This window comes from Dipodomys merriami, unplaced genomic scaffold, assembly GCF_024711535.1.
Source record: "Dipodomys merriami isolate MVZ:Mamm:240054 unplaced genomic scaffold, mDipMer1.0.p SCAF_16, whole genome shotgun sequence".
Taxonomy (NCBI): domain Eukaryota; kingdom Metazoa; phylum Chordata; class Mammalia; order Rodentia; family Heteromyidae; genus Dipodomys; species Dipodomys merriami.
Genome location: NW_027202937.1, coordinates 5,294,056 through 5,366,144, shown reverse-complemented (window position 1 = coordinate 5,366,144; position 72,089 = coordinate 5,294,056). Strand labels below are relative to the sequence as shown.

The following is a 72,089-nucleotide window of genomic DNA, read 5'->3' as shown; positions in this document are numbered from 1 at the left end:
GAAGAATCTATAATGGTTGTCATGTAGGTTTGATCAGCATGTGTGATTTATCATGAACTCTTAGGGAGAACATGAATTCTTTCTGGGAATAAGAGCTCACTAGTGCACACACACACACTATAGATAGATAGATAGATAGATAGATAGATAGATAGATAGATAGATAGATAGATAGATAGATAGATAGATAGCCTGGGCTACATAGAGATCCTGTCTCAAAACAAACTATTCAAAGAGATCATTGGATACTTGATGTCCATGCTTGTGAAGGAGCATTTCCACTAACTGTGCATCTTGCAGCCATTATGAAAGGTTAGAGTTTCCTACATTTCTGACTCTCTGGCTTTTCTTTGTGGGCAAAATCTGAGAATGGTCTGACACAAGCAAAATAAAGAGCAAGTTTCCTGTAATATTATATTAATCTCAGGAATGATCTGCCCTGGCTGTTGGTTAATAAAGTGGATCTTTTTTTTCTTCATGGCAGCTTTTCTCCAGTATATCATCATGCAATTTTGTGCTCCAAATATTTAACTTCTGCTATCCCAAGAAAACAATTCATTAAGGTTTGGAACTGATACTCAAGTAAATGAAGAAGTCTGGTTTTTTCCAAAGCTGTGTTCTAAAGGGGCTGAAGATGGTTGCAGGCAATGTAGTAATATAGTAACTCAGTGCCTGCTACAAAGACTCTGCCAGCCAATGTTTAAACGCCCTAGAGCATTATTTAAAGGGAGGGATCTGAGAAGCGGGTTAAGTAGATTACAAAGTGATGCATTTAAACACCAAGCAAACACACAAACAGCAAATTCTTATAGCCATGCATGGCTGTACATGTCCTATAGACTCATCAAATACGGTGAGTAAATAAACAGCGTGTAGAGGAGTTGTATTAATATGTGTAGTACCATTCTTTCCAGATCTAGTTAGGAAAGCTGATTCAGCACCCATTGAATGGAAAGCATTGAACACTGGGGATTGATTGGTCAACAGTTACCCATGACAAGGCCAAAGGAACCTCTAGGGTCACGTTCTTTAATCCAGGGGGATGAGGTACAATGCTGGGGTTATTGGAAGGTCAGGGAAGGGTCCTGGTGTCTCAGAAGCTCTGACGATGCTCTGATACCTGGACCAGAGTCTGGCATGTTGGACTCAGTCACATAAGAACCAAACACGGGATGGGCTGGTGGCTCTGAGGGAGCGTAGGACAAACACTCAAAGCCCCAGCCTCCCAGATTCCCTCTAGTGCCCTCTAATGGCAGGATCTGAGAAGGCATCTGCTGGCAGAGGACGAGGCTGGCTTTCAGGGCCCAGCCGGGCACCTCAACTCAGTAGACAGGAGGGTTGGTTCCGAGACAAGGGGTGCAAACTCAGTGACTCAGGCAAAGGGTGCATGTACCTTATAATCCCATCCACAAGTGGGGTAGGGTAGTACAACAGCAAATCAGATTGCTTAAATTCTGTTGATTATCCTAGCTTACATTTTGAATGGGCTGGGGGGAGCTTTCTTTAATCAAAGGATTATTTTGCCTATTCAGTGTTTCAAAGTCCATTTGTTTTGGTGTTGCTGTTGTTCCTTCAGTCATAAAACAAGTCTTTCTACAAAGAGGTAGCAGTAGCAGCTTTCTGAGTTCCAAATCAATATAGTAAAACTATCATTCTGGCCGGGTACCAGTGGCTCACGCCTGTCTTCCTAGCTACGCAAGAGGCTGAGATCTGAGGATTGCAATTGAAGCCAACTGGGGCAAGAAAGTCTGTGAGACTCTTATCTCCAATTTACCACCAAAAAGCTGGATGTGCTCAAGGAGTAGAGCACCAGCCTCAAGGAAAAAGGTTAAGTGACAATGCCATTCTGGGTACAAGGAAAGACAGCTCATTCTTAGACGGACACCTGGATACCCAGCTCAACCTTGGTGTTTTTTTTTTTTTGTTTTTTAGTTTTGTATTTTTTTTTTTGAGAGGTGGCTACATATTTGGAAATGACAACCAGCAAAGCCCAGGTGCTGCCGAGGTGACTGAATTGTCCTTTAGAATTACCTTTTCCGTCTCCTCCCAGTACTTTACCACTTACCTAAAAGGAGACAAAATAACAGGCTCTTTTGTCTCCAGTCCCTATAATGTGCATTGCCACGTTTGTTTTGGAGTACAGCTGCAAAATCTTTCAGCTCTGAAATAATTCCCTTCCTTCCAATTGTGAAGTGTTCTTCGAGAGACGTAATTGTTCCCCCGGCTGCAAGTCTTACGCACCGTGTCAGCATGCCAATCATAGCTGCTTCTTCCAGTTCTGATTGTTCCCCGCTGTGTTCACACCCGGAATGCATCCTTCCAGCTGTTGAAATATGTCAGCATATTTCTACGAACCACTTCATGTTTCCCAGGGAAATTTTGTTGAAAACCAAGAGATCTCAGCTAAGTTGTATGTGCTTCTGTGGAGATACAACTGGGCTTTTACATTTATATTTTCTTTGGGGTTGGTAAAGAGCACCAAGCACTGTATTTCAAATGGTATAGATGAATTCCCAGTGTCAACTTACCTGAACTGGGCTTCGGTACATCGCTTCCATTTGGTAGAGTGTATACATCACTCAAAACCTCATCTAGAAATGAGAAATCTTGTCTCATGCCAGCTTCACCCAAGAGACTTGAAGATCTCATTTATGATGATGTTTCTGGACAGGGCAAACCCACTGAATTTTCCCATGATTTTCAAGGTTTTTCTTTGCCTTGACTCTACATGTCTGTTTCTCTTAGATTTCTGAAAGATACCTGCCATTTTTCCTTTGCTAAATGGTTGTTTTCCAGGCTTCTTTTTTTGGGGTGGAGGGAGAGTCCAGTCATGGAGCCTGAACTCTGGGCCTGGGCGCTGTCCTTCAGCTCTTCAGCTCAAGGCTAGCGCTCTACCACTTGAGCCACAGCACCACTTCTGGCTTTTTTTCTTTTTGCTTATGTGGTGCTGAGGAATGGAACTCAGGGCCTCAGGCATGCAACGCAAGTGCTCTACCACTGAGCCACCTCCCCAGCCCTCCAGGCTTCTTGATTGGAGTGGAACACCTTATTGCAGGTTGTATCCTCAGAACGATACTCAACTCTCAATAGAGTAGAATCCTCACCCCTGGTATGATTGAATGTGACCTTACTTGAAAATGGAGTACATGCAGGTATAATTGAAATGAATGTGGAAAATAGATCTTCCTGCAGTAATCCTATAAACTGCTGGGGGTGGGGTGGGGGTTCACAGGAAAAGAAGGGGCACAGAAGGAAGATGGAAGGGTTGCATGGAGTTGTGGCTCAAGTGGTAGACTGCTAGTCTCGAGCAAAAAATGTGAGGGTCAGGGACAATACCCAGGCCCTGAGTTCAAGCTCCAGGGCCAGCACACACATATTAAAAAAAAAAACTAGTAATTGCTACTATATGATCCAGTCATTCTACTACTGGATTTATAGGTAGACTCCGATGGTTTGGTGTAGCAATATTCATAATAGCCAAAATATGAGATCTACCTAAATATCCATTGACAGTCAAATGAATAAAGAAAATGTGGTAGCAATATTCATAATAGTCAAAATATGAGATCTACCTAAATATCCATTGACAGTCAAATGAATAAAGAAAATGTGGTATCTGTATTTCATGGAATATCATTCAGGTATAAACAAAAAATGAAATTCTTTGAAATAATATCAATGAAACAGGAGAACATGGTGTTATGTGAAATAAGTCAAACACACGACAACACATACATAATGTTTTCCCTCATAAGCTAAAAAGTTGATCTCAAAGAGGCAATAAGAAGAATAGTAGCTCCAAAAGCCCAGTCTATTTGTGGAGGAGAAGATGAAGGGAGATGATAAATGGGTACATTTTGATAGGAGACAATAATTTGCAATGTCTAATAGCACAGCTATGGTTGGTGAAATTAACTAGGTCTAGCAGAAACAATTTTGAATGTCTTTATGTTAGGAAACACAAAGAAATGATAAACATCTGAAGCAACAAATACGCCAGACCCAGATATATAATATTTCATATATTTAATATTATCTGATTCTGTATGGATGACTCAGTTTCTCCTTGCCCACCTCAGCACTCACTCCTGCCACTGTGTTGTTTTCTTTTTTTAAGTTTTTTTTAATTTAATTTTATTGTCAAGGTGATATACAAAGGGGTTAGAGTTACAAGGGTAAGGTAGTGAGTTAGATCCTTATATATCACCCTGAGCCAGAATCAATTCCAAATGAATGAAAAACCTCAAGGTAAAAGCAGATACCCTGAAAACATTACAGAAAGGAATAGAAGAAATACTAGGGCTCTTTGGCACAAGTCGAAATTTTCTTAATAAAGACTCAGAAACACAACAAATCAAGAAAAGTTGGACAAACGGGATTGCATTAAACTGCAGAGCTTCTGCACGGAAAAGGACATAGCTAGCAAGATCAATAGAAAGCCCACAGACTAGGGAGGATCTTCACTAGCCATACAACGGACAAGGGCCTCATATTAAAATATACTTAGAACTTAAAAAATTAAATCCCCCAAAAACAAATGCTCAAAGAAACAACTGCCCCATTAATAAGTGGGCTAAAGACTTAAATAGAGACTTCTCTGAAGAGGAAATAAGAATGGCCAATAGACACATGAAGAAATGTTCAAACTTCTCTGGCCATAAAAGAAATGTAAATTAAAACAACATTGGAAGAAATAGTTGTATTGTCAAAGTTTATAGAATTCACAAACTTTATAGACCATTATAATGACAATTTGCCTTGTGAAGGTTAAAATGTGTTTGTGAAATTTAGGTAATCACTTAATCTCAATAAAAATTATTTAAAAAACAACAACATTGAGATTCCATCTCACCCCGCAGTTATCAAGAAATCAAATAACAACAGATGCTGGAAGGGATGTGGCCAAAAGAGACTGCTACTACATTGTTGGTGTAAGTGTAAACTTGCTCAACCACTCTGTTGTTGTTGTTGTTAATGTAGCATTGAAGTACATCAATTCTTTTGTTTTTGTAGGGATAAATGTCAACATCTTCTATTTCTAAGTATCATTTTTCATGTTTTGTTTTGTTGCTAAGAGCAGAAGAATTTGGGCAGTCTATCCAATACATTGTTTCCTCATAGATGTGTATTGTGTGTGGACATGTGCACACACTCTCATGTACCAGTATTAGGGCTTGAACTCAGGGCCTCTTGCTCTTGTTTGGCTTGTTCACTCAAAAATGGCTCTCTACCACTTGAGCCACACCTCCATCTCTAGATTTTTTTTTGGTTAATTGGTGGTAAGTGTCTCACAGACTTTTCTGCCCAGTCTGGCCTTGATCCATCACTCAGATCTCAGCCTCCTGAAGACCTAGGATTACAGGCATGAGCCTGTCTGTCTTCCTAATGGCTTTTATAAAAGTAGTCCAAATTTAAATATCTTGATTACAAAACAATCAGTAGTATGGTAGGAAATTTAGCAGTTTTTCAAAAGTTTTGTTTTTGTTTTTTGGGGTTTTTTTTTGGGGGGGGGAGAGGTTGATGTCAGTCCTGGGCATGAACTCAGGACCTGGGCTGTCCCTGAGTTTTTTTGCTCAAGGCTAATACGCTGCCACTTGAGCCACAGCTCCACATCCAGCTTTTTTTTGGTGGTTAATTGGAGAGAAGAGTTCCATGGACTTTCCTTCCCAGGCTGGCTTTGAACCATGAAACTCAGATCTCAGCCTTCTGAATGGCTAGGATTACAGGTGTGAGCCTCTGGTGCCTGACTTATGTTCAAATGTTTTTAAAAGCTATTTGGCAGAGAGGAAAGAGAAAGGACTCCACCACACTGAAGTCTTGTATTGTATTCAACATAAGTGTCATAATAGATTTTAATCTAGTTAATTTTGCCTGAGTGACAGGAAGTCAAAAATTCTGAAAATCACAAAGTCTGCACCACTCAATAGAATATCACATCTTGTGTGAGCCCCTGGGGTAATCTAAATCTTCAAGGCTGCTGGAGAAACATCAAAGCGCATTGTGAGGCATTCCAGAGCAGTCGCTGCTGCTAGGATCCACATCAGATACCAAAGGCCACCAGAGTGACCCCTGAATTTTGTCAAAAAGAAAAAAAAAGCTACAGATTTGACTTTATGAAGCACAGCTTTCCCAAGAAGCCAGTCATGAGAAATGTCAGAGCCTACAGCAGAAGAACTACACTGACTTCCTTTAAGGTCCTGCATTTTGGGGTGTCACGGTGTAAGTGTGTTCTGCCTACAATAAACAAAGAGAAGAGAAACGACCTGGCACCCAGCATCACCTCTTCACCTAGTTGATTGAACAGCCTGGAGACAGTCTGTGCCTCATGAAGCAAATGTGCAGGACCTTCAGGTACCTCACCCAGTTTCATTGGGGGGAGGTGGTTAGAGCATGCTAGACTCATGAGGCTGGCACTAAGTGTATCTTTTCAGCAACAGAGGTAAACCTGACTCCAGCAGCTGCTCCATCTCAGAGAGCCTGCACAGGCAAGAGGGCTCTCTTCTTTCCTCTCTGCCTTGAACCTGAAGATGCAATATTCATCTTTGCCTGGTTTCACTTAATGACTGCAAAGACATCGAGACCAGCTTCATAAAGCCATTCTCTAGTCATCAAAGATGTCTCTAGCTTAGTCCTAGCAAGATGAAGGCAGGAAAACTATGCCTGTTATTTTGTAGGTGAATATTATAATCATCAAGTAGCAATCCAGGAACTGCCCATGAAACCACATTCTGAGACCATCCAACTGCCCAAAGATGGAACAGACTGCTAGAAGGTGTGTTTCCCTCCTGGGAGAAAGGCAGGTAAAATTCCAGGTGTTGAGTCCACTGTTGAAAAACTCACTTCGACATGAGAAAGAAGAGCTGGTGTATACAAATACCCACATTTGATTCCCTGGCGCATCCACAAGAAGACTTGGCTCATGCAATCTGGAAGCCAAGGTCATGGAAGGACATGGGCTAGGACCATCTGTGCTATGCCAACAAAACTGAAATTTAGTGTCATAATTAGTCTCTCCTCCATGAATAAATATTCGCCTGGCCTTCTTACTGTAGTCCAGAGCTAGGCAGTGCTTGATACCCCAAGGAAATAATCCTATTGGAGACTTGTCCTTGTTTTCTGAGCCTGCAGCAGGCCCAGGTTTCTGCTTTGAACCCTCCTCCTCCTAAAATTAAATTGTTCAGTATAGCTCCAGTGAGCATGAATGAAGAATACGACCTTTCCCAAGAAGTGGCAGATTATTAAGAGTTTGAGTCAACTGTACCCTTTCCACATACCCCAGGGGTGGAAAGACTCATTGGGTTTAGAATCTACATGTGTTGTAGTTTTCTAAAGCCTATTTCAAGTTATTAGTGAATGTGCTATTTCTAAGGGGGAAAACATGTTTGTCCAAACTACCTTCCTCTGTCCCTCCATGAGTCAGGTACTCCCACTTTGTATTTGTCAGTTTTCTATAACTATAAGTAAATATCTGAGACAGAAAAAGTGACTTATGTAGCTCATAGACCTGGAGGTCCCGTGGCCTGGTGCCAACAGGAGCTTGGCTCTGGCAAAGTCTTATAATGGATGATGTTGAAATAGGAACACATGCAGAAGAGAGAGCACAGGAGAGGCAGGAAGCCAGAGTGAAGGGAGGGGCAAGTCTTGCTCTTTTCACAACAACCCTATTACAAGCAGGCCCCATAAGGACTACATTAATCCCTTTCAAGGGCAGGACTCCCAATGACTGAAATACCTTCCACGAGGCTCCTCATCTTGATATCCCCACTACCTCTCAATGTAACTACACTGAACCAAGCTCCCAATACAAGAACCCTTGGGAAAAACTTCAAACCATATCCAAACCTCAATACCCATTTTCTTCTACCTGATACCTACTTTGCTGGCCCAGACATCTCTGCTGGGTTCTTGTCTCTGACTGCCAGACAGTTCTGGCTTGAAGTTTTCCCATCAGAAATGCTTTCTTTGAAGCCAGGCACCAGTGTCTCATACCTGTAATCCTAGCACCTCAGGAGGCTGAGATCTGAGGATCATGCTTGGAAACCAGCCCAGGCAGGAAAGTCTGTGAGACTACTTCCAATTAATCACTACACAAACAGAACTGGAGCTATGGCTCAAGTGGTAGAGCATTAGCTTTAAGCAAAAAAAAAAAAAAAAAAAAAAAAAAAGCTCAGGGACAGCACCCAAACCCAGAGTGCAAGACCCAATACTGGCATACACCAAGGAGAAAAGGAAGAAGAAAAAGTGGAGGAGGAGGAAAGGAAAGGAAAGGAAAGGAAAGGAAAGGAAAGGAAAGGAAAGGAAAGGAAAGGAAAGGAAAGGAAAGGAAAGGAAAGGAAAGGAAAGGAAAGGAAAGGAAAGGAAAGGGGAAGAGGAAGAGGAAGATGGAGGGGAAGGGGAAGGGGAAGTGGGAGGGGAAGGGGAAGGAGAAGAGGAAGATGGAGGGGAAGGGAAAGGGGAAGGGGAAGAGGAAGAGGAAGAGGAAGAGGAAGATGGAGGGGAAGGGGAAGGGGAAGGCAAGGCAGGAAGAAAGAAAAAGAAAGCAATGCCTTCTTGGAAATGCAAGCCGTGTCTTGAGGCTTTCATTTTCTGGTAAGTAGCCCCTGTCCTATCTTTTAGTTATGTCCTAGCTTCTATGGTACTCTATTTTCCCTAAGGTGACTGCTGATGGATCTTAGTTGGGTCTCTCTTAGCGTCACCCTACCCCAGTATATTGCTTGAAAAACTCGAGCCTCAGCTAGAACCAATTTCCATCCTGATGTATATCTTCCCAGGAGTAATAAAAGGGAGTAACTATTGCACCAGTATCTCATTTGTAAAATCTCACCAAGCCAGCACAAACTTCTTTGGTTAAAATATCTGTGTCAAAGCTAAGGCATCAGACGAGTGTTTTCTGATCTGTAGTGCTACAGTCACAGCGTCCTGCGGCAGGCTGGCAGGCCTGCCCGGCCCCATTCTGCCCAGGTTGACGTGTAGCCAAACGTACATCCCTGTGCTTTGATCATAGATTTAGGAGACTCAATTTCCCCTATTCTGTCTCTAGTCTTCCTATAAGGCTGGAAGTAGCTCAAACTGTGTGTATGCATGTGTGAGTGTATACAAGACTGCATGTACGTTTTCAAATTGCTCTTCCTTCTATTCTCCCATGTCGATTGGAAAGATTCCCCAGGGACTCTCTGTCTAGCCTCTGCCTCCGTGGGCTGTTTATAAACAAAATCTGAAATACCAACAATCTTCTTTGGGGCTGTATTAGTCAGAGAGGGGGTAGACACATGATTGTTCAGCAGCCCTGGCGCAGCTGACCTGTTCAGTTTGAGAGGATGGGGGATAGAGAGCATCATGTGTGAACTCTCTCTGTATGGAAGAAAGGATGTCTCCAATGAACCATTTGTGCCTACTGATTCTTGGCCTGCATACCACATTCATCACTCCCTGGTGCCCTCCATCCTCCAAGCCATCCTGACTAGCCATACATCCATCACTCCTAACACTGTGCCCGGATCCCTCCTGGCTGCTTTTCCATCTATGTAGGGAAAAGAAATCTCAACAATGAGAGGCACTAAACAGCGCGGGGTAATGACTGAGCCCACTGAGAAGGGAGCATCATCATTGTCATGTAAAGTTCTTGGCTTTGGGGAGACATTAGTAAAGTGAGGAGCCATTATTTTTTGAATGTACCATTCCCTGGGATGGGTTAGAACCTGGGATCTGCTTTACATAATCCAGGAGATAGCAGAAGCAGCAAGGTTGGACATGGATTAATCATTGAGATTAGCAGATTGATACCTGCCTAAGAATCCATATAATTCTTTCTGGGAATTCAACTTATTCTTTGTGCTTTTGAAAATGATTAAGGATTTTCATAATAAGTATTTAAGAGATATTCACTTCAGGGGATGTTTTTAAAATGGGTTCCTGGTAGTCCAGAAATGGCCCAAATCCTAAGACAGGACCTAGGACTCCTCCTCTGAGAAAATTAATTAATTCAACATGTGGCTTTTGAAGACAGCTGTAATCTATTTGACTCGCTGACTATTGCCTGTCTGCTCTAAAAGGCTGTGCTAATGATAGACACAGAGGGAAAGCAATGAGAAGATTATTAAAGTACTGTTTCATAGGCTGTAGGTTAGAAGAACCTTCCAGAAACGTCTGGGGAAAAAAGGGATGATATTCGCCTCCCAACAAGGAAACCAGGTATGATGCGAAGGAAATGAATAAGAAGCTACATTTGGGCTGGGAAGGTGGCTCAGTGGTAGAGCACTTGCCTTGCATGCATGAGGCCCTGGGTTCGATTCCTCAGCACCACACAAGCAGAAAAAAAAGCTGGAAGTGGCGCTGTGGCTCAAGTGGTAGAGCGCTAGCCTTGAGCTGAAGAGCTGAGGGACAGCGCCCAGGCCAAGTTCAAGCCCCACGACCAAGAAGAAGATGAAGAGGATGAAGAAAACAAAGAGTAGGAGCAGCAGCAGCAGCAGCAGCAGCAGCTACATTTGAAAAGCACACCTCTATTGCCACTAGAGGATTAGACTTGTGGTCACATCTGACACTGTCCTAGGTGAAAAGTGATTTGTCCAGACAGCCTAAGCCCAGTGAGCAGCTGAGTAAACCAGTCTGCAGACAGAAAGACCCGCTGTTGAATCAGGGCTCTGGGGCACAGCTCCACTGGTCACCACTGGCAGTGGAGCACCATGCAGACAGCAGCTTTCCCCATCATTCAAAAGCTGCAGAAGGATGTTCATGGGGGTGTGGGAAATTCAAACCTCTCCAAACTGATTTGTCTGCAGGTCCCTTTGGAAAATAAGTTAGACGTGATAGAGAACCAAGCAAGGGAGAGCTGGGTGTCACTGCAGTAAGGCAGGTGTAGGCCCCTCCAGTGGGACAGTCACACCCCTACGGTGGGATGTGAGGGCATTTGTTTATGGCTTTGTCATTAAGCTGTCCTTATATCTGACTATGGGGACTCCTGGTCCTTCCTCTGTTGTGGAGTCCCTCATCTTCTCATTACAAAGAGAGGGCAGTGGTCCCCTGCTAGAGCAAGCTGGCACCGTTACTGTATCCTTCTTGCTGAAGAAGACCGATGAGTTGAAAAGGATGGAAAATCTGTCCACCATTGGTACCTTGGACGTCAGCGCTCATCGTAGCAAATCTGGGAGCATTTTCAATCCTGCCGCACGGGTGAATCCTGCAGAAGAGCTTCACCCAGTGAAAGTGTGGCACAGTCTGGCACACTTGTGATCCCAGTTCCTTGAAAGGTAGAGATTGGAAGGATGACAACTCAAAGTCAGCTCCGGCAAAACGCAAAAGTTAATGAGATCCCACCTTAATCAATAACCTGGATATGGTGGTTCATACCTGTCATCCCAGCTACACAGAAAGTACACGTAAGGAGGATCGCAATCCAAGCCAGCCTGGGCAAAAGCGCAACACCATATCTGAAAAAAAGAAGGAAAGCTAAAAGAACGGGGGGCTTGACTCAAGTGGTAGAGCACCCACCTAGTAAGTAGCAGGCCCTTGGGTGCAAATCCCAATACCTTCAGAGCAAAACCCTTGAAGATACATTCAGTAAACAGGAAACAGTTAAATCAGTAATTTAAAAAAGCAATTTTGTTTCTAAATGGGAAGTGGGTTTTTTAGATTTGTTTATCCTTTTCCAGAGAGTTTACAAGTACACAAAGGGAACTGAGTTTTATCATCCTCTGGGATAGATAACTGAATATCAGGAGGAGTTTTTACTGTACACTTGCAAGGTATCACTGGTGAATTAGCCACTGAAAATCTTGACTTGCTAATCCTGAATGATCTATTCCACCAGAAATATTTCAATTCATAACTCTGAAATAGCTATAAAATAGCACTTAATGCATAATTGGCACACTTCCCTATTGAATGATGATTTCCTGGGTGTACAATTGAATGTGAACTTGGGATTTCTGCTTACAGCATCATGGCTGATACAGATTTATTTCCTACTCAGAAATTAAAAGAAGACATGTCGAATTTTCTTTTCTTCCTTTTTTTTTAAAGCCAACTTCTGCCTCTCCTTTGACTCGCTGGCTTTTCTAAATATTGTGAAGACCACTGAGAAATACACATAGCGTGGGAGACAAGAACTGCATGCTGTATTCTCCAGGGTTCAAGAGCACAGTCCACAACCTATACACAAGCACCCGGAGCTGCTTCACTCAAGCTCAGTTCTGTCCCTCTTTGGTTTCAGCACCTTCCCTCCAATTCCCTGATTTCTACTGAGTCTAAGCCTACCAAAAGGAAACTGGATATTTGTGAGATCCAAACTACTCGCTTTAACTGGTTAGAAAGTCCTCCTGACAAATCCAGTTTTTTGGTGACATCTATTAGAAAGAAATATATGAAATAAATCTAATTATAAGTAATTCCCATGACTCCAATTAAACCTGTATGTAATTAAAACTTTTCATTTCTTTATTTTTTTGGTCGGTCGTGGGGGGCTGAACTCTGGGCCTGGGCGCTGTCCCTCAGCTCTTCAGCTCAAAGCTAGCGCTCTACCACTTGGGCCACAGCGCCACTTCTGGCTTTTTTCTTTTTGCTTATGTGGTGCTGAGAAATTGAACCCAGGGCCTCATGAATGCCAGGCAAGCACTCTACCACTGAGCCACCTTCCCAGCCCCATTAAAGCGGTTTTAAATTGGGGCTTGATGTGGATCGTCCTTGGGTTGACAGCATGGTACCCCTCCTTGAAAGATGACCAACAGTGTATTTTGGAGGCAGGAGAAGGACAAAGGGCTGTACTTGCTTTCAGAGGAGGAAACATTCATTCTGCCAATGTGCATCATTCCTGCTCTTTTCATCCCATTCTCTCCACCCCAGAGGGTATGCTGAGGATCTGCTGGATGTAGTACACGTGGTCATAGTTCATGGATCCTGAAGGTAGAATGGTGTATACATCCTTGTTCCTATGTTGTATATTTGCTTAGAGTTTGGTCCAGAAATTTACCCAGAGTTCTCAGATCAGATATGTGCATATAGGCTAAAAGAAAATGCCATAAGAAGAGTAGATGATGAGTAACTATGACACTTGCTAGCAATATTCTGGACATTTCTTAGAGAACTCTGACAGTGTTGATGTTTTAACCCTATTCTTGGGAAGCAGAGTTTTATGACAGCCTTCAGAACACGTTTGTTTCACCCTGGCTTAAGATGATTAGTGGTTTCTGTCTTGGTATACTGTGGACCCACTTTGAAGCGTGGCTCTCCAGATCTCGTATAAGTGTCAGCATTCATTTCCCAGGCTTTGTGAGAGGAGAGAATCGTGCCTCTAACATGAGCCCCATGCTTTTATTGAAGTGAGAAGATGAAGAACTTTAACACTGGTCACTGAGCTGAGTTCCTCCTTGTAATGAGATTGTTGACAGGAGGTGGTCTGCTGGGCAGAGAGGACCAATTTGCCAGCATCCAGTGTTGGCAGCAGAAAACCAGCCATCCCATACCTCTCCTTCCTGCTGTACAGGAATGTAGTGGTTGCATGTGAGGGTCTGAGGGTGATCGATCCAGGCTCCCATGAAGAACAAGAATTTGAGGTAAAACAGGGATAGAGAATTCTAAACTAAGGGAGAATATCTGAGACATATATTGGCATATGATTAGCCTGACTTGTAAGAAGCAATTTCAGTGGAAATGCACATGCAGAAGAATGGCTTAGCATCTTGGTCATATGTTTGGCACTGGGAATGAATCTGCATCTGATGGAATAAAACTTCTCAAAGTTAGCATTTTTTGAACCCACTGTGAATTCATTTCCCTTTCATGGATGCCAGTGGCTCATGCCTGTTATCCTAGCTACTTAGGAAGCTGAGATCTGAGGATCATGGTTCAAAGCCAGCCCAGGTAGACAAATCTGAGAGACTCCTATCTCCAATTTTATCATCAAAAAAAGTCAGAAGTGGAGGTAGGGTTCAGGTGGTAGAGTGCCAGCCTTGAGCAAAAAGGCTAAGGGAGAGCATGAGGCCCTGAGTTTAAACCCCGGCATATACATTAAAAAGTAAGAACACCTGGGAATGGTCATGGTGAATGCCATATTTGAGGGAAAAGGAAGCCCTTGTCTACATTATCCAATGCCTCCTGAGCAGTTTCCACCTCAGCCAACTCACCCAGGCCTCAGACACTTTGCAAGATTGTTAAATCTGACCTGGTGACTTTGTGCACATGAGCAGGAGGCCTTGAACGTGACCTGCCCATGCAAGGTTCCTTGCAGGAACCAGCTACCCTCCAATTCTAGGGCAATTAGGGCTCCATGGCCAGATAACTCTGGAATTGATTGGGTTTTGATTTGCACCTACTGTTCCCAGCCACCCCCTCGTACCCCCTCATCTCTAGTCTCCAGGTTTGAGCATGCTAGCCTCCTGGATCTGCTCTCTGTCCAGCCCCGCTGACTTTCCTACACCTCCCAAACTCCCAGCTGCCACTGCAAACCCGAGCCGTGGGAACTCTAGCTTGAGATCATAACTGTATATAAATCCACCCCCCACTAAAATGAGGCAACCTGTCGACATTGCCTTTCTGTTTGCAGCTTTCCCAGGGAGGAAGCTGAGACCAAAGAGGGACAGAAAGAAGACTGAGCTTAGAGGCTAAGGACTAACCAAAGGCTTCATTGGGTACCTTGGTATCTGATTCATCAACTGGAAGGAGCAGCCATTGCTCCACATCTGTGGGATATTTGTATACATACAGCATCATCACACAACCTGACAGTGAGCTTGCACAGACACAACCACTTTGGAGTCTTTCTGGGCAAATATTTTGTAGGATCTAACTCCATCAAGAGAATGAAACAGCAATGAGGTTGGCGTGGGAATCTGGCTAGAGGTAAATGAAACACTAACTTCACATCTGTTCGCAGATACAGGAGCAAAGTGATTTTTTAAACTTTATTGTTGAGCAATCATAGATGCTTAGAAAGATGTAGGAACAGTACAGACCGCTCCACATCCTTCTCCCAGAATTCTGCAGATAATCACACCTTTCATGACTGTAATAGTTCATCAACACCAGGAAACATTGGCACAACGTGGGTATAGCTTGAAGAAGCTATTGAGAAGGTGATAGGGATGAAATCAAATAATGCATGACCTTTTGAGATTGCCTTTTTATAGATTGCTGGATTCTATTAGCCATTAAATTTGCTTAATTAGCAAATTCTTAGCATAGCAAGAATTCTTACAAAGAATTCCTCTCTCTCTCTCTCTCTCTCTCTCTCTCTCTCTCTCTCTCTCTCTCTCTCTCTCTCTCTCTCTCTCTCTCTCTCTCCCATACTATCAGCTTTTTTAAATTACCAAGAAATATTTCCTCTTTTTTATATAGTCTAGAAGATACAGAATTGGCCTTAATTCTTCTTTACACATTTGGTAGAACTTGCCAGTAAACCAACTGGGCCTGAAGGTTCTCTTAACTTATATATTCAATTTCCTTTGTAATTATAGGGCTATCCAAAATAATTATCTCATGTTGGGTGAGTTGTGTTTGTGCTGTGCGAGATTGGTTCATTTTATTGGAGTTGTCAGATTTATGTGTATAAGGTTGTTCTAACCTCCTACTATCCTCTTGATGTCTGCAGGGTCTATAGAGAGATCCACCAATTCATTCCTGATATTGATCATTTGTCCCTTTCTTTTTCTCTTTGTTGGTCTTGCTAGAGGTTTGTCAATTTTATTAATCTTTAAGAAAACTGTTTTTGTTTTACTGGTTTTCTGTATTGTTTTTTGGCTTCACTTTCATTGAAATCTACTCTTCTTTCCTTTAGTTTGCTTTGCGTTCACGGTCCTCTTTTTTTTTTGTCTGTATACTTGAGGTAGGAGTTTAGGTTATTGATCTGACACTTTTCCTCTTTTCTATTGTAATATGAAGTGCTATAAATTTCTTAGAGCTGCCTTAGCCTATTTTTATGTGCCTGGGACTTCCTCTTTGATTATGTAGCAGTGTGTGAAGTCCTAAGTGTTCAGAGATTTTTCGTTTGTTTTTTTGTTTCTCTCTTCAGCTTAACTCTGTTGTTGTTTGAGGATACCTTCAGCCTGGTTTCCATTCTTTACATTTGTTGAGGATATTTTTGTGGTATCGAGTGTGGTTCATCTTGATAAGTGTTCCTTGGGCACCACAGAATATATTCTGCCTTCTCTGAACACAATGAGAGATGATAGACAGACAGACAGACAGACAGACAGACAGACAGATAGGACAGATGAGATATAACACATTATATACTTGTACACTAATATATATATAATATATACACATACACACACGCACAAACACAAACACTGCTGGTTGGTGATACTGTTGACTTTTTCAACACCCTGATGACATAGCTCCTACATGCTTCTGTTTGGTTGGTAGCCTCAGGTCTTCTTCTTTGCTCCCGCCCTGGTCAGGAAGAGCAGGAAAGCCTCATTACTAGTCCCCCTGTGGCCTCCACAGATCTCATCAAGTGAAGGTATGCACTGTTGCTCAGATGGAATCTCCAGAGAAATAATGACTAGAGAGAGAAAGCCATTAGAGGTAGAGAATGGGGTTCTTTTTTTTAAAATCTTGGCAAATTGACTTTTCCAGGTCCTAGTCTACATCTGGGGTATATGTAGCCCCCAAAAGACCCTAGAAATCTACTGCCATTCATTTGTCCTTCCTGAGTTTCTTAAACAGTTTGTTCTCCTCCTGCTTCTTTCTAGAAGCTCCTCCTCCTTTTGTTGTTGGTGGTGGTGGTGGTCGTGGGGCTTGAACTCAGGGCCTGGGTATTGTCCCTGAGCCTTCTTGCTTAAGGCTAGCTCTCTACCACTTTCAGCCACAACTCCACTTCTGGTTTTCTGGTGGTTAGTTGGAGATAAGGGTCTTACAGACTTTCCTGCTTGGGCTAGCATCAAACTGCGATCCTTAGATCTCAGCCTCCTGAGTAGCTAGGATTATAAGCATGAGCCACCAGTGCCTGGCTTCTCTTCTTTTTTTATCTTTTTCTTCATCCTTCTCCTCCTCCTTCTTCTTTTTTGTAATTTCCATGATGTTTGGTTGCACTTAGTTGGAGAAATAGAGAAAAGATTTTATCCATATTTTCAGAAGTAGAAGGGACTAAGTAGATTTTAACTGCCTTGCTGTCATCATATGCAGCTTGAAATTTCCTCCCTCTTTCTTTTGTTTTTCTGTTTAAAAATAATAGCTAAATTTAACCTTAAATAATCTGGACCTTTTATACTAGATCAACTTTGGGATGGAGAAGAGACATGCATGAAGCCACCAGAAAGCTCTCAAGTAGAACCGCAAAAGAGAGCTGGCTTTAGAAGTAAAAAGGACTATGAGATTTGGAGCCAGGAGACCCAAGTGACACTTGACACTTGGGCTCTGCCTCATTCATCCTTCAATAGTGCTCTTTGGAGGAGTACGTCCTAAGTGTCCTTCCAAATCTGATGGGTGGTAATCACTTTCTCCCGTTGCCTTCCGGATACATACACACACACCTGCACCCGCAGATTCTGCTCCCCAACCACTTGTCCCACGGAAGTCTTTCAGAAGGGTTTGTCAGCGTGCTCTGATGAGACATTTAAAACCTCACTCATCAGTTTTTGGAAATCTTACTCATTTAAATTGTCACAGCTCAACAGCCCTGGGATTTAAACTCTAGAAAGGGTAAGGCTTGTCAGCAGAATTTCTGTGTTAATTTGTAGAGCAATGAAGGAAATTAAAACATTCTGCCCTGCACAAGGCAGTAGATACTGCAGACAAGCAAGCCCAGATGGGTTACAGAGGGGAAAAGTCACCACTGACAGATGCTTAAACTCCTGGCTTTCTCCTTGAACTGCCAGGGTCTTTGGCCCTACTGGAGTAAGGATAGATGAATGTTGGGGAAGGAAAAATCATAACTGGTGGAGGCATCAGGCATAAGAACAAGATCTAAATGTAAACCAAACAGAGATACTCATGATTTATGAAGCCCACATAGATATCCACCCCTCAAAGGACAAATGCCTTCCAGGAAATCTTCTCTCATATTTTTCATTTTCATCTTTTATCACTTAAGCTACCAGAGGTGGTACTGTTGGTTAAAGTATTTCCTGGAAATACTTGTTCACACATAAATTCCTTGACGTATCAGTGACTGGACAAATTGTTCAAATCTGTTGGAAGAAGACAGATTTTTCAAAGTTATTTATTGGTCTACCTGGAAAGAATAACTTCTCAGTAGTCTTTGAAAATGCCTGCATGTGATGAGTTGTTGCTAATAGGCTTTTTGTATATGCAAATTCAAAAAGGGCAAAGGAGGCCACGCCTAATTGTTATGGGCCATGTGACATACAAAACTCCTGTTCCGGACATAGTGGTTTGCAACTGTGAGAGGCAGAGATGGGAGAGTATATGATGAACAACGGCCCAGGCAAAAGCGTGAGACCCCATTTGGAAAAAGAAAAGACTCAGAGTGTGGCTCAAGTGGTAGAGCATTTGACCGGTAAATGTGAGATCCTGATTTCAAGCCCCTGTATGGAGAGAGACAGACAGAGACAGAGACAGAGACAGGGGAAGAGAAAGAGAAAGAGAAAGAGAAAGAAGGAGGGGGAGGAGGAAGAAAGGAATGAAAGGAATGGAAGGAAGGAAGGAAGGAAGGAAGGAAGGAAGGAAGGAAGGAAGGAAGGAAGGAAGGAAGGAAGGGAGGGAGGGAGGGAGGGAGGGAGGGAGGGAGGGAGGAAGAGAGGGAGGGAGGGAGGGAGGGAGGGAGGGAAGGGGAAAAAGGGAAGGGAAGAAAGGAAGGGAAGGAAAGGAAGAAAAGACTCAAGACCCTTTCCAGATTGTTGAGAAGAGAATTGGAAGTCTCTGGAGATCTATTCTGTTAGGCTTTATTCAGGGATATGGGGAAGGTCTTTTGTTTCCTCTACCCTCTCTAAAAATCCTTTCCAAGAAATGTTTCCATGATTCCTGGGTCGTGAGGGAGACACTGTTGCTCAAAGAATAAGAGAATCTGCACAATTGATGGTATTTTGAGTATTTAATAACATTTCTTGTGGGTAAAAATAAGCATGCTCTGTATCCCTGACCTTGAGAGAGATCTGAAGTCAGACCAAAAGAAGTGTATCTTTCTCTTGTCCCTTCTCTCTCCAGCTTTTCTTTATTTCCCAATGGAAGTTCCACTCTTTTCAAGGCTCAGTAGGGGATCCAAGTAAAGAATATGCCTGTAAGCCTTATGGGAACTGGAGAGCCATTCGGGAGGGAGCCACGGGGGAGACAGCACTGGTTGTCTACGATTGCATAATGCCTTCCTATAGTAAGAGCTATTGCTCTTTGAGTCCCTAAGCCCTAAGGCCAGGAAAGAAGAAATAATGGGGAAAAAAATGAAATGTACAATAACTGATTTTGTGATGCCAACAGAACCACAAATAAGGTGAGCAAATGGGTGATACAAGAAGAGTGACCAACTCATTGAATTTTAGCACCACGTGATTATGGGTGACCTTGGCAAGAATGGTTTGAGTGGAGTTATGAAGGACCAGATGCTTGGTATACTGCAATACAATGGAAGGGAGCCTTGTGTGGAAGCGCATTAAAGTCCAGGTGTGAGAAGAAATGTGGGTCACCACAGGGAAAGGGTCAAGGACACTCTGGAGGGAAACGAGCCATGTTCACAGGTTCTGGGCAGGAATGTGGAAAGAGGAGGCTGATGCTGTGGAGAAGGTCAGCTTTGTGAAGCAATATCCCGCAGGAGGAAGCGGGAAGAACAGAGGCAGGGGGTAGGTCTCCAGGACCGAAGGGAGATGAAGCCAGAGCTTCATGACCGGAGAGGGTCCTGGGGGTGACAGCCACTGTCCCAGCACCTCTGCCAGGATAGCCCGTTCCAGGTTTACAAGGTGCTGGTGTATCCAGGCCCCAGTTTCCACAGCAGCATAAAAGGCAGAGACTTGGGCAGTGAAGCGAACATTTTCTTTTCTCTTCTTTATAGGAAAGGAGTGTCCAAAATAATAGTAGCCACGATAATACATACCTGCTGGGGGCGGGGGGCGGAAGGGGGAATGTGCTGCTACATTTTTTGCAGAAATTGATGGTTGTTAAACAAACCATCACTGACTGAATCCAAAATTCGACTTTCCAATGTGTCCCTGTGGTGGCAGAACTTGTAAAGCACTGACTACCGAGGATTTAGTGAGCTGTTGAGGTGTTGGCGTGGGCCGCCATCTTGCTGAGTTCAAGGCAGATCTCTTGGGTGGGCAGAGCATGGGAGATGACTTTGATTTTCCTTGATACAGACATCTGAGGCTGTGACTTGAGAGGCCCTGGTGGTCCCAGCAGGCAACAGCAATGGCCTGGGTAGTAAAGTAGGACAAAGAAAGGTGAGGTGAAAGGCGAGAAGGTAGGGAAGAAGAGGCTGGATGTCAGGAAGATAAGGAAGTTCCAATGGACAGGGATGGAATGGAAAGGCAAAGTTGGAGAAGGGACCCTCCTCACTAGGCGGGGGTGGGTAGAATGTTCTAGCCCAGGACTGCTTGTGTTATTGAATTCCATACATTCTGGGCCTCTCCAGCATCTGCCATCTGCATACCCTGCTTAACTCCAACCTTTTCTATAACCACAAGCTTTGCCACATATCAGGTCCATCCCTGCCACCTGGCCTAGTCTTCCAACAGCCTCCTTCTTGCAGTATTCACACTATTATGGCCCAACAGAGTGGCTAACTTTGTTCCCTCCCACCCTGGCTCACATCTCAGGGCCTCTTGGTCTCTTGTGGCTCCTTTTGTTCCCTCTGGCCTTCCCAGACCTATACCACCCTGGACTCTCTGAGTCATAAACAACCTTCTTTTCTAGCCTCAAGCAACTCCATCTATAGCTCAGGATTCCATTGCAGCTTGTTGTATCTGGGCTCCTCACACTGGCTTACCATCACGCCCAAGCCTGTAGCTAAGCTACTCACACATCACTGGTTCTCAGCTCCTGGTGCACCCAACATCCATCTCATAGCATCCTCCCTTGTCCTGATGGCAGACTCGTCATCTCTTTTAGTCTACACAGGTTGTAATCACAAAACACTAGACTCCTTGGCTGGAATGCCAGACACACGGTTTCTCATCATTTTGGAAGCTAGACACTAAGATCAAGATGTGGGAGGAGCTGACTTGTGAGACCTCTCTCCTTGGCTGATAATGGACATCTTTCTTCATCCTGTTTCTTCAACATGGCCATCGCATGGTGAGTCTGTGCCTCCCTTCCTCTTCTTGTAAAAACACTAGTCCTATTGGATCAGAGTGTACTCTGAGGACTATTCTCATTCCACATTCCCTCAACATTTTCCCAAACCCTTTCCTAACCAATCATTTTAAATTGATCACCTCTTTCTCGTGGGAGACATGCCCTTTTCCACACCTGTCACCCTCCACACCCTCCTGTCCTTCTGACTGCTTTATCATCTCTGTCCAGCTTCCTGAGGTGACCCCGGGGCCTCACAAGGGACAAATAGAGGTTGAATGTATGTTTGACACAGAGTCTGATCATCTGCACATCATTGACATTTCTCTTTGTGAGAATGCCAAAGCCAGGAAAAAAGAAACATATTGCTTGCAAAGCAACAGCCAGCTCAGAGCTGGGTGGTTTTCATTGTATTCTCTGGAACACGGGTAGTAGGGCACACTGGGCTCTCTTAGCACTTGTGACCTCTCACTATGTCTCCACCAGGAAATGGTACTAGAAGAAACTAGAAGGAAAATAGACTTGAACACCCTGCATCTCTCCTGCTTATGTTCTGTCATATGGCAATGCTAGCAGCTCTTTTTTAAAATGTGTTGGAAATCTCCAGTCCCTGGAAGACAAAAATCACTTTCCCTTATGGACAGCAGTCATTCCTGATGCCCTTTGCCCTTTGCATAGCTTTGGTCCACATTATCTTGTTTGATCATGAGAATAATCCTGTGGGGGTCACCCAGACTAGAACAATTATCATCTCAGCTCTAGAGTCAAAGAAACAGTTCAGATACATGCAACGGGGCTTAGACTGCGATCTGTGCCCTGTGCGCCCAGCCCTCTCAGTCATCCTCTCCTCCCCTCACTTCTCCAACCTTTCTGGCATTTCCCAAAATGTGGTCTTAACCCAGCCTTCTAATTTGGGGTCATAGTCACCCAGGCACCACTTGGTGATTTGTGTGATTCCCAGAAGGGGAGGTCCTGATATTAACCAAGATATTGGCCTCTCAGGGGTTTAGTATGCTAAAGTTTCCCCCTAATACTCATTAAAATGATGATTAAGTCCTTAAATTAAATGATTCCTTGAGGATATACTCCCTGTCTCACACTCTCTTCCCACTGCTGCAATCTCTCTGTGGAGACTCAGAGGCATCTCGACAGCACTGTTTTTCAAACTCTTGGCCGCTATCCACCGTACAAAATAAATCACACCCCAAAGCAACCCGCTGCTCATGCACAAACTCACTAACACACACACACACACATACACACACCAATAACAACAACAACAACAACCGGTTTCACAAGATAATGCTTAACCTATGAGTGGCATATGCCATTTTCTCTTTTGATGGTTAATGTTTGTTTTGAGCCACTATGCTGATTTTATAACCCAGCATTAAGTTGAAGCTGATACTGTGATTGGATATATAGATAGATAGATAGATATAGATATAGATATAGATAGATAGATATAGATAGATATAATTTACAGGTTGTTCTGGCCAAAGTCTGAAAGGCTGGTTTTTCCAATGAGATAGTTTGGGACTTAGGCGGGGGAAGCGTTCTGGGGACCTCAGGCAGCTGTGATCACAGAAAGGAGGAGGGGACCCTCTGACACAGAGGGCTTATATCACCAAGGTTCCTGGACCCCTAAGACCTCTTACATACTGTGGGAATTCACAGAGATGTTCCATGTATCCCAGAGTGAGATTATTTGGGACCCCACCCTAAATACTTCAATCTTATTACCCTTCTGACACCACCTGAATCAAAACCAAGCCTTGCAGCCTGCAGAGTAGATAATTACCAATGTGGTATTTTTTACAGTGATATTTGAAAGTCCTACATTGACATATCTTTTGACAAATGCCTGAGGTTGTCATCAACTCCTTGGGTTACAGCAATGCCATCCAAATATTTGACAAATCCTACAAGTCCTTCTAGAACATTCCCCTTTGGATCTGGCCTTACCTCTGAGCTCCAGAATCTGATTCTCCATTAAAGAGGAAGCTAGAGTGGCATCCCCCTCCTTGTGGTGAAGGAGTTCTCTGTATCATCATAGTCAAGCCCTGGGAGCCCTCCTCCAAATGTTGTTTTTACCTGTAAAAGGAAGACACAGGATTCCAAAGCTAATAGATTCTCAAGCATTTGGGGGACAATGTAGAAAGGGTCAAAATATTTTTAAATGTGTGATGCAGCAATATACATATTCATCCCATTAAATAAAATCTAGAGGCAAGTCTAATGAATAGCTGAGAACCATAATCACCATCATTATGAGCCAACAATAGTTCAAGGAATCTGCAAAAATGTGATGAAAAGCACTGATTCCCATGGGAAGGGAAGTCTCTGGTTCTGTCAGCAGTGCTGTGATTTGTTTACCCATAGAATGGGGGGTGGGGAACATCATGTTGCTATTCAAATGTAGTGCAATTGCAGGTGTTATGGTGAATGGTCCCCTGTACATGGAGACCTTGGTCCCCAATGAAAGCAGAGAACTGTCTACAAAGTTCAGCCTTTCCTGACCTTTTTTGTCCTTCCAGATCCTGACTCACTCACTCAACTCAGTCCCATAACATGCCTTCCAAACTTGCTATATCCTTTTCACCATCCCTCTAACCTGACCTTGTGGTCAAGCCAGCTGGAGCCATCCATTGGGAGCTGAGTCAGAAAGAGAGGGGGCTTCCATTTGGGCTGGTGCTTAGTCATTGGGTGTCCTGATGGACTGGGAATCACAAATTACAACAGTTACAGATTCTGGTGAGTTGAAAACCACACACAAACTAAATTTTCAGGAAAGGAATTATGACAAAATACTTAATGTTGAGAGTAGAATTCACAGAAATAGTCCCAAGAAATTCTGGAATTGACTTCAGAAAAGTTGAGGTCCTGTGGACTATCCCTAACATTGGGATAAAGAAGAAGGATGACATGGATATCCTTATGTATTCTAGTTTTGTTGTTCTGTCAAAAGACAAAAATCTTGAGTTACCCAGAGAACTTGATCTTCCTTTTCTTAGGTTCATATTTCAATTCAATTCATCCCCTTAGGTCTACCTTAACCTAGGGCAGGATTGGCTGCTCTCAGGATGACATCACGCATGGGAGGGGCCTGAGGAACACTCAGGAGAAGGAGGGATGTTTGAGGATAGAGCAGGGAGTAGATGGTATGGAAAGGCTAACTGGGAAACAGAGTCTTCACTCAGCCATGTGTTTGTATCTACCCTGCTCAGATGACCAGAGAGCATGAAGTGTTGTCCAATCTGATTTAAACACCCCTTCCCATACTCCTTCTCCCAAATCAAGCTATCGCCAGGCAGTTGGAGGCCATGACAGGATACAACCTGCCCTTAGAAGTGTGCCAGGGAGTTACTGTAGCAACTGCAAGCTCTCTGAAGTATCGGGGGTGGGCTGATGTGGACTCAGAATAAGAAAGTTCTCCCTACCTAAGAGAGCACAGGGGCCCCAAATTCTCAACACTGATGAGTGAGGCCAGCAGGGGAGAGGGCCTGGGGGGCAGTGGCCTCACCTATATGGAGAGAGAGAGCCACAATGTTCACTGTTATCCCTGCCAGCAGGGAGCCCTTCCTCTGGGGGGGGCTGTATAAAGGTCTCCTCCATGCTTAGGCACAAATGGACTCCTCCGCCCTCCTGGACAGCCGGATACCTCACAGCAGCTCCTGAGTGGAGGCTTGAAAGGTCCACCCTGGACCTATTCCATTCCTGGAAGGAATGCTGTATGTGTGTTATGCCCAGCCAGAGGTCACTGTGAAGAGTCTAAGGACCTGAGGACAGTCCTGTGGCCCTCACCGGTCACCTCTGGTGCTCTTTCATGCCCATCAGGCCACGATGGAATCACCTCACGATATTTCATAGTGGTTTGGCTTCTCTCTAAGAACAAAGCTTGCGCAGCTTCCCCAGGAAGAGAGGTGGTGAGTGAGGAGGGTGGCTGGCTCCGAATGGCGGCTCTGTGGATCCCCACCCCAGAGAGTCGGTGCTCACTTCCCAGGGTCAGGAACCCAGTGCCATCACACACCAAGCAGATGCACAGCCATCACAGGCAGAAACTGACCTGGAGACTCTGTGACAGCTGCGTGAAAATAACTCCTCCAGTGGAAAAATGGGAGGATGGGAACCCAGATATACCTGGAATTAGATTGAGCATCATCGCTTACCAGCTACATGACCTTGGACAGGCTACTTAACCACCTCTCCGTGTTGTATCTGTGGGATAGGAGTAATAAGCACTCTTGCATGGCAGGGACAAAGGTTAACTAAAATGACATATGTGCAAATGCGTAGGATTATTCATGACTGCGGAAATGGGGGGCTCATTATTGTTCAGCGGTATAGGCTGTGTGCTAGACAGCTCCAGAGGCTACTATCCACAGACTCTGCTGCAAAATGTCTCTATGGCTGCCCATGAGAGTTCTGAAATATTCATCCCCACCTTGCAAGGTTAAGATCAACATTGTTATTAAATACATAGCAGACACGGTGATTCATAGCTGCAGTTATCTGCACGGAGAGGCAGATCTGGATGTTTCATTGCCATCTTTGCACTAGGGATGTCTTCCTATTGGGCAGCTTTCTGAAGAGATTAAGTCTTGGTAAAAGGTTATTGGGGCTGAACTGATGGTGGCTCAAACCTGTAATCTTAGCTATTCAGGAAGCTGAGAACTGACATTTGTGGTTCGAAGCCAAGCCAGATAGAAAAGTCTGTAAGACTCTTATTTCCAGTTAACCAGCCAAAAACCAAAAGGGGAGCTGTGGCTCAAGTGGTAGATCACCAGCCTTGAGAAAAAAAAAAAAAAAAAAGCCAGTGTCAATAAAAGGAAGGTGAAGGTCATCTGAAGGTTCCGACCATTCACTGGTATACAGGTACTCAATTTCAAAAGTATCACCTGTTCCACTCCAACTCACTGAGCTTGGGCCAAAAAAACACTGTCTTTACTCTTCTGCTCTTTTTTTTTAAATCTTTTTGTTTCTATCAGTTGCCAGGAGCTCCTCTCACTACATTACCGCATAGGCCTGCTACAATTAATTAGATAACTGCATCTCTTACATTACTTAAACTTTAAATTGGTCTCCTCCTAATGAAATTTTAGGGAAGCCCTACAGGCTCTTGGATGAAATGTGGAAGGCCTCTCAGTCTCATCAGCCACAGTTTGCAGAAATTATCAACTCAAGCAACGTTATAGCCAAAGAACCCATTGAGTATGCAACCTGAGCATTCTCAAGAGCTGTCAGATGCATTTTTCCGAGTGGCCTATCTACTATGTGCACCTTCTGCCTTTGTTCTGCCTTTTTTAGTATTATGAGTTCCACATTAATCATGTTTTAATGCCAAATTATTGCCCTCCTGCAAAAAAAAAAAAAAAAGTCTCCAATGGACTATTTGAAGCTGCTCACCTCTCAGCCAAGAGCCAAGCGATGTCTACCAGATCTAAAGGATCTTGGGGCATTGAGGAGAACAGGAAGCAAACAAGCGAAATAAACGACATAACACGAGAGGAGAGTTCCTTAGGGGACTATCAAATCCAATCCTTTTCTTTTACAAATGTGGGGAAAAAAATGCAAGCCCAGTTGGTGGAAGTGACTTGCCTTCGGCTCTGTCATTAATTGGCTCCCTCCATTTGGCTGGGAACCAGCTCGCTGGAGCCAAGCATGTGACATTCACCCACTCCCACCCAGCACTTGGAAGTGTGAAAAGACGTCCCAAAAGGGAGAACCCAAAAGGGACAGGCAGCGAGGAACTCCCACTCAGCTCACTTCACTGAGAAACAGAGCCAAGCGGGAGGGGGAGGGGGGCGCCATCAGCCCAGGCTGAGGGAGACTTGGAAAAGCCATGTGCAGCAGCAGCTGCAGGGCAGAGAACAACCTTCCGGCTCTCCAACTCCAGGGAGTCAGGTAGATCGGCACACATGCCCAGCCGTGGGGAAGGGCAGACTTTGGAGCCATGGGTCTCATGCCTCCTTTGATGGACATAGTAAAAAAGACCATAGGTCAGGAAGGGTCCTGCTCAGAGTGACACAGAATGGTCTTAGGCAATCCAAATAGCTTTGCATGCTGCTGTTACTGACCCGTGAAATGGGGCTAATCGTGCCTACCATGTCCCCCCACAGGACTCCTGCTCCTGCCCAGGTTACCTCCACTTCTCCAGTAGTTTTGTGCCATCTCTGCTCTTCTCCACACAAGGCCTGTGCATCTCCACTTCCACAGGTCAGAACCTGGCTCGCCACAAGTTCCAGGGCAGATTTTCCTATGCAAAGTATTTTCCAAGAGATGACTTCTTAGAATCCCTTTCCTTTTGTGTTCATTACAGATTTGGGGGGGAGGAATCAACCTTACCCGTTGGGAGAAGAGAGATGTTGGCCAAGTGCCTAGCTCCCCTCTCCGCTCACCCAAAGTTTCTTTATTCATTGTCTTCTGCTTCTAATGATCAGGGAAGAGAGAATCACCAAAGACTAGACTAGAACTGGAAAGATGGGTGATGAGCAAAAGAATGGATGGTGGGGCTTTGGTAGGTGGTCAGGGCCATGTCTGCCTCTGTCCTGGAGAGTTGCTTTCTCAGAAGGATGCAGAGGGAGCTGGAGGCTACAGGGAAATAGGACACGGAGAACAGAGCAATGTGTGAGAATTGGTGTTCCCTTGAGTCTCAAGATCAGGTGAGGAAATGGTGTCTGACTCTCTGTCCTGTTTGTCCAGGATCCTTCCGAGGGGCCCGCTCCCCTGCACCCCTCCATATGCTGATATCATGATGCCTGGAGATTCATCCCATGCAAGACCTAGAAGCTGGTGACCGGTGTGCTCCTGCCGAGAGGAGAAGAAGGAAGGTGACAGTGGCTGTCCTGACACAGTCCTTGCTTCCTATCCAAGACTGCAGAGCACTTTCCTGAGAGTTCATGTGTAGGCCAGAGGGGCTCCTGCACACCCAGAATGACTCATGCCACCCTCAGGAGTTAGGGGAACGCAAACCTGGTCCTTAACACTTAGAAGGAGAAACACAAACATCCCTGCAGGAGACCTCAGGAGAACGTCTCTCCTGGATCAGATGTGTTGATTCATGTCTCATGGTTCAGACATCATCTGAGGCCAAGGAGAGGAAAGCTGATTCAGAGCTCTGAGCCATTCCACCTGGAAAGACTAGAACCCCACACTGCAGCCCCTTCACTCACCAGCCAGCCCCTACCCCAGCGAGCCTTCAGACTTTCCTAGGGTACTTTAACTCTGTGGCCTGGTAAAGCAGAACACATTGGGAGCAGGTGGAGAGGCTGCTCACCTCAGGGTGGACAGGAAGTAGAGAATGAGACAGGAAGGGGCCGGCCAAAGACAAGAGGCCTACTCCCTCCAGCTAAGCTCCTCCTCCTAATATTTTTAGAACCTCCCCAAATAGTACCACTGACTGGGAACCAAACTTTCAATATAAGAGCCTCTTATGGCGGTCACTTTACATCCAAACCATAATAGCCTGTTTCAGAAAGTTCTCCCTAAACAAGCTACCCTGCTGGTTTAAATTCTACTAATCAGCACCAATAGTTATAACATACAGTAAAGAAATGGGTCCAGCTGTTTATATGTTTCCTTTCATAGCTCAAGTCTTTGAGTATTTGTTAAGGAATTTTCAGCATGGGAGAAATATAAAGAAAATGCAACAGCTAGTTATGGAATCTCCTTCCCTAACATAAGAAATAAAATATAAAAACAGTTAAAGCCCCCAGGGTACCCCTCCCAGCCAGACTTTACTTGAGATACAAAATTATTTGTCATTACCATATATTACATTTTACTTGATTCATTATTCCTTTTTATTAGCATATATTAGTTGTTTAAGGGGGGTTACTCATTGCACACATGTATATATAATATAGTCCTATCAATCTTACCACTCCATCACTCTCCCTTACCCCAGTCCCTCCTTCTTAAAACAACTTCAATAGGTTTCACCCATGCAAATAAACAATCTAACTGTATTCGTCTTTATTCACTCTTTTCGTTAGCCCTCCTCTTTCTACCTCAATCAGAGATTCTGGCCAAGAGGCAAGGCTAACTCTGATGGGCATAAAGTTGACCACACAAATGAAAACCCAGCAAAATGGTCTTTAAAATGAACAAGGGAAAACAATGATTTTTTTTCATGATCATTAGTTTTTCTTGGTTAAAACTTTATGACTTCCTTAGGTCATAAATATAGAGGGAACATTTAAATGGTGATTTAAATTTAAATATTAAATATTGTGTAAAAGATGAAAGCATCAGAAATCTTGAGAATGAGGGTGTTTGGGTTTCTCTGTTAAAAAAAAATCTTGGGGCTGGGAAGGTGGCTCAGTGGTACAGTGCTTGCCTTGCATGCATGAGGCCCTGGGTTCGATTCCTCAACACCACATAAGCAGAAAAAGCCAGAAGTGGTGCTGTGGCTCAAGTGGTAGAGTGCTTGCCTTGAGCTGAAGAGCTGAGGGACAGCGCCCAGACCTAGAATTCAATCCCAGGACTGGAAAAAAAATATCTTCCCAAGTACTGGCCTCTCTTTTTGTCCGGTAATTTCCACTGCAGCTTGAACACCTTTTCTGTGCTTGGAGAATTGTTGCACATCTTTGTAAGCTTGGATCCATTTCCAGCATTTCTTTCCTTTGTACTTTTGATGTTGAACAATGTCTCTAAGAGTTCTTTGAACATGTATTTGCTGGCATGAGTTCCTCTGGGACATCTTTATCTCCTTTTTGTCACAACTATGTTCTTGGTTAATGTTACCAACATGTCCTTCATCTCACCCCTCTGGCTGCAGATCTAGAGTCTCTAGTAATGGCCGTGTCCACATTCTGACCTCCAGGTCTTCTCCTCTGTACTTTCTATAATTTCATTGACATTCCACTGTACTTCTAGTCCTGCCCTTTCTTTGCCCTCTTTGCTGGTCGTGCTTGTTGGCTGGTCAATTTCTTCTTTAGATGATCCGTTCTTGCAAACTGTCACCTGCATGTATCCCTGGGAAGCAACACTGCTGCATGTGTTACTTTGAGCTGAGGAACAGCTATGGTAGCCAGCCACCAACAGACTGTGAAAGAATCCTGAGACTGCCATGCACCCTTGCCATCTACAGAGAGATCTGTAGCATGAAGAACCGACACCCAAAGTTATGCTTCTTGTCCTTACTCAATCACCAACTCCAAGTTGGGCTTATTCACGGAGAAATCGGTTCTGCTGAACAGAGAAATGTGTACACATGAGAGCTGGACAAAGCAAGAGCTGCCTGCATCTGCATCCCTTGGAGGAAGATTTGGAATTATTTTTATGCTTTTAAGTTTTATACAGATGCTAATAATACTGCATAAATACTCGAGCTTCCAACATTAATCTTTATCTCCTTCATCTTCGGGTCTGTAGAGACCTACCTCCTTTCGCTGCAGCAGGAGTGATGGGGGTAAGAGCTCCAGGTCTTTTGTCAACTGGGGACTTCCTAGAGATAGGGTCTTATCTTTCCTTTCCCCAGAGGTCACCTGAGAACCACCGAGGGTGCTGTCCGTGGTGCTGCTCAGAGAGGGACTGCAGTGATTAGCTGCAAATAGTTTTGATTAGGGTCACCGCCCTCGTTGCTGTGGAAACCATACAGAGACAGCCTGAAAAAATCCCCTCAAATCTCCCCCAAAGGCATCTTGCAGGAGTCCAGCGAGCCCTGGGGCTGCAGCCGACGTTCCTCCTGCCTCCCTCCAGTCTCCACTGTCCATTGCCCTTTCGAGTTAAATTGATTTTAATAGCATCCAATTTTCTCAAGTGCTGGAGAGACAGACAGGTTACAAAGGGAGGGTGATTTCTACCTCCTTTTCCTTCTGGATTCCCAGATGGACATTAAAAAGTCATTTCATCTGACACTCGGCCCCCTGGTCCTAGGAGAGATAACCAGGGAAATCGCATTGGTCTTTGAGCTGGCTGTTAAAACTGTGAGCTTCCCATTTTGTCTTTCTTGTGAGAGATGGGACCGAAAAATTTGTTTTAAAAAAGTGTGTGTGTGTGTGTGTGTGTGTGTGTGTGTGTGTGTGTGTGTGTGTGTGTGCACGTGCACGCACTTGAGTTTCAAGTAAGCCTGCATTTACGCATACCTACCTGTGGGGACTCAACCTGAATGATGGTATTTGGGGTATTGTGCAAGGGGTGGCTTACTTATGTGTATCTGTATCCTCAGATACAGATTGCACAGTAAATTGCTGCACACACATTACCAATTAATTAGCAAAGAGCCTGTGCCTGTGTGAATGTTCCTGTCATTTCATGACCACATCTTTTCTCTTGTTCTAACCTCCCTATCAAGAAGAGCCAGTTGGAACTCATACTACACCAGTGTGAGCAGGATCAGGTGTGGAGATTATAGTTATGCCCTCTGCGATGTGTGTGTGTTATGATGGTGTCCTGAGTGTGTGAATATGTACTTTCCTCTGAAGTCAGATGTCAGAAGTTACTGGCAGCTTTTAACCCCACCTGACTCAGGAAACAGCCTCAGGCTGTGGCCCCTGGGTACCTCCTCATCCCTGTACCTTCCAGGCTTAGCCAAGTGTGTTTGGCTATGAGAGAGAAGAGGGGAGAGAGAGAAAGAGAGAAAGACAGAGAGAGAGTACGTGTGTGTTCCTGTGCATGCAAATACACATGCATAGAAATCCATGAACACCACCAAGACCTGGTCTGTGTCCCAGGCCCCACATTGATGTTTTGTGATTATTCTATAGTGTAAGTAATGCAGAAATCTCTTCCACTGATGCATTCCAACTTGAAAGTATTGGGGGTTAATAGAGCAAAACCAGACAGGTACCAAATAGCCCTATTTGCTTCCCAGTTGAGTACTGATGTGCCCTGAAACCATGTGAACTAACGAAGAGATCGGAGCAGCTAGGTGAAGGATGCTCACAGGCCAGGGCCAGCCAGGAAAGGGCAGACTGGTACACAGAGAAGTGAGCAGTCTTCTAAAATAGGGAGCTGAGAAGAATGTCAGGAAGAGTGGGAATAGTATGACTGGAATGTGGAAGGAAGCAACTTAAACTTGCCTGGGATGTTCACTCCGCAAGCAACACAAATACTTGGGCTCCCATCGAATCCTCAGAGGAAATCACATGCCTGTGTATCCACTCCAATGCGTACCAGGCACTGTGCTAGGCAGAGGAGGATACAGAAAAGAGACAGCTCCCCCTCAGATGGATAGGTGGAGGCTCCAAGAGACCAATTTGTGTAAGGTCAGCGTTTAAGTAGTCAGCTCTGGAGCCTCGCTCTCCCTCACTCCAAGACTCCGAGTGTTACAACCTCTGCATGAAACCAGTGGTGGGGGAGGTAGGAGGGTGAACCAGGGGGGCGGGGCTAGGACTTGGGATAATTGGGGGAATCGTGAAGATGGTGCTGAGTAGGCTGGGTGTATATGGCTTAGGGGACAGAAGGAGTGACACCTGAATGAGGAGAGGGCTTTGCGTTGTTTTAAAAAGTGGCATTCATTCCAGGAGCCATTGAGACTGGGGGACTGGCATCCTAACAGCATGGGAGAGCCAGCAATGAGGGGCATAGCTGGGAAAATGTGCTGGCACTGAGACTGGAGGCCAGAGGTCACCAGGTCTCCTCAGTAACGATGCTGCTGGTTTGGGAATATGGCTCAGTGGTAGAGTGCTTGCCTCACATGCATGAAGCCCTGGGTTCGATTCCTCAGCACCACATACACAGAAAAGGCCAGAAGCAGTGCCATGGCTCAAGTGGTAGAATTCTAGCCTTGAGCAAAAGAAGCTCGGGACAATACTCGGGCCCTGAGTTCAAGCCCCAGGTCTGGCAAAAAAATAAAAATAAAGTAATGATGTGAGACATCTGTGATCAGTTTGTGACACTCACCTTGGGATTGAATCCCTGGTGTGCATGTGCCCGTTACAGGTCCCATAAAACATGTCTCAGCCAGGTACCGGTGACTTATGCCAGTTATCTTAACTACTTAGGAGGCTGAAATCTGAGGATCATGGTTCAAAGCCAGCCCAATCAGAAAAGTCCCCGTGAGAGTCTTATCTCCACTTAATGACTCAAAAACCAGAAGTGGACCTATGGTTCAAGCTGTAGGGCACTAGCCTTGAACACAAAGAAGCTCAAGGATAGTGCCCAGGCCCTGAGTTCAAGCCCCACAACCAACCCCCAAAAAATGTCTCATTTATGAACAAACAGGGCTTTCTAGTGCTAATTCTCATTCTATTATACAAACAACTTCTTAAGACTATTGTTTTATGAGGAAAATATACACACTGATATTTCCAATGGGGTATAAGGGAGGAGGGAGTTCTCAATGCCCCTCTACCCTCCAGGGCGCCAGGGAGCACATGGGATTCCTCCTGTCCCTCTTCTTGTCTGTCTCCAGGCACATCCCTGTTTCTCAAGGTCTCTGTGAGGATAATTAGTCACCTCAACCCATCACACACAGCCTCTCCCCTTCCTTCACCCCCAAGCTCCTGATATTGTCTTTGTGATTATTAGGGGAGGAAATATATCACATGGAGCCTGCAGATGCTGAGCCATCTCTAGGCTTTAAGCCTGTGTGTGTGTGTGTGTGTGTGTGTGTGTGTGTGTGTGTGTGTGTGTGTGTGTGTGTGTGTGAGTGTGTGTGTGTGTGTGTGTGTGTGTGTGTGTGTGTGTGTGTGTATGTTTGGCTTTTGTTGCTGTTGTTTTCCCCTCTCTCTCTCTTTTTTGCTTGTGGCTGTTGGCTCTGGTATTAGTTACTTTCCTCATTTCTGTGACAAGATCCCTGAATTAAAGGACGCAAGATTTACTTTGCCCACAGTTCCACAGAGTTTGGTCCATAGTTGCTTGGGCCTGTGCGCTCAGGCAGAACATTATGGCGGTATGTATGGTGGAGGAGCATCTTCATTTCATGGTGGACAGGAAGCAGAGACACAGGCAGGTGCCAGGAACAAGACACACCCCAGGACTAACCTCTTGTGACATAATTCTTCCAGGTCGACCCCCATCTCCTAAACTCTCTAGAACCTCCAAATAGGACCACTACCTGGGACCAACCCTTGAATAAATACATGAGCCATTAAAGTGAACACTGCATATCCAAACCATAAGAGTTCCTAGATTGTGTGTGTGTGTGTGTGTGTGTGTGTGTGTTCATATTGGGGCTTGAACTCAGGGCCTTATGCTCTCATTTGGCTTTTTCATTCAAGGCTGGAGCTTTAGCACGTGAGCCACAACTCCACTGCTGGCTTTTTTTCTAGTCAACTGAAGATAAGAGTCTCACAGACTTTTCTTCCTGGGCTGGTTTGGAGCCACCACCCTCAGATCTCAGCCTCCTGAGCAATATGGATTACAGGCATGATCCATCAGTGCCCAGTCACAGGTAACACATTGGTTATTCACTTCCAAATCTGTCATTTCTCCACTGGTCTCCTATCACCCCACAAATAGCATCGAATTCTCTGAACAAACAACATCCATCTCACACAGGGCCTACATGAAGAACAAGTAGACTTCAGAACCAAAGGGGCTTAGAGGGGTCGAGGATCACTCATCACTGTCCTTCCAGATCCTTCTGGGAAGGAACAAAGGAATCACCTCAAATGTCCTTCTCCTCATGTTGACTTCCAACCAGTTGGGCCCATGATGGGTTCCCTTTGTAATGAGCCCAAAATGTTTTAGTCCACCCTTTCCACTTCACCACTCAAACCTCTTCTCACACCTGAGTAGAAGGAATACTGAGTCCCTTGGCCTCTTTTCCACCTTGTCCGACTTCCTCTAGAAGATTGTTGTGACTCTCATAGTGGTTGCTGCCTTCTAAATAAAAACGTAGACTCCCTCCACAGACATTAGAGCCATGACTGTCTGAGCCCACCCATTCCCGGTCTCGTCATACACTGCTCTCGGTGGGGTTTAGACACGTGGTCTACAAACCTGCTGGGAGCCAATGCAATGTCCTCCGAGGGCAAGCCCTTTCCCCCTTCCCCACTCCCTGCTCACCTACACACTCACAACACCCTCCGCCCTTCTCCGCCCTGCAGCAGAGAGACTCACCATTCCTCATACCCCATACAGCCGCTGCTATCATGTGACAACATCCTCCCAGATCTAGGTATAAATAGCCCATTTCTCTTCTGTCTCCTCAGAATGCTTTATTTGCACCTTTATGCCAGCATTTATCACACTTTGTTCTGAAATATATTCAATTTACCCATGTCATTTCTCCCAACATAATGCTAGGCAGAACAATAATTAACACTGATTGATTGCTCATGTTAATCGCCTGACATGTATCACCTCATTGGATTCTCAAAAGAATCTGCTACAGCTTAGACTTCAGCTCTCTCTCAAACCCCCTGTGTTCAAGGGCTAGTCCCCAGTGTGGCACTGGTGGGAGACAGTGGCAGCCTTAAGAGATGGGGCCTGCTGGGAAAGTTTTCAGTCACTGGGCACATGCCCTAGAAGGGAATCTTGGGAGCCTGACCCTTTGCTTTGCTTTTCACCCTGGGTAAGCAGTTATTCCTCTGCACCCCCTTGCTCCCACATGATGTGCAGTACAGGCCCACAGCAAGGGAGCCAACCAATTACAAACTCTAAAACTGTGAGCCAAAACAAACCTCCTCCCTTTTAGAGTTGGCTGTCTTAGGTATTTATTATGGCGACAGAAAAGCCAGCTAACACAGAGCTCCATGAAGTGGACCCGTTGTTTTCCCTACTTTCCAGGGGAGTTACAGGCTCAGATCAAGGAATCATATGCCTGTGATGAGCTCTGTACCTGAGTCCTCTACTCCAGCCCTGCCATACATCCACTCCTGGGGCTACAAAGGCAGAGGAAGGAGTAAATACACTGATGTTACTTTGGGGTCTTCAGCACAGAACCCTCTGTCTAAAGAAGTGAAGGAAGCAGGGGCAATCAAAGAGAGTGGGTCTTCCAGAGAAGAGGAAGAGACATCCCAAGATGTCCATTGAAGAATACCTCCTCCCTTCCACCTCCCGCATCCTCCACCAGAAATCCACCCCTCCTCCTACATTCTTCTCCAGGGACCCCCATAACAAAGCCCACAAACAAGGTGACTTCTGCCAGCAGAAGTTCCTCCTCTCGCAGTTTTGGAAGCTGCAAGTATGAAATTGATGTTACCAAAGCCATGCGTCCTCTGGAACCCCTAAAGAAGGCTCCTACCTTGTCTCTTTCTGCCTTCAGTGGCTCTGCCTTCATCATTACCAGCTTCCTTCTGTCTTCCCTTCTTATAAGGACAACAGTCATATGGCGTTCTGGCGCACACTGATGATGTCAGCTTCAGTTATGTCTGTACAGACATTTACAGATATAAATCATATCTTTCTAAGAAGGTCACATGCACACGTACCCAGGGTTAGAACTTCACCTGGTCCGATTGGAGATACAATTCAACCCATAACAGAGCTGACAGATCAGTTTGTAACACCTAAGAATGCCAAGCCTTCATACCATCCAGGACCCTTTAATCATCGATAAGCGAGGTAAAAGCCCACGTGTGAGCGACAGGCCCCACAGAAGCACCGCTTTCTCAGTTGACACCACCACATGATGAATCCCAACTTCTCTTAAGATGTTTAACGTGTGTCATTTTGAGACATGAGAATTGACAGCTGAGGATGGAGACAGAGAGAGTGAGCAAGCAGGAAGGAGTGAGTAATAGTACTTGGGGCTGGATGTGTGTAGCAGGTGGAGTCCCAGCTGGTGAAGCTGATTGTCAGCTCTTACCAGGTGCTTTATGCCCTCCCTACCTGGGGCTGCTGACCTCTTGGTGCCTGTAGTTGGGTTGACTGACTGACTGGTTGCACAATCCCCCTTCCCTTCCCATCAGGGAAGCTATTTCCCACAAGACAATCTGTTCACCTTGCATTCTCTGTCATCTCCTACTGCCTGCCTGTTTTCCCCTTCTGTTGAATTAGGGAATTAAAAAGGACTGAAGCCAGGCACCAGTAGCTTACTCCTGTCCCATTGCTACTCAAGAGACTGAGATCTGAGGATTTCCATTTGAAACCAGCCCAGGTAGGAAAATCTATGAGATTCTTACCCCTCCAAATAACTAGCAAAGAAATAAGCTAGAAATAGAGTTGTGGCTCAAGTGGCACAGCACCAGCCTTGGGAAAAAGCTAAGGGAGAGTACCCAGGCCCCGAGGTCAAGCCCCAGTACCGGCACACACACACACACACACACACACACACACACACACACACACACACACACACACACACACACACACACACACACACACACACACACACACACACACACACACACACACACACACACACACAGAGCTGGCTTGGTATGGCTTCCATTTTTCACTGCTGCCCCTTGTTTCACTTGTTTTCATTTCACATTTGCACCATGGTTAGACTAGGTACCATTACATTATCTACTGTCCAACACCAATACTCTGATTTGGTAGACATAGGTATTAGTGGTAGTACTCTGGTGGTCAGTATTATAAGTCCACCTTTCTTTTTTTTTTCCTTCCACACCTCGGAGACTCCTGGCAAGATTTTTAAGGTGTTTGTAGAATACTTTAGAATACTTGGTAGTGGCAAATGTTTTGACTCCAGTGATCACAGTGCCAAACCTATGTCTCTGATTCAACCTTCACACATAGCTACATGAGATGGAGTCCCAGCATTATATGTGTACTCTCAGTAGATAACACTGTTGCACGTGCTCCTAGAAAGCACCTGTGCTATTCCCTATCATTGTGGTTTGGAACTTACATGTCTCTCCAAAGCTCACCTGTTAAGGCCTGGTCTCCAATGCAGCAGCAGCCAAGGGGGGGGAGGGGTGGCATTGAGAGCAACTGGATCACAAGACCTTTGACCTCACCATCACTAAATGGGGGAGTGGGAACCTAGGCCCTGGGACGTAGCTGGAGAAAGGAGATCACCAGGGGTGTACTCTTAGAGGGTGTGTTTTGATCTCAGCCTTCTCCTTCCCCTGGCTTCCTGACAGCCATGCAGTGAGTAACTCTGCTCTACCGCATGTCCCCTATCATGATGCTCTGCTTCTGCACAGGTCCAGAAACAACCATCAAGTGACCATGGCCCAAAGCCTCTGAAACCAGAAACTACATGCGCCTTTAATCCTTTCCATTAATTTTCCCAGGTATTTTGCCACAGCAATAGAAAGCCGACTATGACACTGATTCTCTGTCTCAGCCTCCCCTCCCAGGACAAAAGCAAGGCCTCCTGATCCCTGGAGGGCTATGAGGAAGGATGGGGAGAAGTGTACTTGCAAAGAGAGACAGAGGAGAAAAAGAGCTGAGGGTTCCTGTGTCCTCAGCTTCCCTCTCTGTCTGGGGAGACTAACCGTGGACAGAAGGGCCCCCGGTTTGGAGACCTCTCTGGAGAATAGACATTCTCACCCTCTGGCATGCTGTCTAGCCTGCCTGCTCTCCTCTGGGGCCATGCTTGGTCCATTTCCTAAGCCTCTCCCAGCTCTAGCAGGGTCCATACCAGGCCTCCCGACCGACTGAATGATGCCACCGTAATTAAGACCCCCTGCTAGGGATTTCCACACTGATGGGGAGATCTCACCACACGCCTCTGTTGTGAGAGCCTCTGAAAGGCAGGACTTGTCTCATCGAGTTGAAAGGAGTGGTAATGAGCAACCCCCTGGGTTGTCCAGATATTGACTTACCACAAGCATCCTCGAGAGACTCTCCCTGCAGCGTGGACTTCAGGTAGACCCTTGCACGATTACCATATGTATTGCTTGAGCTTCTCAGTTGCAGAATACAGAATAGTCTCTCTAGGATTAAGCAGAGAACAACTTAGTAAGTAGACAGACATTTTTAAAACACACTCAGTTTGGAACTGCAGAAGCAGCAGCCTTGGGGTTCAGCCGTTGAAACCAATGTCAGGACAGACCCTAGGGTTGGCCTCTAAGGGACTCTGAGTCTGTGTCACAACTATCACCCACCATAAGACCACGCCAGCAAAACACATCCTATGCCTTGACAGGTCCATCTTTCTACTCAATTCCAATCAACATCTCACTTGTACTTATTCAGGAATCTTCCTGGAAGATAGGAATAAGGCAACCAACCACGCCAGTGGTCCTGCCCTGGGCACTTCCCGAAGTGTAGGACTAAACCAGAAAAGCCTCACGCAAATCAAGGAAGACAGGTCCCCTTGGCTAGGAGACGTAGGTTTTGGAGTTCACATTGAACAGAGAAGGACTCACACTGTGGGAAACCGTCCAAGCGTCAACAGAAGATCAGATAATTTGGAGGAAGTCACACTGCGACAGATGCACTTTAAAATGTGTGATAAAAACACTAAGTTAGAGTCCCCTTTCACTGACGAGTACCACATTTACCATTCGCCATGTGCTTGCCTGGCCCCTTGCCTTACTCTTACTGCTGCTGTTACTTGACAATGAGTATTGTCTCGTTAACTTTCCCGAGCCTGTGGAGGTACATTACTTGTTGCCGACCCTGCTCTCATAGAGATTACCTTGGAAAGATATTAAGCAAGGAAAAGGTGAATGTTGAGGAGTTAAGAAGACCGGGGCAGCACAAGTCACTGAGAAGTGACAGGAAGGAGGGAGATTAGCGAGAGAGGAAGAGAAGACATTTTTGAGAAGATGCTTGAGCTGACATTGAGTACTGAGAAGAAAGCAGCACACGGTGATCTGAGGAGAGAATGCTCCAGGTGGCAGGAACAGCAAAGCCTCGAGACAGAAGCAAAGAAGGAGTTCATTGAGGCCACAGAGAATGCATGAGAATGTGGAGTGGTGTAAAATGAGGTTTAGTTCTGGTAGACTATGGTAATAAGCATGGATTTTATTTTAAGATCAATGAGAAGCTACTGGAGGGTTTTAAGCAGGAGACTGATATGATTTGATTTCCATTTTATATCCAAGGTCACAAACCCGGTGAATGAGAAATGAAATTTGAAAACACATACATCTATCTCTGCAGAACCCTGTTCCCAAGCTACCGTGCAAGTCGTGAGGTTTGCTTACAAGTGCTTCCCATGTTTCTATTCCTAGGTGTAGATCTCGCTCCACAGCCATGGTGGTTAGCCTGGGGCCGCTCTTGTCTCCACAGGGTAGATCTGGCAAGGACTGGAGACAGGTTTGGTTGGTACCGCTTGGCTCAGGGATACTCCTGAATGTCCTACAGAGGGCAGGACAGCTCTCACAACGAAGGACTGTTGGTCCCCAAATGTCAATACAGCTCTACAGGAACTAACAGCATCTTTTGCTCATAGTGATAATGATGACTGAACACAGATGACAACCCGAGGCTCCTTCCCCTCCCCCGGTGTGCATCTCTGGTTGGGAGATGGGTCTTCACAGCCAGTAATATGCCCTTCGCATGCCTGGTAAGGCCAGCTCCCAGAATACAGCCTTCCATCATACTACTGCAAGCCAGGCAGACACTGGAGGAAAAGCAAATTGGCTGTTGGGTGTGAAGGGAGGCCAGTGTGGGGCTGAGAAAATGAAGAAATTCCTAGCATCAGGTTAGCTGATGGAGATGGCCTGGTTCTAGTCAAATCTGGGTGTTGAGCCTGGAAACTTCCAAGAATGAACAGCTGCCCCTGCCACAGTGCACAGTAACATTTGCACACAGACATAGTCTCCCTATGGTGTGTGTGTGTGTGTGTGTGTGTGTGTGTGTGTGTGTGTGTGTGTGTGTGTGTGTGTGTGTGTGTGTGTGTGTGTTGCTGATTTAACTCCCACTCTACCACCTGAACCCATTTTGCCTTGGTTATTTCTGGGGTAGGATCTTGCTCTCTGTCTGATCCAGCCTAGGCTGTAATCCTCCTACCTCTGTTTCCCTGTGTTGCTGGGGTGATAGGCCCCACCACACCCAGCCATTGTGCTTCCTACATGGCTGCAATGACAGGTGCACACAGCACACGGCCACTGCTGCCAAGGGAGACTAAGAGAAATTCTGTGATGGGCTGTTCCTGAACCACAGTTTCCCTACCTCAACCTCCCGAGTAGCTAGGATTACCGGCTTGAGCCACCATGCCCAACTCAGTCTTGAATGTACCTGAACACGTTGCATCCCATTCCCTCCTGGTGTCCACAAGACCAGACCACACATTGCACATGGCTATTGAGTGGAGACCCCCATTCACACCGTACGGAGCACCTTGGAGGCTCCATGCGTGCATGCCACAGGCTGCTGACATCATCTGTGCTGCAAGAATAGACAGGATCCTCACTGAAACCCACTGAGTGCCCACTGCGTGCTGAACACCACCAGTGATTCCATGCTGGGTCTCTCTGAATCAAACACTCTTCACTTGGGATCCTTCAGAGACACACCTCGAAATGAAAATCCGGGAGCATGAGGTTGAGTTGGGAGGTAATTAGGCAATTCCTAGGAAGGAATGAGGCACCAAGTGAGTGGAGCTAGGAAGGCCAGGGAAGGTGTGTTGCTGGAGAAGTTACAGCCTCAGGCACCTGGAGTTTGAGCTTCCCCAAGGAGCTTCTAAGAGACCATCCTTTAGGTGCTTGTCCTCCACCCAGAGGAGAGGAAGGTTTTTGTCCCGCATCTATGATGTTAACTCTGCATCTGTACATCTCAGATATTTCCAGGAACACAGTCAGGCTGAGAGATGCAGGAAGCAAGGCCAGATAGAGAAGCCACATGCTGGGGACCCCGTTGGTTGGAAGAAGGAATAAACTCAGGACACAACAACTTCCACTACATCTCCCAATACTACCAAGAGTGTTAAGATGGCTCCACTCTGGAATTGGCCAGAAGAACTTCTCCAAGGCCACATGGTTAACAAAGCAGGGAACAAGATCCAAAGTCAGGCACTCTGCCTGCAGAGCGCTTATACATCCCCATGATAATGGCTTTCTAGAGTTGCAAGAGTAAAGGAAGATAGTTGAGGGTCTTTACAGATGTGTGCTGCCTCCCAGTTCTGGAGACTGGAAGTTGGAAAGCATCAAATAGGACTAGATCCTTCTGCAGACTATGAGGGAACATTTGTATCAGGCCTTTTACCGAGCAACGGGTTGTAGCAGGAGATCTCCACCATTCCTTGGCTTGTGGATGCATCTTTCAGATTTCCTCATTGTCTTCACCCGGCACTCTGCCTGTGCACATGTCTGTGTGCCCAACTCTCCCCTTCTTGACGAGAACATCATGTAAGATGGAACTAGAACCCATCCTAATAACACCATCTTTATTTTAATTACAACCTACAACAACTCTATTTCAAACTAAGGTCTGCCCTAACTGGGGTTAGGGCTTCTCGTGTATATATTGAGGGGACACGGTTCAACCCCTCACACCCACCCTGATCATTGCCACCCCCTGTTTCAGATAAACCCTTGTTCTGTTTGCCCTTTCTAATCCTTTGAACTTGACCACTACACCCTAGTTTGGTTCCCCAGCTGGTTTTGATGGTCCTGTCCCCCAGGGGTCAGTGTGACTGGATCATAACTCCAGAGGGCAGGATTGCGTGGATGGATGAAGTCTGGCACAATAAAATTGGCAAGAAGAATGGGGCTTGAGGTCCACCTCACTGTCCCCTTAATCACCGAGATGCAATCACCAAATACAATAAAGAGAAGTATTACGGAAATAAAACACTGCCAAAAAGGCTTTTTAAAATTACAAGTACATGCGATGAGCAGTCTGGGTTTATAAAGAACAAATTATGCCAGACACACTTGATTGTGCCTTTGAGGAAACTAAGAAATTAAGAGTTTGGAAGGATGTGAGCGACACGATACATCTTGATTTTAATACAGCAATTGATACATTGTCTTACGGAATTGTCCCTGCAAAATTAATTCAGATTGGCTTGGTGAGGGGAGCCATCCCTGGGGTGGCACACCAGTAGAAAGATAAACAAACAAATAATGATGGAAGGGAAGCGCCAAAGCCCATAGCCCTAAGGTAGGAGAAGGAAGGAGGAGGGAATGAGAGAGGGGAAGGCTTGGCTGGTCTGGTAAACTCAGAAATGGACAAAGGAGCAGAGACATGTCCACGTACGTTCTGTGGGTCCAGGAAAAGGATGGTCCAGAGAAGGGACTGGAGAGGATCCTGGAAGCAGTGGGTGTTGTCAGATCCTATGTCAGCTGCAGTTCCTCTGCCCTCCCACAATCTAGATGGAGCAGAGCCATGGAAAACCACCACTGCAGGTGACTTCAGGAGAGAGGCTTTGCCCTTCCTGTTGCTTCAAGCTCCTTTCAGGTGTGCGACAGTTGAAGGGAAGGAGCCAACCCTCCAGCGTTGCCCAATCCTGAGGCTCCGATTGTGGGAGCTGGCAGGGACACTGTGCAGAGGGGTGGAGGCATGCAGATCTGCAGAGCTGGGGTAAGCTCCATGGCAGGACCCTTCATTTTTAACAGACTTACCAGAGCTAATCCCACCAGAGACACACCCATGGCCACATGATGGCCCTAACTCTTCCTTCTTTGCTGCTTCTCCCTGTTTTCCTTCTTCTAAAACCCCTTTTTGGCAATACCAGGCTATGGAAGACATTGCTCCAGGTACGAGGGAGACAGTAAGGCAAAACTGGAAGCGGGTCATCATAGAAAACACAAGGTCAGAGGTCACATTAAAGGACATTACACAAGCACGATCAGCAAAACCCAGAGAGTTGGAAACTCTAGAAACCTGGTTTTCTCAATAAATACAATGTAAGAGGCAAAAAAAGAGGGAGGGAAAGTCTACAGATTGCAGGGGATGGGCAGACATATCAATCAGTGCAGTGAGAGATCTCCTCACGACAGTGATTAGTTGTTAAAAAGACCATTGGTGAGGCAATCAGCAAACAATTGAATATTGGCAGAAAATTGATAATCTTAAGTCATTATAAAGTATGTTATAGCCGTGTTGTAGTTATTTTTGAGGGATCATCACCTGTTAGAGATATATAATAATAGGTGAATGGAATTATATGATGCCTAGAATTGATTTCATTGTGTGTGTGTGTGTGTGTGTGTGTGTGTGTGTGTGTGTGTGGTCAGTGTGTGGTATCTAGATCAAAGAATCTTATCTGTGAGTTAATAATTTTTGAAGTCCATGATGCATAGTTCATTAACCAGGAGAGTTCACTATTGTCTTTTGTAACTTGCATAATAGAAGAGGAAAGGAAGGAGAGAGAGGAGGGTGAGGGAAATGGCAAAAGGCAGGTGACAAGGGATGGATAAAATCATAGACTGGAGACCAGATGGGGCTGGATGAGGTAGCACTGTGGTGGCAGGGTTTATAGATATTCGTCAGACCAAGAATCAAGTAAGGTGGGCTGTGCTCCCTGAAAGACTGCTAGTGAAAATCAAAGACCTGATCTCCCAGACAATGTGACCTGTGGTCAGAAACTCCAGGGAAGTTTGGGGTTTTGCTGGTTAATCTCCAATTAACCAGCAAAAAGCCAGAATGAAGGCATGGTTCAAGGGGCAGAGCACCAGATTTGAGCAAAACAGCCAAGTGAGAACAAAGGTCCTGTGTACTAGTACACACACACACACACACACACACACACACACACACACACACACACACACACACACACACAATAAGCTTTAATACCAGGTGCCAGTGGCTCACACCTGTAATCCTAGCTACTCAGGAGGCTGAGATCTGAGAATCAAAGTTCAAAGCCAGTGTGGGCAGGAAAGTCCGTGAGACTCTTATCTCTAATAAACTATTCAGAAAAGGAGTGGTACTGTGGCTCAAATGACAGAGCACTAGCTTTGAGCCAAAGAAGCTCAAGGACAGTGCCCAGGCCTTGAGTTCAAGCCCTAAGACCTACCAAAAGAAAAAAGAAAAAGAAGAACAATATGCAGCCATGTTTGTGCGGCTTTTTTACCTCCACTTGTAATCAGTAAAGTGATGGAGATATAAATCAGGGAAGACTTTGCACAGCTACTACCCCACCCCCACAGGAACGAGGAAGTAATTACAGTTAGGGATCCCAGTGAGCCCTGGGGTCAGGACTATGCCAAGGCTTAGCTATACAATCACACCCACACTTTTCATTCTTTGTGCACAAACAAGACAAGAAAACCCATTTGTGCTTGTGAAAGCCTCGCTCTCTCTCCTCCATCAGATGCCCAGACATCGTAAAGACATCCACTTGCTAAAGCCTTTCTTCAACAACCATTTGCAAAGAGTCCATCATGAGGCAGCCACTAAGTGCCGAAATTGAATTTATTTTTGGTATTAAATCTCAGGAAAGATTGAAACACCCTGGGAGTGAAACCTCCCAGGTAGGATTTTTATGCCTTTTTAGAATAAAATGTATATCCTTGAGTGTACTGCTATTTATCATTCCCGGTACTTCCTGGACAAAGCGGGGCAGGGGAGGGGGGGGGGGGGGAGGGAATGCACTGCCAGACTCAAGAGCATTGGCAAACGAGGGGCCTGAATGGTTTGGGTGATTAGCTTGGTGGGGCTGAATTGTCTCTGTCTTGAAGACATCTAATTCACAACCACGAATCAGCCCAGAGAGGAGAGGAGCCCATGGTGCTGCTGCTTTTGTTATTTTTAAGAGATCAACTTGAAATAAGGGATTGATTAGGAGTGTTAGCACACAGTACCATGAGCTCATTAGTTCCTGGTCATCTCCTTTCCCTCCCTTTCCCTGACGGAGTCTCCCATCATGCTTCAGCCGTGGCCTCCCAAGAAGCAGACCTCCCCACCCCCTCACCCCCAAGCCTAGTGATAACTCCCTGTCTGGGCTCTGAACCTCCTCTATGGATCATCTGCCTGTCTCTGGATAGGCCTGGGATGTAAGAGACAATTGCTCCCTGTTGCCCTCCAAACTCACAGCTTTCTAAGCTTCTACTTTTCTGTGGTGGCCTCCTACACACGTTTTGTTCTTTTACATTCTAACTGCTGGAAGAGCGCCGTTTCCCTGCAAACCTTTAAAAGGCAGGCAGTAACCAGTAACGGGCTTCCTTCTGAAAGTATCGTTTACCCTGGTGAAGTTTCATTTTCCCGTGTGTTGATTTATCTGCATCGGAGAATACGTTTGGGTTTTGGAAATGCAAGTTAAAGCAGCCAAGTGGCTTCTGTTGGTGTTGGCACGCCTTCTAGAGCGACACATTAAACTCGAACAAGAGTATGGGATCTACTCTTGCCCTTTGAGGATATCAGCCGCTAGCTGTTCTGGGTGAGCCAGGGGGTGGGCGTTTGGGTTGAGAGACAATTCATGATTCAAAAGAGACATCCCACCCATGTGAGAGGTGAAGGTGATTCAAAGTAAAGATATATTTCCTTTCAGATGAAAAGAGAGAGGAATGAAAAAAAAGCAAGGGAAATCACAGTCATATATATTTTTTCTTTGTCTAATGGGTGGCATGACAGGGTTTTAAAAAGAAGGTGTTGAGGAATGTGGCACTCAGTAACAGCACCCTATGGTTCCCAAGGAGCTGGGTGTCACTTGTATGAGCAGCCTGAGAATGATTTTTTTAAGTTCATATACAGAATGAAAATTAAATAAGAAAATGGATCATGGTCAATGAGGAGACATGAAACCCCCAGGACTGGGCATACCTTTTAACCCCAGCTACGAGAGAGACATCAAGAGGAAAAGCACGAGACCCAATCAGAAAAACAACTAAAACAAAAAGAAGAAAAAGCTGGGCTTGTGGCTCAAGTGGTAGGGTCCCTGCCTACCAAGTACAAAGACCTGAGTTCAAATCGCAGTACTGCCAAGGGGGGGAAAACAAAAACAAAAACAGGGAATCCCACCCTGATCCAAGTCTCTGTCGAGCCCACAAAATGCTCAAAGGGCCGTGTGGAAATTTAAAAAATGATGGTGATGCCACTACCAGCTTTACTAGGGGGACAGGACGTGAAGTTCCTAGTCTGGCCCCTGCAGGCTCTTGCCTGTGCAAAGCCAAATGATCTGAGCAGCGCCAGCCTCTCACTTGGCAGCCAGTGGTCTTGGGTGTCCATTTTGCACCCGGCCTGAGTCTCAAACCCACAGACTGAGACCAAGAAACAGCCTCTCCCGTGACCTTCACCATCCCAGGCAAGTGACCCTGGTGGCTTTGGATGGAGTGGAGATATGGGTTCAAATCCTGGCTCTGCTACTCCTTGATTGAATGGTCCTGGACAAATAGCTTAATGTTTCTGCCTCTCTGTTTTCTCTTCTGTGGATTGCCAAGACCATAGTAATCGATAAAAAGCTGATGAGTAGTTGGGCGCCAGGCTTACACCTGTGATCCTATATGCTCAGAGGGCTGAGATCTGAGGATTGGGGTTTGAAGCCAGTAGTAAGAAAAGTCCCCATGAGACTCTTTTCTCTAACTAACCACTCAAAAACTGGTAGTGGGGTTGTAGTTCAAAGTGGTACAGCACCAACCTTAAGCAAAACTGCTCAAGCACAGACCCAGGCCCTGAGTTCAAGTCCCACGACTGGAAAAAAAAAGCTGATGAATATTAAATGTGTGCCCCCATTGGGTTTCCTTCCTTTATTGGCCTTGGAATTCTTTTTTTTTTTTTTTTTTTTTTTGGTCTACCATGGGGCCTAAGCCTAGGCACTGTCCCTCAGCTCTTCAGCTCAAGGCTAATGCCCAACCACTTGAGCCACAGTGCCACTTCCAGCTTTTTTTTCTGTATATGTGGTGCTGAGGAATCGAACCCAGGGCCTCAGGCATGCGAGGCAAGCGCTCTACCACTGAGCCACCTTCCCAGCCCCCGAGGTCCTGCAATTCTTAAGGCCGCTGCCCAGCACTATCCCCTCCCCTGGTTCCTCCACTCCTTGATCCAACCACCAACTTGCCCTTCTTCCAGGCAAGGCATCCTGCCAAGGTGTTTGTGCTTCAAGGTAGGGGCCAGGCCAAGCTCTTGCCCTTAGCATCTTTGTCATATTCCATCCCATTAGCACTCTGCCTCCTGGTAGGCCCTCCCTAATGCTCTCATGGGAGAGTTTCCCCTTGAGGACCACACCTGACACAGGTGTGTATTCACCTGCTGTCCTAGTGCACCTTGAGCTCCTATCACAGACAGAGCTCAGTGGAAGAAACTAAAGAAGTCTTCAGACACCTGAAAATTCCTGCCTTTGAGAGATGGAGCTCTCCAGTGATTGCTGGGGGTGTAGCTCAGTGGTAGAGAACTTTATAGCAATCCTCAGCACTGTGAGTACATAGGGACTTTAAAACCCTCCACTAGAGTTCCTCCTATGTTAGTGTGCCACGGTTCAGCTACAGCATGAACAGGAGCTCCCGAGGGGCAAAGGGAATCATGGAGACAGAGAGAAGGCTGAAGACACAACTCTGTTTATTCCAGCAAATGCCTCAGCTACATACATTTTCTATATTTGTCATATGCTGGCATCACATTGTTCCAGGACCCACCGTACCAACAAGGGCAGACAGTCTGCATCCTTCCTCATTCTATTTCAAATGATCTTTGTCTACTATACTCCTTCAGATTAAGCCCCCAGACCCAGAAGCTGAGAGGAACACATCCTCAAACAAAAGGGCAAGTACTTGCAGCCCCAAGGGTTGGGCCAGTGGCCGGGAGCCTTTGCTCACACGTTGCCAGCTCCTGACACATCAGTGGAAGTCTGAAACATCAGTGGAAGAAGCTTTTCTTCAAGTGAAATCTGCTTTTCTACCCCTCTCCAATTATTGCAGTTTATTCACTGGACAGATATGTATCCAATGTATCCAACCGCCTGCCCGGCCTGTTTCTAGGCCCTGGGAATTGAGCGCTGACAGCAGGTCTGATTTTAAGTGGCTAGTCAGAGAAACTCAGGAGATAATGTTCAAGCAGGAGCCTGGATAACAAGGGAAAGGTGGACACTAAGCCAACAAAAGAGCAGGTGCAAAGGGACTGAGGCAATCTTCTTGATGGAAGGTGGAAGGGGAAAATGAGTGGATGAGGGAAAGGAAGGTGCTAAGGTGAGATTCTTATGTCTGGATCTAGGCAGGATTGCCATTACAGATTCATCATCGGGACACTTCTATGTATAGCTGTGCCAGGGTCCCAGGTCCCCTTGTGTCCACAGCTCCTGACCCCTTCACTCAATGAGTGGAAGGAGCCATGGCCACTTGGACCACCCAGCTCCACACCATGGCTGAAACAAGAAGAAGGGAAGCTGAGGAGGACCTGGGTGATCCATCACACCCTGCATCTTCGTCTACTCCCCAGTGGTCCCCACTCTGCCTCCTGAAATGAATCAGCGATGACCCGTTAGTGAGGGAAGGAAGCCAGATGTTGGTGGAGACTGAGCAGATACCCATGTTTCCCCTAACCCTTGTAACAGATCCCTCATGATGTGAGCTTTACTGGAGCTGGAGGCCACTACTTGGGCTCTTAGCCAATGACTGTCCACGTGGCCTGAGCAAAGCCTGGCCCTCCTACTAGAGGGGGTGATGCCCTGCTCACCGGAGCTCCAGCCTTGGATGAGAACCAATGGGAAGCAGTTCTAGGAGGCTCCTCAGTTCCATCACAAAGGATGACCCAACTACTCACATCTGGACAGGTCCTCCAGGGCAGAAGACGTTGGCACACACAGCCTCTCCTTCCAGCCACGCCACAGGTACAGTATGGATGATGTGCAAAGACTTGAAAAGCGAGTGAGGCCCACGGCCTTGTGTGAGGGAGAACAAAGCGTACTCTGCTTTGCTCACCCTCAGATCTCCCTTCCCCCCACCACCCATTCAGGGAACAGGAGAGGCTTTGCTGACAATCCAAGCTCATCCTTTCACAGGGGAGACCCAAGAAGGGCAAAGAGAACAGTTTCACCGGCACCCGGCCCAGCCTTTCACCCACACCAGGCCTTCTGTTCCCTATTCTGTCAGGGGATTTCCGTCGGTGGTCTTGAACTCTCCACGCTTCCACGCTGACTGCATTTCCTCTCCATGCAGACAGCTGTGGCTGTTAGCAGCTGTTTGCCAGCAGTCAGATAGAAGAGGAACCTAAGTGGAATATAAACTATCAAATTAGATTCCCCTCTTCAAATGCCACCGATTCGCTCTACCTGAGAATTTCAATCAATGCTGGTAACTTCTTCCTGCTCTTTAATGGAATGCAACAGACAGATTTTTCCCCCTGCCGTCCGAGCTGTGCTGCTGCGGTAGCAGATGCTGTTAAAAGAGACAGGGAGGGGATGGCCACGTCAATGGGTATTAAAATGCATTGCCTAAAAGCACGGCTTCCCTGAGCTCCAAGAAAGCTGCAAACAGCTTCATCTCGCTGAGCCAGAGTATCCGACAGAGGTGCATACTGACTGGCTGTGGGGAGGGATGAGGTTCTGGCCATCAGAACATTTCTTAGGGACTCAAAGGAAGAGTAGGGGTGGAGAGGTAGGGAGAAGGAGGGCAAATTTCCTCCTAGTACCAAGGAAAAATAAAATGGATAAGACTAAATTCCTATGAAGTGTCAGCAAAACCACTCACTAAGAAGTCAAAGGCAGGGGCTGGGAAGGTGGCTCAGTGGTAGAGCGCTTGCCTTGCATGCATGAGGCCCTGGGTTCGATTCCTCAGCACCACATAAGCAAAAAGAAAAAAGCCGGAAGTGGCACTGTGGCTCAAGTGGTAGAGCACTAGCCTTGAGCTGAAGAGCTGAGGGACAGCGCCCAGACCCAGAGTTCAGGCCTCACAACCGGACCCCCCCCCCAAAAAAAAGAAGTCAAAGGGATCAGGTGCCAGTACCTCATATACCTGTAATCCCAGCTACTCAGGAGGCTGAGATCTGAGGATCCCTATCTGAAACCAGCCTAGGAAGGAAAGTCAGTAAGACTCTTGGAGTTTGCGGGGTGTTTTGGTCGGTTGTGAAGCTTGAACTCTGGGCCTGAGCGCTATTCCTGAGCTCTTCAGCTCAAGGCTAGCACTCTACTACTTGAGCCACAGCACCACTTCTGGTTTTATTGGAGATAAGAATCTCATAGACCTTCCTGCATGGGCTGGCTTTGAACCGCAACCCTCAGATCTCAGCCTCCTGAGTAGCTAGGATGACAGGCATGAACCACCAGCGCCCGGCTAAGTAAGATTAAATAGACACACACACAAAAAGCCGGAAGTGGAGCTATGGGCTCAAAAGATAGAGCTCCAGCCTTGAGCAACAAAGTTCAGGGGCAGCACCTAGACCCTGAGTGCAAGCCCCAGTACTATCACAAAAAAACAAATCGAAGGATGGATCCCAAGGCCCTAATGTTTTACAGTACAGAGTGGGCCTGGTCTGGGGGGAATTTCTGAACTCCAGTCCTGATCCTGCCCCCGAGTCACATCATGGTAGGATGGCTGCTTTCCTTTGGTTTCGTTACCTTACTCTGTAAAATGACTTCCCTGCCCCTGTTAGGGCCAAGTGCTGACCCATTGTGAATCCTGAATAGTTCCTTCCAGACCTCGAAGGCTAGGGTGGACCTCCGGGCCACAGGGAACAAGAAGTAAGCCATTTATACCTGGGAAGGAGAGCTTGGCCATCCTGGAAGTGACCTCTGGGGGGCAGCAGAGGGGTGCTATGGATCAGTGGCAGCAGGGAACTCCAGGCAGGTCCTAGCCCCAGGATACTTGGGGAGGGGGAAGGGGAAGGACCCCCTTGAAGTCACTGCCACTGCGGTATAGATAGGGTAATGGGGTGGGTGCCCGTGGGCTGGTGATCTTGGTTCATTTCTGTCCTATGCCCCGTTGGCTTCTCTTCCCCCAGGATCTACATCTTTCAGGCCTGGGACTGGAAGTAAGACCCCTCATTATGGTTCTCCCATAATGGGCTCTACTGGCTGGTCAAGAAATGCAACCTCGGGGCTGGGAAGGTGGCTCAGTGGTAGAGCGCTTGCCTTGCATGCCTGAGGCCCTGGGTTCCATTCCTCAGCACCACATAAGCAAAAAGAAAAAAGCCAGAAGTGGTGCTGTGGCTCAAGTGGTAGAGCACTAGCCTTGAGCTGAAGAGCTGAGGGACAGTGCCCAGGCCCAGAGTTCAGGCCCCACGACTGGACCCAAAAAAAACAAAACAAAACAAACAAACAAACAAAAAAAGAAATGCAACCTCTTCCTTTGAGGAAAGTAGCAGCTGTCTTGCTCAAGACACAAGGTTAAAAACAAAACCTCTACAACAAAAACGACTGTACCTACCTACTAAGCAGTGGGCAAGGTGCCAGCTAGTTTATTATATACACACTACTAACAGTTAGTCTACCTCATAACCAAATGAAGTGGGCCAGCCCATTTTACAGATGAGAAAGCTGAGGGGCAGAGATCCAGCCTCTCTCAGGAGATCCCATCGGTAGTTGGTGAAGGGGCTGGGCAGTGACTCAATCCTGGAGATCTTTGACTCTAGCATCCCTATCCTGCCTACTGTGCCAACGCTCCAAAAGCAAGAGCACGTGTTGGGAGGCCTTGGATCTGAGTCCAGTGCAATCGGGAAAACATCTGTGGAGGCCCAGAGGCTGCCCAGGGCCCTTCCTGTTGATGATCTGCACACAGCTGGTAGAAGCTCCCCAGACCCCAGACATAAGCTTGCTCTCTGTTGGATTGGCTACTCAGATGCAAAACACAGGGGTCCACTCACAGCTCCCAGGAGAGGTGAGATTCAATGTATCCCATGTTCTCCAGAGACGCTTTTGCCTGCACCCTTCCCATCCCTAGATATCCTTTGTAGGACTCTGTATGAAATTACATACTGGTTCAATAGTCACTGGTTCAATAGTCACTCTAACCTTCCCAGATGAACTGCTCTCTGCATTCACAAATAGGTCTAGTTAGTCGATTGTACATTGGTGTGAATTAGAGTCTTTCTTGGGCTATTCACTAATTCCTAACTCCCCTAAGGGGTCTTTGATGTGTTCTCTTCAGAGAATAAGATGTAGTCCCTAGTTTCAGAACCTTACCGTCTCTTTGGGGGGCAGATCAGTGATAGAAGCAGATCGCTAGGTCTAGGAGCCTGTCTCCTTCATGACTGACTTAATCCTTACCACTCCCCACCCCTACAGCCTCTCCTTGAGCTGACTCTCCTGAGTCAGTCTGCTTCCTGCAATTAAGAGAAATCAAGTAAAGAATCCTCTGAGGTAGGAAATGCCTGAAGGGACTCTGAAAAGACCTGCGTGAGGGCAGGGAGGGCATGAGAGATATTCCTGGCAGGAGGAACAACATGAGTCACAGCACAGAGGCCAAGAACAGCTTGTTATGGGCAATGCCAAACACATGTGCACTCATTTCCATTTTGGATCCTTTGCAGGGGAATGGAAAGCTTTGTCCACATGAAAGCAAGCCCGAATATCCAAAGACTGATAGGGGAGGCATTTGGAGACGTGTGTGTAGGGAGGAAAGGCTCTGCCCTGAGCTTGCAAAATCACTCTCAGTAAGCGGCTGTCTCCAAAGACCAAAGCAACAAACCTGTCCTGCTGATTCACAAAGCAGCTCCCTCTGAGCCAAAGATATATTTGTGAGAGAGAGCAACCCAGCCTCAGCTTCCAGAGTCTGGGGAAGAGAAGAAAAGACCTCAAAAAAAAAAAGAGAGAGAGAATGGCAGAGTCGAGATGTAGCTTAAGTAGTAGTGTGCCAACCTTGGGTGGAAAAGCTAAGGGGCAGTGCTCAGGCCCCGAGTTCAAGCACCAGTTCCTATACCAAGAAGGAAGGAAGGAAGGAAGGAAGGAAGGCGAAGGAAGGAGAAGGAAGGGAGGGAGGGAGGAAAAGAAGGAAAGAAGGAAGGAAGGAAGGAAGGAAGGAAGGAAGGAAGGAAGGAAGGAAGGAAGGAAGGAAGGAGAAGGAAGGAAGGGAGGGAGGGAGGGAGGGAGGGAGGGAGGGAGGGAGGGAGTGTGGCCAGGTTAAAAGAGAGATGGCTTCATTCAATAGCATCCTAAGGGCCTCTACCAAGATGGGAAGAACAGAGAACATAAACCCAGAACCCAGCCTTCCATCCCCTGAGCAATCCCATTTCCCCTGCAGTTTGAGACTTACACATACGTGGGATAGAGGCTCCAAGAGCCTGGGAGTATAGGCATCCGGGGTGCACTGAGACAATGAAAAGCTGGGTCTGATACACTGTGCAACTTTTCAGAAAGGCTGGCACTAATATATACAGCCAAATGACAAGTGCTCTAAAATATCCTGAGCATCCAAACAAGGCAATGTGATCTCCTCTCTCCTGCCAGGGTCCTCTAGACTGCCAACTTAGCCCTTCAGCCCTGCTCTGTTTCCAGGGAGCCCACATTGTGATAAAAGGCTAGTGAGAGTCTATTTGATACTATAGAAGTGAATGGTCCTACTGTGTGCAACACCTTTTGATGATGAAGGTATGAAGAGCTCAAATTTTTCGGCCTGAGATCCATCCAATCATCTAATGCCAAGGGATCAGATGAGGTTAGCAAGGACACTCTGGCAGAGTCAGGACATTCCCTCCAATTCCAGCCTCCATCCAGCCAAGGGGATTGTCTTTCTGTGACCTAAAGTGGCACCTTGCTTGCCTCGATCAGTAGCCACAAACATAATTTTCTTGTTACAAAAACATCTCTGTGCTTACTTTCAGCTTTCAATATGGCTACCTACTCATACCAAGCACTGGTGGCTCACGCCTGTACTCCTAGCTATTCAGGAGGGTGAGCTCTGAGGATCATGGTTCAAAGCCAGTCTGAGCAAGAAAGTCCATGAGACACTTATCTCCAATAAAGTGTCAAAAAACAGAATTGGAGCTATGGTTCAAGTGGTAAAGCACTAACCTTGAACAAAAAAAGCTCAGGGACAATGACCTGGCCCCAGAAATGGCACATACATAAACACAAGTGGGCTCAAAACTCAGAAGTGACACACACACACACACACACACACACACACACACACACACACACACACACACACACACACACACACACACACACACACACACACACACACACACACACACACACACACACACACACCAGGTTACCTCCTTACAGGCAAAATATGCCCACTCAAATTCAAGACTAACAAGGGCATTATCAACAGCTAGGACAGTGCCTGGCATAGCACCTTGGTTCACATGTATTTGTTAAATAAATAAAAGTACTGGTGGCTACATGCTCACTAGAGGCTGTTTGTTCTGTGCCCATTGTAGAGAGAGTTAAACGCCCTGCATATAGCATCTGCAAGTATTTGTCAGATGAATGAATAAGGTCAATTACCAATTTGGGGGCCAGCAATTATTCTTATGATGTCATTGATATTTATTCAACTAATTATTGACTTTCTTCCAGGCCTGGGCCAAGCATGGAATTCCAAAGATAAATAAGGTAAGAGTCCCTGTTTCTAAAAAATCACACGCCAATAGGACAGGACTTGGACTTGCCAGAAAGTTGAAAATGTAGCTGGGCACCAGTAGCCCACACTTGTAAACAGCAGCTATTCAGGAAGCAGAGATGAAGCAGATCACAGTTCAAGGCCAGCCCATGTGTGACCTTCCTCTCAACCGATAAAATCTGGTTATGGTGGTATACACTTCTTTTCAGCTAGAGTGGGAAACATAAATAGGAGGATTGAGTCCCAAGATGGTCGGGACAGGAAGTGAAACTCTATCTCAAAAATAACCAGAGCAGTGGAGCACAGGTCCAAGATGATGGACTAAAGACAGGGCAACGTCAGAGCTCTGTCTGCTCAATCAGAAATACAAAGCTCTCAAAAGACTCTGCACAGAGCTCCCCTATGACCCAGCAATCCCACTTTTGGGCATTTACCCAAATGATCACAAACAAGACCACACTAAAGCTACCAGCACGACTATGTTTATTGCAGCCTTATTTACCATAGCTAAGATATGGAACCAACCCAGATGCCCCTAAGTAGGTGAATGGATCAAGAAAATGTGGTATATATACACAATGGAATTCTATGCCTCCATCAGAAAGAATGACATTGCCCCATTTGTTAGGAAATGGAAAGGTTTGGAAAAAATTATATTAAGTGAAGTAAGCCAGGCCCAAAGAAACATAGGTCCCATGGTTTCCCTTATTTGCAATAACTAGTATATGTCTGAGTCAAGCAGAAAAGGTCAGATAAGTTGATGTTAGGGAAATGAACCCTAAGATATGTATTCAAATGTTTTTTTTTCTTTCATGTGATTGTTTCTAACACAATTATAAGATTATTTCTTTGTTGCTTTGTACGTCCCTCCCCCACGGTATAACCCCTGCTTTCACTGTATTTGATGTTGTTATAATTTGTGGAGGGGGAAGGGCAAAAACAAATTGTTTAAATAGGGATACAAGTGGATCCATTGCAACAATGATACGTACAAGTCGTTATGTCAAAAACAAACTTTACAACTTTGGTGGGGGGAGGATTGAGGGGGGCAGGGGGAGGATGAGATGGGAAGGGGAAACAAAGGAGGAGGCTACAATGCTTGATGAGAAGTGTACTCATTGCCTTGCCCATGTAATTGTAACCCCTCTGTATGGTATTTTCACAATAAAAAAAAGAAAAGAAAAGAAATACAAAGCTGTAGTTGAGAAACCCTGCTGGAGAACAGACATCAGGCAAAGGCAAGCACCAATCAAGAAACACTAAAATTAATATTTCATAAAGAGGAGAAAAAGCAAGAAAAAATACCACGTCTTCCGAACCAGGTCTCCGGCAGAGGGGCACAGCCCACCACTCCGCACAGAGCCTGCTCAGCCCGGACCGCTGCTCAGCACAGATTACCTCTCAGTGCAGACTCCAGCTCCGGCCCACCCGCTGCCCACAGCTGATCACTGTACAGGACAGACCCAGACATGACTGAGGAACCCCACCCATAGCAGCCACTGCAGCACGGAAAACTACTTCACAGGAGAAACCCAGGAGACATGCCAACACCAAACACGGTGAGTCGCCCACTTACAACCCCCAGGTGACCAGTTGAGAAGGACGAGGGTGAAACCAAGCCCCAAGCTAAGAAGCAGGCATGGGACATAGAAAGGCTGGTGGGGAAGCAGAAACGATGGACAAAATCCTAAGCCCAGAACTCAGAGAATGCATCCATCTCAGCCCATACCAGGCAAGAGAGGATGCAGCCTCCAGCCAGCCATGTCAGAGATGGGCGCTTAGGGGAGCCCAGGACAAGGGACAAAGTTTTGTATGCACAACTCAGAGACTACACTGGGCTCAGCCTTAGGATTCAGCCTCCTGCTGGCCCAGTCCATAGAGAGAGGATAAAGCTTACAGCCAGGCCCCACACTGAGCTGGGCAGGAACTGATATGGTCAGGAATCCATTCGGACAGGGACCAAAGGCCTCTTTTCGATTTTTGCCCTGACCTAAACCCCCAAGCTAAGGAAAGCTCATGCTTTCCGCCCCCAGCCCCATGCTATACACACAGCGTCGGGGGCCAATCCAGAGAGCTGCTCCCAACCTCTCTTCCCTCCACATAGCAGGGAAGAGCCTGAGAGTTTGGTTTTCACCCCATGGGGAACTGACCCTCCCCAGCTATAAACAAGTAGAACTCCAATACAATGAACATATAAGAGGACAGGAAGAATAGAAAAGGTGAACCAAAGTGCTCTACTATATGTTAGATTTCAAGCTGACATACACCCACACCCCATCAAAACATCAACTGCCTAGAACAACCCATTAAGAAGATCTCAGGCACCTGAAAGTCAATACCAAATGCATAAGGCCCATCACAGAAATAAAAGAAACATAAGAAGTCAAAGAAATACAACACTCTTAGAAAACAACCACCTTCAACAATAGAACAGAAAGATAATGATCTAAAGAAGACTTCACATATAGGGGTAAAAGACATACTGACAAAAGTGATCAATGAAAAGATAGAAAACCTCCACAAGACATTTTGTGAATGGGGCAAGACTAACCAAAGAATGATGGAAGAATTGGTGGAGAACACAAATGAAAAGCGAAACAAATTTGAAAAGATGGTAAAGGAGTCCCGTGAAAAAGCAGCTACTCGGTTATGAAATGAAAGAAAGCACAAATAAATCAATGAAGTAAAATAGTCAATACAAGATATTAAATAAAGACTTCAGTAAAGAGAAACCCTGAAAAAATTACCAAGCAGAAGACAGAGAAATAAAAAATAAAGTAGCCTCTCCAGTAGAATAAATGACATGGAAGACAGAGTCTCAGGACTTGAAGACAGAGTAGATATAATAGAGAGGAGGTAACTGTACTCCAAAAAATCCAAGCAACAGGAAGAGTTTACCAGAACTTCAAGACTCAACCAAAAGACCTAAGTTGCACCTGATAGGAATCAGAGGAGAAGAACAAACAACTAAAAGTATAGGAAACATATTTAACAGAATAATAGCATAGAACTTCCCCAACATTCAAATATAAGTCCATCCAGGTACAGGAAGCCTTTAGAACACCCAGCAGACAAGACCAGAAAACATGTCTCTTTTTTTCTTCATTTAATTTTATTCTCAAGGTGATGTACAGAAGGGTTACAGTTGCATATATAAGGTAATGAGTACATTTCTTGTTGAGCATAGTTACCCCCTCCCTGATTTTTCTCCCACTTTCCCTCCCTCCATCCCCGCCCAAGTTGTAAAGCTCATTTCCAACATACTGTCTTGTGAGTATCATTGTTGCATTGGTTCATCCTTTGTCCTTTGTCTCACCATTTTGTTGTTCCCCTTCCCTTTACCCAATTCAGAAAACACTTCTAGAATTCAATATAAATGAACACATGAGATACCAGCTCCTTTGGGACACAGAAACAGCAGTACTCAGAAGAAAGTTTATAGCTCTGAGTGCCTACATCAACAAATTAGAGACATCTCAAATCAATGTTCTAATGATGCACCTCAAGCTCCTAGAAAAACAGGACAAGCCAAACCCCAAACTTGTAGATGGAAAGAAGTAATAAAAATTAGATCTGAAATAAATTAATTAGGTATTAAAAAAACAAAGAATCAGCTAAACAAAAGTTTGTTTTTTGAAAAAAAAATAACAAATTTGGCAGGCCCTTAGCAACCCTGACTAAGATAAGAAATCGCCCAAATAAAATTAGAAATGAAAAAGGGAACATCACAATAGAAACAAATAAATTCAGAATATTATAATGCTTTATATTTACACCAATAATTTGAAGAATTTCTAGAAATATATATATATATATATATATATATATATATATATATATTCCTAGAGATCCATATGCCTAAACTTAACCAAGAAGATACAAACCAATTAAATAGATCCATAACAAACAATGAAATTGAAATGGCAATAAAATACCCCCCATCCAAGAAAAGCCCAGGACCCCATGGATTTACAACTGAATTCCATAAGGCCTGCAAAGGGGAACTAACACCAATACTTCTCAAACCCTTCAATGAAAAAGAAAGGGAAAGATCACTACCAAACTCATTCTAGGAAGCCAGCATTACACTCAGTCCAAAACCAGGCAGGGACCCATCAAAGAAAGAGAACTATAGACATATCTCTTTGATGAACATAGATGTAAAACTCCTCAATAAAATTCCAGCCAGCCACATTCAATTAATAACCAAAAAATCATGTACTATGATCATCCCAGGGACGTGAAATCAATAAATGTAATACAACACATCAAGAAGCAAAGACAAGAATTATATGATAATATCAGTAGATGCAGAAAAGGTTTTGACAAACTCCAACGTTCTTTTCTTATAAAAGCTCTGGAGAAGCTAGAAATACATGGAACATTCCTCAATAAAATAAAGGCTATTTTTGACAAACTTACAGCCAAATCACACTTAATGATGAAAAATTAAAACCATTTCCTCTAAAATCAGGAATGAGGCAAAATTGTCCACTCTCACCACTCCTCTTCAATACAGTGCTAGAATTCCTAGGAAAAACAATAAGGCAAGAGAAAGATTTAAAGGGGATTAAAATAGGGAAGAAGTAAAACTATCTCTATTTGCAGATGACAGGATCCTATATTTAAAGGCTCCCATTCTCATTTGATTGCATCTACAAACACTACTTTTCAAGTAAGGTGACATACATTGGTCTCAGGGCTTAGGACTTCACCATGTCCTCGGGAGAGAACCCAGTTCAACACGTAACAGATGACAAATAACTTCTCTCTTCTGAGTCAACTGTGGAGATGTAGTTGAGGAAGAATTCTGGGTAGTCCCAGCTCATGGGTAGAAAGTAAAGGATCTGCGTGGGAAGTTGACTCAGTGGTAGAATGCTTGCCTTGCATGCATGAGACCGTGGGTTTGATTCCTCAGTACCACATAAGCAGAAAAAGCTGGAAGTGGCATTGTGGATCAAGTGGTAGAGCGCTAGCCTTGAGCTGAAGAGCTGAGGGACAGCGCCTAGGCCCAGAGTTCGGGCCCAAGACCAGCAAAAAAAAAAAAAAGTAAAGGATCTGCCAATCCACAGTCACTGTGGGGAAGTTCCACCAGGTATCAACCTGCTGCGCTTCATTCAGTCTTGGGTCACACGCAATGGGAGGCATGTGAATTCCAACAAAGAATAGATCTTTCCCTTTGGAGATTCAGTCTATTCTCATGCTACGGCCAAGTCCAAACTCTCCCAGCAGTGCTCCAAATGAGCCAGTCTTCCATGCAGTCCTTTCTGTGTCCCTCGGCTACCCCTCCCTACCTCTGTGTGCACTAGTTTTAGCTGCCTGGCTAATAAACTAGTCATTGTCAGTAGCACAAATAGATTCTTGTACCAATTGGCCTTTTGCTTCTAACAAGCAGGAGCTTGTTATAGACACAGATCCTTGATGCAGAGGACAGATTTAGCCTGTGCAGCTTCATCATGCTCCCCAGATCTGTAAACACCGATAAGCCAGTTCTCTGAAGATTGATTTCCCCACTCAGTGTAACCTCATCTGGACAGATCAGGTAGAGGATACAGGCAGAAATCGGGTAACATGCTTACAAAACACGCAGGGCCCAGGCATCATCTTAAGCTCCAACCTCAATTTTGCTCTCAGTTGCTATGTGGTCTGATGTGGGCTCTGATAGCTGCAAAATTCATCCTTGTAATTATTCCTTTTTCTCTTCTCTGGACATTGGTCTCTTCCTCCTTTCAATGGGGACATGAACAGATATTCTCTTCCAGACAGGGATCTTTACAAGATGGTTTAACTCAAATCATATTTTTGAAATTCTGCCTGTGCTTGAATACTTCCAATATTTTATCACTAAGTCTACAGTACATAACAAAGTAATTGTGTAATTAAGACATAATGTCAAGGCCGTAGAACAATGCTGACAAGATAATCGCCTCCTGAAGCCATATAAATGCCAGAGCAAGTCAACAGATTTATAGGTAGAAAACAGAAAAGCAACTGTCACATGGCCCAGAAGCTCTCTGTGGGCCACAGGGGTACATTTCTATCATTACCTTTGAGTTCTGACCCACACCACGCTTCTAGGGCCCTGTTCTGAACCACCCAAACATCTAAGTCAAGAGTAAAAAAGGCCAGGTCATCTCCAGCATCAAGTCCCATCCTTTTACTCAGAGATAGGTAAACTTAGGCCCATCTGTCAGGCCTAGAGGCCACTGCATTCAACCCACCCAGTGCCCTAACATGGCCAGTTCAGAGTCGGCAAGGATTTGCTCTGGACAACTACTGAGCTGGTGTGTGAGGAGACCAGAAGCCCTGGATCCTTCACCAATTTAGCAATTTTCGTTCCTACAGACACACTGTCTTGCTTTAAGTCAATGTCTTCAGGGAGAGGAAGGAGCTGGGGGCTGGAGAAAAGATGGGTCACATGACCTTGGGACCCAGTAAGTTGTTCACTTCAGCAAGTTCAAGAGGATCAAGCATCACCCTAATTGGTTTGTCCAGAAAGATGAGTGTCATAGAGAGAAGATATTCAACCCTGAAAGCAATGCGCAGGGGAGAACTGACTCACTACTTCTACTGGGAAGGGAGGAGTATTGAGGGAAAAAAGGAAGGGGAAGAGGAAGGGAGAGAGAAGGGGAGAGAAGAGGAGGGGAGGGGAAGGGAACTCTGATAGGCCACATACCTGCTTTTGCTTTCTCATGGTTTATAAAGTCATGATTCCAATAGCACCACTGTTTTATGCATTCATTATTTTTAAAGAAAACTATAGAACAAGGAAAGAGGTAAAAAAATAAATGCTATGAATCCCTGCCATTTTTCCTAGGTTATGAGGTTTTGATGGGAGAGTGGTGACTGTATAATCCAATTTTTTATTCTGTTTTCCCATTTCATAGGAATCTATCAGCATTTCCTATGTTGCTATACAATCTCCATAATTATCACCTTAATGGCTGCTTAATATGCCATCAGGCTGATGGGCCGTAATTTACTTAACTGTGGCCCTCTTTAGAATATAACCTTTTAAAACATTAAACAGAAAGCTCATCAAGGTCCTCAAATCGATGGAGGAGCTGATACTTCGGAAGCACATGTGGCATTTCTGAGACCTACGTACTCAGGAAGTGAGGAGTAGGTTGGGGGCTGGGAGCTGGGGCTACAGCCCTGCGCAAAGGCTAGAGAGAACAGAAGGGCACTTGCTTCAATTCCTTGCCCCTCCTCCCTGCTGCCAGCAGGTGCCTGAACTTTGCCCCCAATGAAGTAGGTGGCTGATGTAATATTATTATTATTATAAAGCTCTGCACTAAAAACTTTTTTTTGGGGGGGTGGTCATGGGGCTTGAACTCTGGGCTTGGACGCTGTCCCTCAGCTCTTCAGCTCAAGGCTAGCACTCTACCGCTCGAGCCACAGAGCCACTTCTGGTTTTCTAGTAGTTTATTGGATATAAGAGTCTCACAGACTCCTGCCCACGCTGGCTTTGAACCAAGATCCTCATATCTCAGCCTCCTGAGTGGCTAGGATCACAGGCGTGAGCCACAGGCACCCAGCATTTGCACTAAAAACTTTATAGGCAGCCAGCTAGTAAAGTGGCTGTCTATAAAGGTCACACTAGGAGGAGGAAGGGCTCTCCCCTTAGGAAGTCTTTGTCCAGAGTTCTTGACTCCTGGGTCACCTAATCTCCCAGCCCCTTTAGGTTCTTGCTCTCAAGATTGCCACTCTGCAGGGACTCCTGCATACAGCTTGGCTAGGTTTGTACTGCTCAGTGTGTATCTGGGCTTCCTACGTGTTAGCAGGGGGCCTGGGCAAAGACCTGGAGGGGCCTTCTGAGCCTCCCACTTGTGGGTGATTTGCGTTGGTAACGGAAATTGCCTGGGTTGAGTGCTCCTGGTTGGTTACCAGGAGCAGTAACTGGAGCAGAAACATCCACATCCAGGTTTGCCTCCTGGGCACTGGCATTTTCCTTCACATGGCCGTGGGCTGCTCAGGCCCTGAAAGCGCTGAGTCTGTGGAATGGTAATGCTCGCCTGGTGGTGGTTTCCGAATTCCAGATGATGATGTGTGAGATGCTCTCAGTGCTCACCAAGAGGCAGCTCCTCCTATTATCTCAATAGGCGTTAACTCTAGTAAGACAAATTCCTTTAGGGTTTAGCAGCAAACCCTCCACTTCTACCCAGTAGAAGATGGAGAAGAAAATCGTGAACACCCAGAGGGCAGGTGTTTCCTTCTTCCCCTTGCTCCAAAGGCCTGGATAGCAGAATGATGGTGATCGTGTTAATAGCAATCGTGACAATTCTGACATGCAAGTGCCTTGGGTACCCCGCTAACACCTGAAGGCTCCCAGTGGAGCCAGGTTACCTGAGGGGGACAGATCAGAGTGGCTTAGGACAATCAGGCCGAGGAGCAACACTCCATGCATCGAGTGTTGGACACATAGCAGGTTAACAGGAGACACACTTGACATGAAAGATGAGGAAACAAAGGCCACACAAATACCGTGGCTGCCTGTGATGTTCCTGTGTGCTGAGTGACAGCAGAAGTGCCCAGAATAAGGGAACAGTGTGCCCACTGTCCTGTCCTGGGCAGAGCCCCTGGGAGGGTTGTTTTCCACTCTGAAAGGCCCAGGTTTGTCCATCCCAGAAGAGGAGCATGGGGAGGGTCTGACTGAATCTACTGCCTTCCTCTGTGTCCAGTGCAAGTGATGTCTTCCTCTGCCTAGACAAATCCCCTTTCCTGTATCCACCCACCCCACTGAAAGTGATGCAAGAATGAAATGTGAGCCCTCTAGAGACAGTCTGTCAGAATGGGACTCCTAGCGCCACCCTCTGACCAGCTGATTGGCTGCACACACACGCGCGCGCGCGCGCGCACACACACACACACCAGCTGATTGGCTGTGCCATCCCTGACCAGATAATGGCTGCAGCCAATCACTTAACCCCTCTGAGCTTCACGAATCACCTGTGAAACATGCACAAAAGCAACCAAAAGGACTGCTCTTAAGAGGCAATCCTTAGAAAACTTTCCACGGTTGATCATCACTGTCAATCCCACAACACGTTGGCCCAAACCTAATCCTTTCCATGGCCCACCATGTCCAGGTCCTTCCTGCAGAACTATGTGTCTGCATTATTATTGTTATTTTCTCACCAGAGTTTTCTCCTTTTCTCCCTTTCCCAGAGCAGACTAAATGCCTCTTTCGACAGAGGGGTCCCCCACTCCTCATTTCCTAGCTGGAAGATTGCCACCTTTTCTTTTTTGGAAGCTCCTGTGGAGTACTGCATCTCTTTTTCTCTTGATGAATGAGAACCTGGTTATAAGCCTCGCCAGCCATGTAGTTATGGCAAGTTCTCAAATCCATGTAATGGGATTCCCAGTCTGTTATTATAGTACATCGGTGATGTGTGGTGCAATAGAGATATGTCAGACATAATAATATTTGATTACATTCTATCAGTTATGTTATTATCAGGAGCTTTGGGATGGATTATATGAGCCACAAAATGTACTTAACAGAGTGCCTGGGCCAGAAAATGAAGCTCACTATGTGTTTGCTTTTATTATTACAGTATCTTTGTTCTGAGTCTGATGGGCAAAGGGCTGCAGTATTTATCTTCATCCTGTAATGAGCTGTACAAATGTCACCCAGGTGACCATACATCCATCTTGGCATGGATACTTATATGTCCTTATAGTGCTCTGCCTAAAAACGTATCACAGTTTGGCTGGCAGACGACCTAACCTAATATCCCCCACTTACTTCCTTGTATACTAAACACAGGAAGGAAAGCTTGACTGCATCATACAGGTCCACGGTTCACTTGTTGCCTTTGCCTCAGACTCAGTTCTTTTTTTTTGTTTGGTTTTGTTTTGTTTTGTTTTGTTTTCTTTTGGTCTGGTCGTGGGGCCTGAACTCTGGGCCTGGGCACTGTCCCTCAGCTCTTCAGCTCAAGGCTAGCGCTCTATCACTTGAACCACAGTGCTACTTCCATTTTTTTTCTTTTTGCTTATGTGGTGCTGAGGAATCGAACCCAGGGCCATAGGCATGCAAGGCAAGCGCTCTACCACTGAGCCACCTTCCCAGCCCCTCAGACTCAGTTCTGACACTAAGAATGCTCCTTCATTTCGACCCTCACCCTCCTGCCCTGACCTCCAGGTCCAGTGCTTCTAACCTGACTCGGACTCTCTGGGAGGCTTTGCTCCCATCACCTGTCCCAACTCATCCTCCCTCCTCCCTCTCCCATCTGCACCCCTGCAACCTGTGCAAACTCATTCACACTGTGATAGTCATACACTATAACAGCTCAGTGCAATGGATGAAATAGGTCTTCTTGTATAACATGATCTCCAAAGACGAAATAAGCTCCCATTTGAAAATACCTTTTTGATGGTTTGGGGCTTATCTTCTGAGCCAGGATGGCCATGGATGGCTATTCCTCTCATTACCATGCCTTTCCCCGGCCTCGCCGGATGGAAATGGGTCTTTATCCCAATGCTACGGAATATGAGCAGGAGCGCCTTCTCCGTCATTCAGGAATGCCTCTCAGAAGAGCATGATGATGGCCAGAGGTAAAGAACTTGCTAGTGCATGTTCAAAGAGCTTCAGGAAATGAAATACAGACATTGTGGGGGCAGGGAGAGAGCGATCTCGAGGGAGGGGGGCTCCCCGGTGCTCACCTAGAGATGGAGGTGACACACAGCAAGGGTAAAAGCCAGGTTCCATATAAAGAAAAAAAAATCCTTGTCAGCCAGGTCTAGGATGAATTTTCACACTGCCACGGCAGAATGCGAGTGATATACTTATGTATTTAACAGGCTTTGTGTTGCCTACTGTGTACACAGCAGTAGAGGAGATTTAGAGAGGGAGAGGTTGATGGACCTTGGTTTGACAAGAAAATATGGCCCTGTTCTTTCGAAGACCTTAGGAACTCGTCGTATGGATTAAACACAGACAAGGAATGCAAGGGCGGCCAGCGTTCTAATGGAATGATGACAGGACTAGGCTGTTAAAGACGCCACAGCACTGAGCAAAAAGCTAGGATATCCGGATACATTGCAGGTACTGTCCCAGAGAGAAAGGGGGAGGCAGGAGAGTCAGGCCCCAGTGAATGGGAAAGTTATAAACTTTATTCTAAAAACAGAAATGAGCACAGAGCATGGCCCAGGAGATGACATGTCCCATCAGCGTTGGAAGATACCAGCCCTGATCCAGAATTAACACAGCGAACTGCAGAAATACATAGGACCCAAGAAATCCTGAAATACGTAATTTATCCAATCAAACATTTTATGCCACAGTAGTGATACAGGTTAGTGTATTAGTCACCTAGCAGGACTCTACTTCCAAGACACTTATTTTTCATCTTTTGGCCCAGATGCCTCTCTATAATTATATCACCCAAAGCATAATGTTGGTACAATTATGTGGATTTTTGCTCACCTATTTTTATTCTGGGGTCCGTGCCACTGCTCAGAGTTCAGAGAAGATGTCTGAAAGCAGCAGCCCACCTTTGGACAAAACTTCTGTTATTTTACCCAGACAGTCTTAGAAGCCATGTTCAAGTCCTCTAATCCATGAAGCGGACACCATGGCTCCTCTGCTTCACTCCATTGCCCTTGACCTCGTATATCTTGTCCGGCATCTAGTAGAATGTACACTCCTGAAGGTGAATCAAGTCTCCTATATGACTTTGTTTTTCTATGGATTGATTTAGGGTACACTGGGGTTTGAACCTCAAACTTATAGGCTGGCCCTCTACCACCTGAGCCTTCTTGTGTGCATCATTGGTTATTTTTGAAAGAGTCTCCTCACATGCCCAGGGGTTTGCCTGAGCCCCGGTAGACCTCCTTTAGGCTATCTGTTATGGTTGGATCATAGTCAGCATGGCTGTGTCCAACTTCTTCTGTCGAGATAGAGTGGCATGGACTTTTATACCCAACCTGGCATTGAACTACGATCCTCCCAATATCTGCCTTCCACATAGCATGGGATGACAAGCACACACCACTTTACCAAGTGGTGGATTGGGGGGGAGGGGGCTTGTGAATCTTTCTGTCTAGGCTGGCTTCAAACCACGATCTTCCCTATCTTGGCTTTCCAAGTAGCTAAGATTGCAGGTATGAGCCACCAACACCGGGGCAAGTCTCCTATGTCTGTTTATCTCTTGCAGCATGAGGCATAATGCTTGGCATCTACTGAACCTCAGTCCATGATAAATAGAGGCTGGACCACCATGGCTGGGATGGCACACAATTTCTTCTAGCAGTCCAACCCCATCAAATCCATGGACAGAGAATATTTACATCTGTACCACTTAGGGGCTTTCAGGTGACAGAAAATCCAATTCAAATTGGCTTAAGCAAAAGACCAAATTAATTAGTTCAGATAACCACAAAGCCAGGAAGAGTCTGGCTTTTCATAGTTTTTGGATTGTGAGCTCCCATTGTTTCATTCAAATAAACTTTTCTCAACTTTTAGGCTCCATCTTCCTGAATTTTGGCTCTGGGTCTAGTGTCTTGCTGATAACAACTTCACTCCTAGTAGCATCTCGGTCAACACAAAAGAATATTACCTTGTGCCCTAACGTGCCTGGTAGACTCTCTTCATGTCTGAGCTACTCCCATACCAAACCCCACGACCCATGTCTAGAGCCATGAGATTGCAGTGTAATAAGTGGTGCAAGCCGAGATAATAGACTCCACTCCTGAAGCCAAGGAGTGTGTGCTTTGAACAAGTCCAGCAGATTGCATGAGTGTGCCTTGAAGGGTGAGGACCCTTGGTCCAGTGGGACCCTGAGTGGAGATGAGAGGAGTGGAGGAAATCCACGGGAGATGAGAGGAAGCCTAGCTTGTATACATGAGGAGATGCTTTGATCCGGGTCAGGCCTTTGGGGCTAGATATTGCTAACCCGTGAGTAATGTTCACTTAACAAGACTCGAAGATGCTTTAAGATTTTGAATCTACCTGACCCTAAGTTACAAGCCAGAGAAATCTCAGCTTTGCAGGAGATCTTCTGGGTCATTATCTCATCTAAACTCTATCACCATTTGGTCCTGGAACCCTATCAGCATCATCCTTCACATCACCCCCTCCCAACCACTTACCACACCAGCACACAAATACTCTCCCTAATGAAGAGATCAGCACTCCTCAAAGCGGCCAAACCACCTTCTAAGGTTCTGCATATTTCAATTTTCATACTCGATTAGAAGGAAACCTACCTCTTTATAAATTCTTCCCCATTAATCCTGATTGTACCAAGAAGGATACAGGATGATTTCATTCCTTGTTCCAGAAGACATATCCCAGTGCAGACAGTATATGAAGACAGTTTCACACCCTGTCTATTTCTTTCATCCTCCAGGATAAATAGGCCTAGTGCTAGAGCTTACAAGTATTTCCCAAATGCCCATATGTGTTAGAGGCTTGGTTGCCAGCCTGGAGCATTATTTGAAGGTGGTAGAACCTTTAAGAGATGGAGTCCCATGGGGGGGGTCCTTCTGGCCAATGCAATGCATATCCTCAAATATGGGTAGAGAGACCCTGGCTCCTTCTTCTTCGTCTCTTCTGTATGCCAGCCCTGACATTATTTGTGAGCCCAAGTTTATGACCTATGTAATGGTAAGTAATGTCAGATGTTAACATAAACTAGCCACATCTATTCTTACTGCCTACTCATTAAGAATTGTAATTTTTTAAACTAATACATCAGAATTTTCAAAATTCTATTCAACAAACACTGAATACCTACCAGGTACCAACAATGAGAAGAGGAAGGTGAACAGAAGAGGTGAGACAATGCTCATTTTGGGTGGTGCTCTTGCTCCAGTCAAGAAAACAGAGCTGAGCAATCAACCCTAACAGAAGTAGAGCCATGGTGGTAGTTATGGTAAGTTGTCATCATTGAATCTGCGGATTACCTTAGGTAACGTAGTCATTTTCACTATGCACACATACACATATGCGTGCGCACGCGCGCGCACACACACACACACACACGCACACACAGAGGCACGCATGCAACCATGTTTGTTACAATGACACAGAGAGAGAATCTCAATTTTGTCCCCCCTCAATCTGAATTTTGTCCCCCATAATTCATTATGTTGAAGTCTTTTTCCATAGTACCTAATGTGATGTATGTGGAAACAGGTTATTTTTAAAGTTACTAGGTTAAAATGGGGTCATTCGGGCAAACCCTGATCCAATTTTCCTGGTGCTCCTATTTGAAGACGTGATTAGGACACAGGGAGACAGAAAGGGACACCATATAAGATACCTGGAGACAATGACTGTCAATGAGCCAAGGAGAGAGGCCTCATAGGAAACTAACCCTACTGACACCTGATTTTGGACTGCCAGCTTCCAGAACTGTGAAGTATCACATTTGGGTGGTTTGGCCACCTAGTCTGCAGCCTTTAGTCATTGCAAACTAACATAACAGCTTGCAATGAGCAATAAAATGAAAATCAACTGAATTAAGAAAGTAAATTAGCTCTATGTATATTAAAATGGCTACAGTTTGATAATCATATTTTTAAAAGCCAAGCTGTAGAAAGTATATTCACTCTGACTCCAATTCTGCAACATGGCTGAGAATGGTTACAGAGTAATTTCAGGATAGTAAGCACACACATACATGTGCACGCATGTGCACACATGCACACATATACACACGATATATTCGGTCCTGTACTGCATAATGAAATTTCAGTCAAAAACAGATGCATCTTCAGTGAAGGCACCAAAGATATGAGCTTGTGACCTCATAGTTGTCTTAATATAAGTATACTTGATAATGTTTGCCCAGCAAAATCATCGAATGACACAGTTCTCAAACATTCCAAACAACAAGTGACACATGGTGTGTTAGTTCCTTGGAACAGAAAATAATATAGTAATATTAGGGATATAGAGAATATAGATAGTAGTAAATGGAAACATGTGTAGCAGATGATAGATAGATAGATAGATAGATAAATAGATAGATAGATAGATAGATAGAGATATATATATGTTATATATGATATAAATAGCCAAAATAACAAGACATAAATATGTGTTATTCATGGGGGAGCATTTTATGTTTCTTTCTGTATTTTTCTAGACTTTAAAAGTATTTTCATAATTTTTCAGGGTAGTTTTAAGATGCAATCAGGAGAGGAATAACAAGCATGTGTCTTATACTCTGAAGGCTTACTTTTCATTCTCCTTCCTAGTTACACATTTTTCTTTCAGGCAACAGTATCATTCTCTTGGTCCAAAACGGCCACACTAGCAGCCTTCTTCTTAGTACAAGTTCTAGGGGCATGCAGTATCATGAGACTGAGCTCCTGTTCTCCTCATAAGTTCTTCCCGTTCAGAAAAACAGGGCCCTTCTCTAGTCATTCTTTTATCTAAAGCCCAAGAATCCCACCTTTCATAAAAACACAGCAAGTCCCACATATTCCCTTTAGGTTGAACTTTTCTACACACACACACACACACACACACACACACACACACACACACACGCACGCACACGCATGCGCACACACACACACACACACGCACGCACGCACACGCACGCACACACACACACACACACAGCCAAAAAAGGGAGTAGAGCCAGGTCTGGTGCGGCTCCTGAGAAGATCGGATGAGTCTCTGCCTCTTACATCTGTTTCTCTTTGCAAGTCTGTAGCCCTCTGGTGAAGCCAACAGTGTGCACTTGTGTTCATCCATCCTCTGCTCCTTCACCATCCTCTGGCGGTGGGAAATGTGGCTCTTACAGGACCAGGTTCAGGCCAACCTGGCTGACTCTACTGAGTTGCCTGTAGAGCTGTTAATTTATCTTTTCCAGAAGAGGCAGGTGTGGTGCTCACTCATGAATCTTGGCATATCAATCAACACCTCCAGTGGAGGGAGCCCTGTGAGATTCACAGCCAGAGAAGCTTATTCTAAGTGTGTTTATGGTGACCAAAGAAACCCTGAAAGCTGGGATCGTTGCTGACAAATACTCCCACTCAATATGGATCTATATCCAGTTCCAGCTTGAAAATTATAATCACTGGAAGCTCAAATCAAGCAGAGTTAGACGCTGGGTCTTGTTTAGAGGCATAAACTGGTGTCTGTCGGGGGCAATCGATCAATCCATCAGTGTTGGTTGGTTCTTTGTGCCATGAGTGGGACAGAATCTGTTGTCCTGATGTATCACAGTCAAAGCCCTTCCACTTTCTGGGCCTCTGTCTGACTTCTGTGTCTAGTACCCTCTTCTCTGGCCCTGACTCTGGCTAAAGTCTCTCAAGGAAGAATCTATTTCATTCCTTGACTTCTTAAGCTTCCCCTGGTCAAAGAAAAGCGTTGTCTCTTCCTGGATGATTTCAGGTACCAGGGAATAAGTAGGTGACAAATGTTCTCAAATCTTCCATCTTTCTTCCACTCCCCACCCTGTAGTGCGAATGAATCCTGGCATGGCCTCTTAGTACCTGGTGCTCTATCTTGAGCCTCAATGTTCTCATCCTTAAATGGGGACGATAGTGCCTCCTTTCTGGGCACTTTTCAAGACTTGTGGCTAATAGCTCTCTAGCCCCTGACTCTTGATTGATGTTCCAAAGACAGTGCTATTTCCATAACGGTGGACTTAGAGAGCAGGGCAGGGGTACCCTCAGGACTCAAGCCTAGCACCACCTGAAGCATTGGGTTATGTGCTGGGGAATTTCAAAGAAAAGTTTCATTTTTCATGATTTTGAGAACTCGGAGGGGGACACTGATGTCACCTTAGAGAACACAGTGGCTAGCACGTGGTGACC

The 72,089-nt window shown here is 45.5% G+C and overlaps 1 long non-coding RNA gene across 1 annotated transcript; it reads right to left on the bottom strand.

Moving 5' to 3' along the window:
- Positions 1 to 18,970: 18,970 nt before the first annotated feature.
- On the bottom strand, positions 18,971 to 54,040 carry LOC138827749 (uncharacterized). The gene is made up of 4 exons (XR_011372174.1): positions 53,994 to 54,040; positions 38,802 to 38,912; positions 23,137 to 23,265; positions 18,971 to 20,294 (listed from the first exon to the last, which is right to left on the bottom strand). It is a non-coding gene; the product is annotated as an uncharacterized lncRNA (long non-coding RNA).
- Between the last annotated feature and the right edge of the window lie 18,049 nt (positions 54,041 to 72,089).